The following is a 72,089-nucleotide window of genomic DNA, read 5'->3' as shown; positions in this document are numbered from 1 at the left end:
TTTTTTTTTTTAATTAAATGGCCCACCTCCACCCCCCATCTTTGGAGGACAACTTTGTTTATATGTACAGTTCAAATGACAATTATAACAATATGCAAAGTGATAATTATTGGGGTTAGGTGGACCAAGAAAAGAGGGGGAGAGAAAGAATAAAAAGGGAAAAGGGCAGGAAAAAAAATTATTATTATTATTATTATTATTATTATTATTATTATTATTATATATAGAAAAAGAAAAAAACCCAACCAGCTCGAATGACCACAGCAAAGTAAAGCAGAAAGTGTACCAAAGACATTTAGCCGTGATGTATGTGTGAGTGTGTGTTTATGTGTAACCTAGTTGTGCAACATAGGATAAATGTACGTAATGTACTTACCAGCAAGGGTAGAAAGCTGTGACAACATTCCCCCAGAGGCCAGAGGTAGGCAGAGAAAGACCCGGGAATCCCACCCGCCCTCGCCCCCCCCCAGGAGATGTGGAGCCCCAGGGCAGCACTTCCCAGTGACCCTCGCATGCCCGCCCCCACAGGCGGGAGAGTGAGAACCCCGGACAGCGCCCCCACAGCCAAGGAGTGCAGGTCCAGGGGAACCAGAGGAAACAGAGCCCCCCCGGGCCGGTAGCAAAGCCCCAGCGCCACGCGCCCTGGAAAACCACCCATCACCCGGCAGGGCCCCCCTCCCGCCGAGGAGCCCCGAGCCACCCCGGACCACAACCGCCCAGGGGAGCGGACCAACTGCCCCCATGCTGGAGCACCAGGCCGGGCCCCCGGAACCCCAAGGCGCCCCCCCTCCGGAGCTGAGCAGTAACCACAGGGGAGCAGCCGGGAGTGGACCGGGCCCGACCAGCCCCCGACCCAGAACCAGCCGTCCTCGCTCATACACTCAAACTCTTATATGCATTTGCCCCTATACACCAACACAACCCCTTATATACACCCCTACCATGCACACACCCACACCCATCCCCCTACACATACACACACGTGCCCCCAAACTCACCTTCACATGTAGACCCTCACACATATACACCTACACGCACATGCACATTCATCCCAATATGACTTCCTCCACACATCCGACCACACCCATATACACTCTTGCGCACATACGCCTACCCCCAAATGTGCCCACACCCTAATATATACACACATACCCATATATTCCCCCCAACATGTACTCATTCACCTACCTGTATAAAAAGATAGGACAAAGACACACATACATCCAAACCAACACACCCTCCGCGGCGGGGGCAAATGGCTGGACCAGCAAGGATTGGTAGTAGTTTCCAGGACGCCACCAGCTCGGCCCCGCGCCTGCAACCCACCCCCGCCCCGGCAGGGAGCAGGAAACGGGTGAAGGAAGGCCTTCCCACCCCTCCACCCCCAGTGCTGTGTTGTGTGTAGGTGTTGGTGTATATGTATGTGTGGTAGTGTGTGATACTATGGTGCAGTTAAAATTGAGGGGACAGTTGTTGGGACCAATGTGGACAAAGCCCCGGGCCACTGGCCAGCGTTTGTCCACACCGTCCCCTCAAAGGCCCTCAATGTCTAAGGTGCAGTAAAAACTGAGGGACAGACAGTGGTGAGGAGACGGGTGAACCACGGCAGCAGGCCCACCTCGTCAACCTCTGGTTACACGCCTGCCCCCCAGGATCCTAAATGTACAAGGACTGTGTGCGTGTGTGCGTGCGTGCGTGCGTGTGTGTGTGTATGTGTGGGGGGTGGGTGGGTGGTAATGCGTAGGTCCAGAGGAAATGGTCCTCTGGAAGAGGAGAGCCAGCTTGCTAGCTGGCTCATTGAGCACCGAGCTTCACTGGTCTGAGTCCGGAACCCTGCGCCCCCGACCCGCCCCAGATACCCCCGACAGCCACCGCCCCACCCCCACCAGCCAGGCACCTCAGAGCGCCAAGGCCCAGACCCGACGCCCCGACACAAGGCCGACCGACCCACCCCCCCAGCGGTGCGCCCGCAACGGCACAGGCCACCCCGTGCGGGCAGGGCCCTAGCATGGGGTCGGGTGGCCCCAGGCACCGGGCCCTGGGTCCTGCCACCTGGCCCCACAGGGGAGGCCAGCCACCCCCCTTAGGGCCAGCACCCGCTCCCCCCGCACCCCCGGCCCCGCACCCCAGAGCCCAGAGGCAGCGCCCCCCAAGGACCTCCCCCCCACTGCCTGCCAGGACAAACACACAAACATCCCAGGTCGGCAGCCCCGGCTCCCCAGCCCAGAAAGTGGCCGGCACGAGCAGTCCCCCCGGAGTCGACCCCCAGCCACCAACCGGCCACCCGGGAGTAGTGGCCCCAGCCAGCCCACCCGACTAGCTAATGGAACTGATCAGTGAGAACCAAAGAGAGTTAAATTCTTCCAAATGGTCTTTAGAGGAAGCAGACATTCTCTCCAGACAGATGTGATCGAGTAATACATTTTTGTAATGAGTAATATGCAGGTCCTTTTTTGCTTTCCAATTGATAAGAATGGTTTTCTTGGCGATGCATAGGGCAGTAAGAATTATGTGTGATGTGTTTATATATCTATAGTCAATTCACTGACGTCTCCTAGGATGCACAGTCTGGGGGAAGTTAGGATATAGCATTTAAGCCACGTGGACAAGTCTACACATATTTTCTGCCAGAATTCCTGGACAGGCCTACAGTCCCATATAGCATGCATAGTGATCAATTACATTGCCTGTACAGTGGGTGCACATGTTTGACTGTGCTAGGCCCATTTGGAACATCCTTTGTCCTGTATAATGTGTTCTATGAAGGACTTTGTATTGTATAAGTTGTAAGTTGGGGCTTTTACTTATTTTGAAAATATTTGTACATATGTCTGTCCAAAAATGTTGATCTGGATTAATAGATAGATCTCGTTCCCATTTGGCTATTGGAAGGGAGATTGAATCATCAAATTTTAACAATAATTTATACAGTTTTGATAATAATTTAGGAGTATCTAGATTTAAAAATTCAGTTACCCATGCTGATATTTCTAAATTCAGTTGATTGCGGTTAAATCTCTGTTGAATGATGGATTTTAATTGTTGATATTCAAGAAATCTATTGTTATTTATACCATACTCTGAAATGTGACAAAGTTTCCATTTTTAATAATATGTTCTAAATTTTTTATTCCCTTATCATGCCATGATGTGAAATGTAATACTTTCTTGTTCTGACAGATGTCTGGATTGTTCCAAATGGGTGTTAGTTTGCATGGGATGAGGACTTTTATATTTTCAAGCTTTGGCAAAATTTTTGCCCGTTGGTCAGAGGAATCCAATGCTGTCCTGCAAGGCCACCATGTGCTGGTCTCAAAACTTAAAAAACGCAAGCGTGCAGAAGTTGATCAGGTCAGTGCACTACAGAATTTCTAAACTGAATTGCAATTCCACATAATGTAACTATGGCAACACACTCTGATTTTCACTAAGACTGTACTGATTATTTTCCTGTTGAAGGAGCCAGAAGTTGTAAGGGACCTTTCCACAGCTGTGAAATGGATCAGCCAGAACCGGACACAGTTACGGGGGCATGTAACAATGCCAAGATATTTGATACAGACTGAGGAAGACTGCAAAGATTCCCTCATTGAGCTTCTGAAGGGAGATGGCCCAGAGACCAAGGAACCATTCATGTTCCTATTTGAATATGGAGATGACATGGAATTGCTTTTGGAAGCATGTGTTGACAATCTGTCAATGCCATGGTTTTATTAAATGTTTGATACACATTGTATTTTGTCATTTATTTAAAAAGTAAGAACCTTGCTATTATTGATTGCGTGCCTGTTGGGGTGGTGAGGGGGTTGCTTGCCGTTTTGTAAATTTAATGGCCTGTTTAATGAAATATACTGCCAAAAATACTTGGTTATAAAGATGGGTGAGAAAAAAACTTTAAAGATGCACTTGCAGTTTTCCTGATAATGTGCAAATGTAAGTCTAAAGGAAGAACAGCATATTGCATTTCTGAATCTGACTTTGACTTTCGTTTTATTTAATATTAGGTAGTGTAAGAGTGTCATACAATGGGCTTTTTAATTAACAAATAGCTGCTCAAGATATGCAGATTTCCTGAAAAACAAGTCTTAATGAATTGGCATGGATAACATGGGTGTGTATATACACTCCTGATCAAAATCTTAAGACCAGCTAAAAAATTGGAAGAATTTTCATTTTGCACCGCTGGATCTTAAGAAGGTTGTAAGTAGAGCTTCATTCAATGCTAAAAGAAGAAATGGGACCAAGAGACAAAAGATTTTGAGCAGCCAATTTCTTGTAAACAACAATATAACTGAAATAGGCTGCTCAGCAGCTGATCAAAAGTTTAAGACCATACCTCAAAAAAACCCAAAGGGCCCCTCAAAACTCAAAAATCAAAGTGTCAAAAAAGACTAAGTAATGAGTAGCTCCTCAATTCTTGTTGATCACTTCAAACAACCGTTTAGGCATGCTTTATTCCAGTGTTTCCAGGAGACTACTGGGAACGTTGTTCCAGGTGTTGAAGATGGCTTCACGAAGGGCATCCACTGTCTGGAACTGCTGTTCATTTTTGTAAACTTCCCTTGCCATTCATCCCCAAATGTTCTCAATCTGATTTAGATCAGGGGAACACTCTGGATGATCCAAAAGTGTGTCGTTATTCTCCTGGAAAAAATTATTTGTCAGACGGGCATTGTGAATGGCAGCATTGTCCTGCTGAAAAACCCAGTCATTACCACACCAGACGAGGGCCCTCAGTCATGAGGGATGCCTGCGTCAACATCTCCACATAGCCAGCTCTCGCAGATGCCGTCTGATGGTTATTGGGCTGCAGTCAGCACCAGTAATGGCCTTGATCTGTGTCGAGGATTGTCCCATGTCTTTACGCACAGCTAGTCGGATCCTGCGGCTCAGCACTGGTGAAATGTTTTTGGGTCTACCACTTGACTTTTTTGTTCCATATCCCTCAGGATCTTTTAAATAATGCAAAATTACAGTTTTACTGCATCCAAACTTAGCAGCAATGACACGTTGTGAGAGACCTTGCTTAGGCAGCTCAACAATCCTACCACGCTCAAAGTCAGTGAGTTTTTTACCTTTTGCTACCAGGAGTTCATGACAGTAGGAATACTTGACAAAAAATGACATGGATTTAAAATCTTTGGCAGATTTTGGCTTTTAAATGCTGTGGTCTTAAACTTTTGATCAGCTGAAAAACACATGTTTGAGTGTAAATGCAGTCTACAAGAAATTGGCTGCTCAAAATCTTTTGTCTCTTGGTCCCATTTCTTCTTTTAGCATTGAATGAAGCTCTACTTACAACCTGCTTAAGATCTAGTGGTGCAAAATGCAAATTCTTCCAATTTTTTAGCTGGTCTTAAGATTTTGATCAGGAGTGTATATATATATATATATATATATATATATATATATATATATATATATATATATATATATATATATATATATATATATATATAATGTATGTACACACACACTTATAGTTGTTTTACAAAAACACAAATTACAGATGAAAACCACTTTTTATTATACTGTTTTATTGAACAACTGATCAACATTACATATAATATACAAAATAATATCAGAGAATACCCATTTTTTAGAATCATATGGGTTAGTTTGAGCAATTTCTCAACACAGAACAATATAAAGTGTTTCAGTAACATTATATTATTATTATTTAACATTTTTAATCATTTTAAACCTTAACATGATCTGGGTGCCTCTCCAGCACCAGCTCACCAACCAGTGAGCTCACAGTAGCACTAATACACTAGGGCAGGGGTCGGCAACCTTTGAGACATGGAGTGCCAACTTTAACATGTCCAGTCAATGAATGTGCCACTACCAACAAATAAAATTGGAGCGGGGAGTGGGTGGGGTTGTGTAGCGAGTTTAAATAATTGTTGAGGGGGGGTGCGAGTGTAAATTGTTATAAATTGTAGCGGAGGGGAGGTGTAAATGGACACAGAGTATTATATCACGATCGATCGCCCATAAATGCCTCCGCCGACCAGAGCGTTGAGGAGCGATTTCGATTGGAGGATCGTGCTCTATTTTTTATTATAAATTTTTTTTGCTGATGCTGGTCCAGCATGTCGCGTGCCATAGGTTGGCACACGTGCCATAGGTTGCCGACCCCTGCACTAGCGTCTTTACTGGCTAAACCTGTTTACTGTAGAAAAATTGAAATATAGAGGAAAGTTGTTGTTTTTTTGCTTTTAAGCACAATACGTTCATCTGCTTTCCTAAATTTAATTAATGTCCTGGCCCAGTGGATAGATCTAGGCTCTGCTAATATCATAGATATTTTATAAAATATATATAAAAAATAAATTGATAAATAGATAAACATAAGCACGAAGCACAATATTCTGAATAATCTGAATCGTAAATCCATACAAGGACACCCGTTTCCGGCCACACGCTGGAGTTACGTCACTTCCTGCCCCAGCATGGAGCTGCCTCCTGCTGGAGGTCTGCAGCCAGGTACTCTTGGGTGCGCAAGGGCGTCGGACGCTGTCGATTCGCAAGGTCGTGCACCTCCTGAATTTTGTAACTGCGCGCACCAGTTAAACCTAATTAAGCTAAATATTTATACATATGATTTGAAATAATTCGCTTTTTTACTCACATTATTTAATGGTTGTTTATTTTCAAAACGCCCAATCTTAACGTCTTCACGTTCTGTCATGTTTCGTGCTGGAATTACAAGAGGCTCGTATTTGTTAACGTAATACAAGAGAACTGTTCAGTTAGACAGATATTTTTTGTGAAACGAAGTAGTTACAATTTCAAGCATTTTCAAGTACTTTAGCTTAAATTCCAGCACTTTTCAAACCTTTATTACTTTATTCATTTAATGTGCAGGACATGTTTTCTTTGAAGGAAGTTTGTTTTTATCTGTTTCCTTGTTGAAAAATGTTTTCACTTGAAATTACTGACAGATCCATAAGAAAATATTGCTTTATTCATTTAAGCATTAAATAATATTTACTGTGTTAGGTCTTGGTTCAATAGGCTATGTGCAATCATTTCAATATGTTTTAATAAACACTGAACCAGTCCGGCCCTCGGCTTGTAGCAATTTTGGTTTTTTGGTCCTCTGTGTATTTGACTTTGACATCCCTGACATAGAGTAAGAGAAATAAAATCATTGCTTGATGTGTTAAAACCAGGGGTTTTATAAGAAGCATAATACCCATAAATAAATAAATCAGGGTTGCCAACTCTCACGCATTGAACGTGAGACACACGCATTTGACCGTCTTCACACGCTCACACGCCACACATCCGATTTCTCACGCCGAAAAAAAAATTTAGTTTATTTATCTCTGATCCATATCTATGAGTTACTAGTTTGCTCTGGCGCCAACCACTGGCGATCGATCTCGATATAATACTTCATTTGTGTCCATTTTACAGGCCTCCCGGTAACAACTTATGTTCGCCAACCACCTTGTATGTGGTTTATTCCAAAACATGTGACAGAATACCGTGTCTCACCAACGAGACTCAAAGCACAATCACAATAGCACAGATACTTCATGCTGCTAGTCTCACGTATTCCACTACACCTTGTAAACAAACCACGCACCATGAAGATGTAGCAGTTTCTCGCCCCCGCTGATGAGGTAACCGGGCCATGGCACAGATTGTTTGTGCAGGTGAGAGTGCGGACCGGCTGGGGAGCCGGATGAAACCAGGCAAAGAGCCGCAGGTTGGCCACATCTGGGGTAGTGTGTTGATACACTCCTTGAGGTATCATCTTCCCACCACAAGCTGTCACTAGTTAAAACCAGTCAGCAAGGCTTCGGTTAATGAACCTTTTGGTGAACCTTTGAGCTGAAAAGCCCCATTGGTTCAATGATGCCTCGTTTTGTCATCACTACTAAAAGGGCATGGTCAGAGAATCAATACACAGGAAAACATGCTAGATAACACTCAGTATGCAAACACCAAGGAATGACAATACTTTGCAAGGTGAAGATGAACCAGGAAGAATATATAGGCAGGATAATTAGTAAAAATGGAAACAGCTGTGAAGAAACCATGGCAACCCTAGAAATCAGGAGAGGTGGACCTATGGAGGCGGGAAGGGGAACTACAGGTATTCACACATTGAATATGGAATAAAAATTAATTAGTCCTGACCCAACAGGTGCTACATATCATGCACATAATCCTCAGTGGCCATAGAAACAAATGCTATATTACTGGCACTAGAAGGTAAAGCCTGTCAAGTTTGATAGTTTTTGTTGTGGTTATTAGTTTGCTCACAACAAACACTCATGGGGAGATTACATAATTTCCATTTAACTGCAAACACCAAAGTAGATATTGTCCAAAATGCCCATTAATTTTTGCTGAAATTTAGAAGTCAAGAGCAAGGCATGAATTGAGTGCTCAAAAGCAAATACATATCTTATGTAGTCTCTAATCTAAAGGGTAGTGTCACGTTGTTGGGGGGCCCCCTGCCGGTCGCCCCCAGATACAGCGGCAGCAGTCCTGTTTTTGGTCACGTGATGTTCGTCCCTCAGGTGGGCAGGACCTGTGATTCGTCTCACTTGAGGGCCGTTTGTTCGTCTATATATGTCTTGTCTTTGTACCAGTTGACTGCTGGTTATTATTTCCTTCATTTGGAACAATGCACGGGTTTTTGGTTTGCACACTTTCTATTAAACCATCCTCTTTCCCTGAGACTTGGCGTGATCGCTTCCTTTTTAAGTTGCTCACCCTGCCCGTCACAGAATAACCAGCCACCTTTCGGAAGCCGCCAGTCTCCTTTACTTTCTCCTTCGTTCGTGGTTATGTCTCGTGGTAAGTGTTTGTCTACGTGCTGTGTGTTTGTCGTGTTTGTCCGAGAGTGTGTTGAGTCTGTCCCCACTCGTCCCGCCGTGTTTCAATGTTGTTTGTGTTGAGACCCGTAAAATAACACGGCGGTGACTAGAGCTGGGGACCGGTAGACTCCGCTCTTACCCAGCGAGACTACCGGTACCTCACATTGCGCTCGTCCGTTGTCCGTTATCGTCTCTGTGTGTGTGTGTGTACGTTGTTTCGTGTTGTATAAATAATGACGCGAACGTGAGCGAGAGTGTGAGTGTGCTGTTGTGTGTGTCTTGCTGGTGGTGTTCGTGTGTGTGTGTGGACAGGTCCACCGATGCGTGCTGCACGCTAGACCGCGGGAGACGCGAGAGTCTCTCTGCTCCTTTCGCCTCGCTCACCCGATCTCCCGTGGTGACGGGGGTGAGTGACTGCGAGTCAGAGAGACGCATCGCTGTGGGCGTGACGCGCAAGCCGCTCGCGCATAGCTCTCTCTCTCCAAAGATCTGCGGATCCCGTGGTGAAAACGGAGAGAGCTGGAGTCGGCACGTTGCGCTCCACAGAGCGCGCGCATCGGTGGGTCCTGTCCATTTGTTTGTGTTTTCTGTCTTTGCGTGTTCGTTTTGTCCTAGCGTGTAGCGTGCTTTGTTTTATGTAATTCCTCTCTTGCACCCCTCTTCACTGTGTGTGGGGAGGGGCCCATTTGAGGTCCCGTGCCACTGGATGCACGGAGGGCATCCTAGGTGCGTGTGTGTTATATGTTGTGTCTGTGTTTTTTATTGTTTTGTTGTTCTCCGGAGGGGCCCCCCCTAAATATGTTTTTGGGGGGGAGCTATGGGGTTCCCAAGCCACGAAATGTGGCTCAGAAGGCGCTGCTCCGTTGGGAGACCTGTCCTGTTGGGAGGGACCCCTGAGCAGGTAGGAGCCCCTGTACCCCTTTAAGTAGGCAGAGGATGCCTGGGGTGTTAGCAGCAGGGTGTCTCCTCAGGCTAAGAAGGGGTCTCCTCCCCCCTGGGTAAAGGGGGTTTAACAGGCAGGGCAGTGCGTGTTATATGTTGTGTGTCGTCTGTGTGCGTGTGTGTGTGATGTGTTGCAGGTCGCTCCTGGTGGTGGAAGGCGGCACTCCCAGACCTAGTGGGGTCTCCAGGCGGAGACCCTCCCCTTCGAGCTCGGGGTGACCAGCGTGTCCCTGATGTGCATTGCCAGGGCCCTGGTTTCTGGCGCTCCTGGGTTGGAGTCTGGGGTGACCCCTAGCGAAAAGGGCAGGGGTCAGCCCCGAGCGAGGAGGTAGGTTCGGGAGGTGGTCGGTAGAAGCCGTGGTCGCACCCCAGTGTGGCGGCCTGCACACATCCACACCTGTGACGTTCGATGGGCCATGTGCTCCCAGTCCGCACTCAGCGGTGAGGCTTAAGCGGCCTAAGGCCGGTTAGGGCGCGAGGGCCCTGTGACCGACCGGGGAGTGGTTATCATCTTGTTGACGGCCCAGTCGGTCCAGGGTCCCGCCCAGGAGGCGAGCTAACTTGTGTGTCCTTTTTATGTTTTCAGCTCCAGGACTGCAGGAAACGGGTCCCTGCCTTGTCAGCGTCCGAGGACGAGGAGCTTGTGTTTTGTGTTTCAGCTCAGGACGGCAGGGAACGGGTCCCTGTCTTGTCCCCGCCCTCCTGCCCCTTTGTTGTGTTTTGTGTGCTGCCGCTGTAAGCCGCACATCCGGAGGGGAGTGCGGCTTTGGTGGGGGGGTCTGTCACGTTGTGGGGGGGGCCCCCTGCCGGTCGCCCCCAGTTACAGTGGCAGCGGTCCTGTTTTTGGTCACGTGATGTTCGTTCCTCAGGTGGGCAGGACCCGTGATCCGTCTCACCTGAGGGTCGTTTGTTCGTCTATATATGTCTTGTCTTTGTACCAGTTGACTGCTGGTTATTATTTCCTTCATTTGGAACAATGCACAGGTTTTTGGTTTGCACACTTTCTATTAAACCATCCTTTTTCCCTGAGACTTGGCGTGATCGCTTCCTTTTTAAGTTGCTCACCCTGCCCGTCACAGGTAGGACCCATCAATGCAAAGCACTGAAGCACTATGAAGACATTGCAAGAGAATGACCTTGGTCTTTTGTAAAATCTTAAGGAAGTTACTTTGTAACCTTAAGTGGAGTCAGTCTTTGAGAGGGATTCCCCTGCATGCTTGTCATAAAGACATATACCTCAAAGACACCTGAACAACATGTGCATTTTCTCTCTACAGATATCTTCCACCCCTGCAGAATATGTTGACAACAGCAACTGTAGCTGGTAGTAAAAATGCACTTTTGCTTTTACTTTGTCAGTATGTTTTTTTTACACCCTCAGTTTGCATGTCTCAATTAGAACAATGCATTGAGCATTCTATGTAGATATGTAGAACTACGGGGGGGGGGGTTCAGTTTTGTGTGACAATGGCAAGACCAAAGAGCTGAGTTCCATTACTGTGGCTACAGTACAGTAGAAACCATCAGATTTAATTTAACTATAAAGTAGGAAGTAAACACAGTCAGAGGCTGAGCAAATAACATGGGTGAGGCCATTCAAGAAACCCAGTGTACTGCAGCAGAGGTATGCAAACAAAGAAACAGACTGAAAAATGTGTCTGTGCTTCAAACAAAGTAAATGGCATTGAGCAGTTGGGCTCCAGCCATGGCATTCATGAGAGATAAGAACACATGCAGCTACAAAACAGCATAACAGCAGTGAAGCTCAAACAATGACAGGCTATTCTTCGTAAGCAAATTCTATTTAATTAGGATTTTAAAATTACATAAAAACAAAAGCTTCACACTGAGCCAGCTGCAAACACAGGCGCTGGAAACGTGCTTCTGATGTTCATGATGCTCATGGTGTTCAAACATCATGCTGGCGGTGAGAAGGACACCATGCATTAAATAATGTTTTTTGTGTTTTTTGCATTAAAAAATTTGCAGTGTTGTAATATGTTGAGGATCTCTGATAGGATCAAAGATTATAATTGGAAGAGTGCAGACATCCACCTCTCTTAGAGAATCTGGAAGTCTCCTGCATATTGACACTGACTCCATTACATGTATAAATTATATATAATATTGCAAGAAATTGAGTTCTGTGGGAGCAATTCAGCCATATGTAGAGAGATAGAGAAAGAGACTGCAAGTGAGGGTCACAACTCCCTACATTCAAAATGATCTCCAAGCTCACTCAAATTTACTCAAGCTCAACCAAATGTTTTTACTACATGCATTACAGGGATCAATAATATTTTCTGCCCAAACTGATTTACTGGTCAAAGTCATGATTTGTTGTAAAAACAAACAAACAAGCAAATGAACAAACAGGAACAGCACCCTCAACCCTCACCACAGGCGTGTAAAAGTTGTAAGTGTAGGGGAGGTGATGATAAGCATTAACTAACAGGTATTTATTCATTATGTCCACACAATCATACAGTTAAGGAAAATATTAAAGCCATATAGCGTATTAGTAAGCATATGATTTTTAAGGACTTCTAAAAAATAACAATAAGTAAAAATTCCTCTATGAATGAGTGTACAATATATTTGTGTGCATGTTTGTGTGTGTGAAAAGAGAGAAACAAAGCTAAAAGAGAGAGAGAGAGAGAGAGAGAGAGAGAGAGACATAAAACTTGTATACATACCCTTACCAAGCCTGTATGGCAAAAAACTGTTATTGCATTTATGAAATACCAGTCATGCCAGTTTGTGTGAGTGTGCATGGAAGAGGAAGTATAAAAAGAAATGTATTTTTATTGTCTGACAACGATGTATGAATGTGATAATCACAGACATTCCTAGACATGCATCTAAAAATACATTAATATATTATGTATTCATATTCCTACACCAACTGTGACTTATCAACTGAACATATGTGATGCTTTGTGCATTTTCAAACCAGAGGACATTAATCAAACTGCTGCTATTTTGACTTGTATCTAATATTGTTTGCATTTTATTTGAGTATATGAATTTTCTTGCTGTTCTGGTATCTTATTAGCGCATTTATATTAATGTTTGTTCCTGTCTCAGCTGTACTCTGTTTACCTAGTTTTCCTTCTTTATATACATATATATATATAATTTTTACTGCAAACTTTACATGACAACCATTAATCAACATTTCATTCAATCAAGTCCATTAACTTTTTTAAATGCTTATTTTATAATAGATGTCCAGAATAACTTGTAAATTAAATTTGTGAATTCTTGAAATCCTCCTGGACACCTAAGTTTTAGGTTTAAGAATTTAAAGTACTGGATATTTTTTATACCTGCAATAGAAAGATTTGTTTGAACATGTTTATCATTTATTTATTAGTAACATATTTACTATGACAGTCAGCAGGGCACCTTCCATATAGAGACACAGTTTCTACCCCCAGGCTGTTAAAGCCATCAATCCCATGCAATAAACAAAGACTCATACACTGCTGACCAAAGATGCACCCCCCCCCCCCCCCCCCCCCCCCCCAGAGCACATATCACTTTATAAATAATTCAAAATGTAAATGTACATATGTATATTTTATCTATTTTAGTGTTTACTTGCTAACTTATTTGTATTTTGTAAGTTTTTGTAAACTGCTGCCTTGGAAAGAGGATGCCAACCCAATTTCACTGCTGCAACACTGTTCACAACTTTGTTTCCTCAGCGACAATAAAAGACTATTCTATTCTATTCTATTCTATTCTATATTCTGCACTGAAACTATTGTCAATTATTCTGCTGCAGCCATTTCTGCCATGATTCCTTACTACTAGCATTGCGTTTTCTTGCACTACCTGCCTCATGTCTTCATGTTTTGTTCTGTTCCTGTTTGTTTCCATGGTTCCCAGTCTCCACCCATCACCTATTGCACCTCATCTAACCCTTATTAGTGTCTTTTCTTAAGCCCTGTGTTTTCGGTCATTTGGAGCTGGTCAATCATCTTGCCTTTGCCCTGTCATCTCTCCATTTTGCTTCTCTCCCAAGAAGTATCTTGTTCCTTTGTGTTAGCTCTTCATGTCCACTCCTCTCATTTTGTTAGCCCTGTGGTTCCTTGCTCGCATTTCACTGTCTGGTTTAGTTTCCTCTGGCCTGTATTATGGGCTCTGTTTGCCCTATGTTGCCCTAATTTTTTTGTTAGGCTCTGCATTTATTTATATACTCTGGTTTGTCAATTTTCGTCACCATTTCCGATGATGATTTCCTCATCCCTGTTGATTCAAGTAAATGCTGTATAATGTACTGTGTATCTTCTCTAGTGCTCTCTGCCTGGTCTTCCCTTTTATCTGGTTAGGTATGCCGGTTAATCTTCCTAGTTCAGGTTGTTTATTTCCTGGTAGCAAATGTTTTACTTAGTAACTTGTTTTATCCTGTCTGGTCTCTGTATGATATTACTCAGCCTATTCTTCTGTGTTTGGCTTCACCAAGGTTTGTTTACTCAGATATGTTTCCCTGTTTGTTTTTTGTAGTTTTGTTCATATGCATTTATTAAACCTGTTCTAAATTTGACATCATTGGCTTGCTCTTTAGTCATGCACTCTCCTATTATTTCAAATCCAAATCTCTGTAATCTCTCAATCTCATAATCTTAGAAGACGTGCATCTAACCAATTGTTATCAATTCACCCACACTTCATAAGGATGTAGTAATGTAATTCATAATGTAGTTGTTTGTTCCAGTGCAACTGTCCAGTCCTTACCAATATATGTTAAAGATTCTACATTTTCTAGAGACCCCCTTAGGAATTTGAAAGAAAAAATCTGTCGACTCCCTCCCTATTTTTTACAGTGGACATTATGAATCATGCAAAAAAAGGAGGAAGACTCAGGGAAAACAGAGGATTAAATGAATAAAGTGCACCAACGCAAAACCCATGACATAATCCACAAAGACAAGATATATATTGACAGACAAACGACCCTCAGACCCTCAGCTGGATTCCTTAATGGACAACGCTCTCCCAAGCGATGAACACAATGTCACATTAACAGTACAAACATAGATTACTGGCGCTGCTGACAGGGATGGCCAGCAGGGGGTGTCCGTACCGTCACAATCCTCCAAGTCCCACCAAACCACAGTCCCCGCAGCCGTGTTGCCAACAGCAGCAGATACAAACATACATACAGCCCGAAGGCCCCCTGGGCGGAGTCCTGGGCCGACTGGGCTATCAACAGATGATTACCACGCCCCAGTTGGTCACAGGACCCTCGTGCCCTTGCAGTGCTCTGGTTGCTGTTCCCCACATATGCATTGTGTGCATGCACATTTCCTTCCCGCAGAGCGGTTGTTCTCTTACAGGGCCTATCTCTCGTCTTGGGGCTGACCCCTGCCTCCAGCATGGGGTCACACTAGCCTCCTGGGGAGACCTCCCCTTTCAGGGACACTCATCGCAGTGTGGACTACTCCCCCCAATCCAGGCTTGCTAGGGACCATGACCTTGTTTCCCTTAACACTAGGGGGTATCTTTGTCTTCAGCATGAGCTCTTCAGTCTGGAGCCCTCTAGTCCCCATAAATAAGGGGGAACCCCGACATCTCAGGGGGGCTCTTTAAGACCAGGGCTCCAGTCACCTCATAACATCAGGGGTCTCCTACCTACTTTAGAGACCCGTCAAGGTCCGGGAGTACCGCCTTCCACCTCCTGGTAGAAACACCTGCACATCACACACACACACACACACACACACACACACACACACACACACACACACACACAGACTCATTAAGAAACAGTCCTGGCTCTCCAGGCTGGAGCTCCACCTCCAAAACAAACAAATACACGACAAACATATATCACTCATACAAACACTTACCATGAGACAAGAGCACAAACGAAGGGAAAAGAAAAAGGACACTGGCGACTTCCAAAAGTAGGCTGGTTTTTCTGTGACGGGTGAGGGAGTGCAAAAAAAAAGGGACGCAATTACACAAGTCTCAGGCAAAAGGGAGTATTTAATTAATAAAGTGCAGCAATGCAAAACCTGTAACATAATTCAAATGAAGAATACAATAACCAGCAGTCAACTGCTACAAAGACAAGACATATATGGACAAACAATTGACCCTCAGGTGTCAGATTTTCTAATGGACAACACCCACCTGAGGCACGAACACGAGGCCACAATGATAGGACAAACATAGATTACTGTCGCTGCTAACGGGGGTGGCTGACAGTAGTAGCCTACAGGGGGCCTCTGTATTGTGACAACATGGTTATCACAAGGAAGATGGTTTGAGAGCTTTAAGAAACCTCCACAAACATTCTACAGAGGGAACAATTGAGATAATCATTCAAATATTAACAATGGTTCTGTATTGTTAATGGTATCCTGGTAACAATGGTAACAATGGTATCCTGCATCCACTATAGATTTGCCACATTTCGATGTATTAACAAGCCATTAAATAATCAGTGTTAGATAAATGAATGTTGCCAGGATAATTAAAGGATAGATGGTAGATCAAAAATAAATTGTATTTTGGTGCTTGGTTCCATTGGTTGGATTTGTATAACACATTTAGTGGCTCCAGTAAGAAAATTTAAGGATTATCAAAATGAAGGAAAGAAAAAAGCTGGAATAATATGTCTGTAGGTAGATCAGTCCAGTCAAATTTTTTTTACAAATGTTGGTTATAGGTTTTCTACCTTTTCTAGCTTCTACCAAGCTATACATGTTAGAAAGTAGTGAAAATGAATAGTTGTAAAGCGATAAAACAGGGATAAAAGTTTAAAACATGGATTTCTGTCACTACTCTGAGAGGTGATGGCAGGTTTTGTGTTTGTAGCTTGAAATGTATCAAAATGGGAGTATTTTGATAGACTTCCCCATGAATGAATATGGTTTAAATAGTTTGAGCAGAGGTTAAGGTAAAAAAAGATTAAGCAGGTGGTGCATCAGTCACAAGCACACCATTCTGGAATGTTTGGTGGTTCAAAGCTGTCAGGGGAATAGGGCTATAAAAGGAGAATAAAAAGGTGGCTTTGCAAGTCAACTTAAAAATATATGTGGGTAAAAATATGAGACAGATTAATTAAAAGGAGGTAACACATTATGGTGTACATTATTTTAATATTGTTTTGGAGCCTCTGGAGCCTTGATATTATTTTGGAGCCTGTCATGTAAAGAAGATATTATTAGAAATGACGTGACAGTGTGCGACAGTGTGAGTACACACCTAGCAAAACTAGTTTCAGTGTACAGGAACATGTTTGGGTGTAACAAAGTGTTCTACTCCACAGACGTCAACACCCTCATGTTTAACAGTTAGATCTATTTATATTTTGTTTCTTACACATGTCGCACATCACAAGGTCATGATACATTGTCCTTAATTATCTATTTTTCTGTTTAATAATGTTTAAATACACAACTTTTACTAGACCTTTACAATATGTGTTGCAAATGAATTCTCTAAAATCATAGAAAATTAGAAATGTAATGCATAACCATAGTTTGTATTACTGAGATGATTTTCTGTGTAGTAAAAACTGCGCCATCAGAAAAATGTAATGTGGTGAAAAAAGATTAAACAGTTAATCCCTTTGATTACATTCATTAACTAAGGTATGCCTAAATATGTTAACAGGTACATAAAGGGTTAAGGTGTATGGTAGAATTAGAAGAGGTTTGCAGCTGTTCATAAATAATAAAGGATACCACAATTACCACACACTGCATTAAAAACAGTAAAATCTGTAGAAGTCATTACACTGCCAAAACAAACACATTCAACAGTTGGTACATATTGTATACAGTAAACAATGTAAGCTATTACTTACAACATCTGTATTTAATATGTGATAAATATATCTGTAATAACAACAAAAATAACTAAGGTACTCTTGTGTGCATAGATAAAACACAATATAATATGATATACTACATGGACAAAAATTTTGGGACACATCTTTTTATCATTCAGTTCATGTGTATACAATCAAGTGTGCCATTACAACCATATGTGAAAGAATGGTCATTCTAAAAAGCTCACTAAATATAAGCATGCTACTGGATGCCACCATTGCAACAAGTGAGTTCATGGAATTTTCCCTCCTAATTATCCCATGATGAACTTTGAGGTGCATAACTGAAAAGTGGAAGTATTTAGGAACACAGCAACTCAGCCATGAAGTGGTAGCCCACATAATGTTACAAAGCAGGGTTGCAGAGTCTGAGGTGCACAGTGTGTAAAATTTGCCAATGTTCTGCAATCTTAGAAAATCTCAACAACAACTGCATGGGAGCTAAATAGAATGGGTTTCCATTGCCGAACATCTTCATGCAGGCCTTACATCACCAAGCACAGTGCCATATATGACTAAATATACACTGCTCAAAAAAATGAAGAGAACACTTAAACAACACATTATAACTCCAAGTCAACCACACTTCTGTGAAACCAACCTGTTCAGTTAGGAAGCAACACTGATTGTGTAACAATTTCACCTGCTGTTGTGCAAATGGAATAGACAACAGGTAGAAATGAGAGGCAATTAGCAAGACCCCCCCCCTATAAAGGAGTGGTTCTGCAGGTGGGGACCACAGACCACTTCTCAGTACCTATGCTTTCTGGCTGATGTTTTGGTCACTTTTGAATGTTGGTGGTCCTTTCACACTCGTGGTAGCATGAGACGGACTCTACAACCCACACAAGTGGCTCAGGTAGTGCAGCTCATCCAGGATGGCACATCAATGCGAGCTGTGGCAAGAAGGTTTGCTGTGTCTGTCAGCGTAGTGTCCAGAGGCTGGAGTCGCTACCAGGAGACAGGCCAGTACACCAGGAGACGTGGAGGAGGCCGTAGGAGGGCAACAAACCAGCAGTAGGACCGCTACCTCCACCTTTGTGCAAGAAGGAACAGGAGGAGCACTGCCAGAGCCCTGCAAAATGACCTCCAGCAGGCCACAAATGTGCATGTGTCTGCACAAACGGTTAGAAACCGACTCCATGATGGGGGTTGTGCTCACAGCCCAACACCGTGCAGGATGCTTGGCATTTGCCAGAGAACACCGGGATTGGCAAATTCGCCACTGGCGCCTTGTGTTCTTCACAGATGAAAGCAGGTTCATACTGAGCACATCTGACCGATGTGACAGAGTCTGGAGACGCCGTGGAGAGCGATCTGCTGCCTGCAACATCCTTCAGCATGACCGGTTTGGCAGTGGGTCAGTAATTGTGTGGGGTGGCATTTCTTTGGAGGGCCGCACAGCCCTCCATGTGCTCACCAGAGGTAGCCTGACTGCCAGGTACCGAGATGAGATCCTCAGACCCCTTGTGAGACCATATGCTGGTGCGATTGGCCCTGGGTTCCTCCTAATGCAGGACAATGCTAGACCTCATGTGGCTGGAGTGTGTAAGCAGTTCCTGCAAGATGAAGGCATTGAAGCTATGGACTGGCCCGCCCATTCCCCAGACCTGAATCCGATTGAGCACATCTGGGACATCATGTCTCGCTCCATCCACCAGCATCATGTTGCACCACAGACTGTCCAGGAGTTGGCGGATGCTTTAGTCCAAGTCTGGGAGGAGATCCCTCAGGAGACCATCCGCCACCTCATCAGGAGCATGTCCAGGCGTTGTAGGGAGGTCATACAGGCACGTGGAGGCCATACACAATACTGAGCCTCATTTTGACTTGTTTTAAGGACATTATATCAAAGTTGGATCAGCCTGTAGTGTGTTTTCCCACTTTAATTTTGTGTGTGGCTCCAAATCCAGGCCTCCATTGGTTAATAAATTTGATTTCCATTGATGATTTTTGTGTGATTTTGTTGTCAGCACATTCAAATTTGTACAGAACAATGTATTCAATGAGAATATTTCATTCATTCAGATCTAGGATGTGTTATTTGAGTGTTCCCTTTATTTTTTGAGCAGTGTATTTTAATAGGACAAACTAACAAAAAACAACGTCCTCTGAATTTTATTTAACAGGAAACAAACATTTCCTGTTATAATTTTCATGCTATAACACATTTTTGTGGCTTTAAAAACCACTGTAATTAAAAGTAATAAACGTAATCAGGCTATTGTATATCGTATTGTATGTCAATTCATTGTATTGTAATGTATTGTGTCTACCATTCTTACAATTAATACAAATACTTATGTCTGTCAATGTAGGTAGTTTGGGACTATACCCTATTTGTGCTATCTAAGGACAGTTTTTGTAGACACAAGCCCTTTTGTTAGTCGCTCTGAAAAAGAGCGTCCGCTAAATACCATGAATGTAAATGTTTAAAAGTATGTTTCCTTAGCATATCGAGACTTATTCACTGACACATAAAGCCAGTGACATGTAAATTAGCGTAAATACGTTGTCGTATATCACTGGCATATATATAATGTAATATATTATATATCATACTTTTTCGTCGTGAACTTACTGACATAGGATATAGGAATTTATTTTAATCACTTTCCTGATAGACGTAAACGACGTGAGTAAGAAGTAAAAATCGTCTTTGTAGTACGCACGCGGAAAAGGATAGGCCACCCAAGTCCCACCTATCACCACTCCTTATAACGACAGTTTAAAGTTTTGAGAATTTACTTTACCCGTGTTATATCGAAGACGACAAATCGAAGCGAGTTAGAGTTAGACTTAGATTATCATTTGACATTGGATGGTTATGACTCTGAAGGATAAAAAACGGTAATATCACTTTCTTCAATATCACTTTCATCAATTTAATCATTTAACTATGGTCGTCCTTTACTTGTGTGCAGCGCATTACATACCTACATACCTAAAACCACACAAATTGCGCTGGCTATTCTGTAGTTTAAAGACTTTGAATTTACAGTCAGCATATTCTGATTTTGCCATTCAAAAATATTTTTACAGCGATGCTAATAAATTAAACAAGTTTCCTAAACTATTTTCATTGTACAATTGGTTGTAGATTTAATTACAGAGATTTTAAAAACCTTAATAATATAATAAAAATGAAACTTTGATCTCAATGTGTGTTGGCAGGTTTGGTATTTCTAAATATGACAGCGCCAAAAAAACGTGCACCACCATACGTAAGTAAAAATTTAATTTTCTTCGTAGTATACTTCTACAGCTACTAATACCACCACCATCACTACACTACTACTAGTACCATTATTATTATTATTATTATTATTATTATTATTATTATTATTACAGCTTTATTAATAGCAATAATAAGAAGAAGAAGTAGCTTTAACACTTTAAAAAGAATGTTTGCAAAGTACTTCACAGAAAGGTTGGGCAGAAAAAAAATTAAGGTAAAAATTGAAGATACAATATAAAGCATGACGGACTCCATGCTTTGCTAATATACATATGGAATGCTGATGCAGATACACTTAAAACAGGTTATTCTACAAAAATGAGATTAAAAAGTTAAAATAAGCATGGAAATATCTTAAATAAGCTTGAAAATATTTCAATATGTATTAATGTATCATGTTGGTGATGCTTATGCTCAACAATGTCTAAAGGTTGTGTATGTTAGTGCTATTGTCAAATCCAGCCCCTCCCTCCTCCCTGGTCCTGCCCAGTTTCCCCATTCCCAGGATTTCTCCCTCTGTCTGTCACGCCCGTCTTTAGTGCCCGCACCTGAGTCTCGTTACCTCCCCTGTTTCAGTGTATATAATCCCCGTGGTGTTTCACTCCTGTGTCGGTCATTGTTTGTTTGTGTGAGTCCTGCCTTGCTTTGTCCTGCTCTGCCTTGTTCGCCCTGTCTTTCCTTACTAGCATGTTGTTCTTGTTCTATGTCTGTTTTGATTTTGTTCTGTATCTCCCTGCATCTGCTTGTACGTAAGTTCTCCTTGTTTCAGTGTTCGCCAGTTGTTACTAGTTCCCTCATGTCTGTCCTTGTTCTCAGTTACGTTCCTAGTCTTCGTGGTTGCTACATGTTTCTCTCTGTTTAGCACAGGTTTGAGTTATGTATGTTATATTCCTCTGTTGTCTATAGTCATTGGTTGTTGATTTCCTGGTTATCCATTTAGTTAGTCGTTCATGGTTTTATGTATGTCCAGCTAACCCCTTTAGTCGTTGCTCTATTTGTTATTTATCTTCACGTAATGTTCGTAAGGTCTTTTGGATTAGTGTGTTCGCATGTGTATTCTTGTTTCTTAGTTGTCTTGTTTGCCTGGTTATCTGTGTCTCCCCTTTAGTATTTAACTTAGTCCCGTTCTGCCTTTTGTGTGGTATTGTCGTGTTTGTTTACTATATTCTATCTCTGCGATTGCGACACCCCTGCTGTCCCGAAACATTACAGCTATAGTCAACATAACAAATCTACAAATAAATGTCTGTAACGTTTTATGGTAGACAAAGTACAAAAAACAGAAATAGGCTAATTGAATTACAAAAATATAATTATAAAAGCTAAGCTATGTACCTTTGCATAACAAAATGCAAAATTATTGAAACGATACAATGAGATGGTAGATGGCTTCACAAATATAGTTGCCTCTCTCCTCTCTATAATGTTCACTTTGTACAGTCTTTGCACATTTGCTACAGACCAGTCGCTTACACGTCTGGCAGATGTCATATGTTTTGTTCACTGAACATCTACCGATTTGGCATTGTTTTGTTTTAGAGGGCGGGCAAGGAGCTTCAGATAAAATTCGCTTTTGTGCCACTGCCCTAGCCGCTTTCTCCATTTTCTGCTGTGCACACAGCTCCTTTACCAACTCGAGAATAAACCTTTGTCTGCTCAGGTTAACGTTCATGCACTGTTTGAACAATGTCATGTATCACAATTATAACTAAATTCTTATAGGTAAAAAATTTCTCGCAGTTACTTTATTAAAACAATTAATATATATATATATATATATATATATATATATATATACACTGGCCAGTTTGTTTATAGATGTACAGTTAAAGATTGCTGTATTAAGACAGCTTATTGTCACAATACAGCCCCGGGCCATGTATCGTGACAATAAGTGGTGTGTTCATGTTGTATACGTCTGGTTATGTCCTTATGTGTAATCGGGCATAGCAGCAAATTCTGGTCCCTGTACACTCTCAATGTCACTGGGCCCCAATAAATGCCAGTAAACGAGGCACATGAGCCAAATGGGCCCCTCTCCATACTCGGGCCCTGGGTAGTCAGGTCCACCTTTTGTCCCACTACCACATCCATGTGTGTATTTCCTGAGGTGTGGTTTGACGCGAGTGTGTTCATCTGTCTCACCTGTGGCTCATCTCACCACTTGAGTCTCATTTAGTTTGTCTGTTTAATGTGCATTTATGCAGTGTCCCATGCTCCTCTTTGTCTGAGTCTGACGCCTACGCATTTGGCTTATATGTTTAGTGTCCGCTGTCTGCGCTTTAAATTTACAAATAAATGTTATATGTTGAACGGAACTCACCTCATCGTCATGTCTCACTATCACTAAATCAAAAAATTCTTTTGTGTGGTATTATGCCATAACAAAGTATAGGACACCAGTGACATGATATTAAAAATTTAAATGTTTGAATAGGAAGAAGAGGCACATGCAGTAAATTCAGAACTTGGAAAATCATGACAGCATTCAGAACAACCAGTGGTCAGAATACCTTGCTAAATTAACAAGACAAGTCAAATGTAAGCAATAAATTGGAAGGTTTTCTCAGAATTTTATGTGAAGTTGTGAAAGACTTGTGCCAAAGACAAAATGCTGAAATCAGTTGTATATAAAGAAACAGAGAGAGTCTTAATAATTCCAGGGGACATGGGTATTACAAACAACAAGAACTAAAGGGAGGTACAAGGAGAACCACTAACAAACAACATACCTGAACAAACGAAACACAGAGTATTAACAACGCTAGGAAATGCGGATACTAAATAGAACAGGAAAGGATAGAAACACATGAGTGGGAGAAACAAGACGAAATTGTAAACCAGGTTAGTGAGGTTTATGATTGTGAGTCGACACCGTAACACTAGAGCGTGCGCAGAGAAACACATAGGAAGGACACAGAGACAGACAAGGAATAGAGGGAAACAGGAAGACTATGTACTAAGGCAAACAAGTAAACAAATATGACACAGGTGAAAGCAATCATTGAGGGAAGGAAATTAAACAAAGGCATCGAAAAACAAAGATAAACAAACGCACGTCAGAAGAAAACACAGACAAGGCAGACCTAAGGATAATTAGAAAGGTAGAGGCTACTAGTTAGAATTACATATAATATATACAACAGAGAGATTAGGTGTACAGTATATAAGGTATATACAGCTCAAGATACAAAAAAAGCAATGACATTTATTTAATATTGTTGTCATATACACGTGGTGGTCAGGTTCAGCACAGATGTTAGGCAAATCCAGCAAATTGATTGATTTATAACTTTACAAAGAAAACAGCTTAAATGCTTGTGAGCCTGTCTTTTATGACTTTACAGAGATAATACTTGGAAGATTTAAGAACCTCTCGAACTTCTGTAAATATAAGAAGTTTATTAACTTTCCTAAGCAAATAAACTGTCATGCTGTGCCCCTGACTCCTCCCTTGGTTGGTGTTCATGTGTACGTTCATCCATGTTAACGTGTCCTCATACATCCATGTGTTTCTTGGTGTGTCTGTGTGTTTATCTGTGTTATTCATATCATCTGTCTCTTGTCTCATTCTTGTTCTTTATTACACGTGTGTCTATCATCCATGTTTTTATGTGTGCGAATTGTCTACATTTTTTGTCAGTGGTTGTCTGACTTCAATCATGTATGTGCGCCTTATTTACAATCGGTAATAAAATTACATGTGGAAAGGATGCTCTCTGCTTGTCATCCTGTTCCCATGTCAATGTAATATTTTTGATATGAATGAATTTCATTGCCATGGCCCTTATTGGACATATACAGGGTTGCCAACTCTCACGCATTGAGCGCAAGACACGCATTTGACTGTCTTCACACGCTCAGACGCCACACTTCCGATTTCTCACGCTGAAACAAAAAATCTAGATTATTTACCTCTGATCCATATCTATGATTCAGTGAGTTACTAGTTCGCTCTGGCGCCAACCACTGGTGATCGATCGATCGCGATATAATACTTAATTTGTGGTGTCCATTTTACACTCCTCCAGTAACAATTTACATTGCCCCTCCCTCAACAATTTACGTTCCCCACCCCCCCCCCACCCCGTCAACAATTTACGTTCGACACACACAACCCCCGTCAACAATTTACATTCATCTCACTCCAAGTGATCTTGAAAAGTTGGCAACCCTGCATATACATTGCTATAAGCAACCAAATGCAACATCAGAGATTAAATAAAATTGCACTATTCCTGAAAATAAACACATTTAATTAAAATACATGATATTCTTTCTTGTAACAGTGTGTCTATGGTGGGTACTTAATGGAATTTCAAAATCAACGGCAACAACTTTGGCCCCTACAAATGCAGTGATCACTTCAACGATTTCATCTGAGACAACGACTGGATCATCAACAACTCCAACAGCTACATCCAAAGCATCCACACCACAGACATCAACAACAACTGCATCAACAACTTCCAAATCAGACATTTTAACACTAGACACAACAACTACAACTTCATCTGACACAACTTCATCCACACCAACAACCACTCCAACAACTTTGCAAAGCACCAGTACATCCACACCACAGGAGACGTCAACATTGTCCACTTCAACTACATCTTCAAGTGAAACAACCTCGTCATCCACACCAACAAGCACTCCAACAACAACTTCATCACTGGCAACTTCAACCTCAGCTGCCACATCAACAACCTCTCCTACTACTCTGAGCACCGCCAGTACATCCACACCACAAACAACTTCAACACAGGCCCCATCAAGTACAACTTCACCTGAGACAACATCTGCCACACCAACAACCACTGCAACAACTTTGATCACCACCAGTACATCCACTCCACCAACAACTTCAACACTGGCTCCTTCAACTTCAGCTGCCACATCCACAACCTCTCCAACAACCTTGAGCATTGCCAGTACAACCACACCACAAACAACTTCAACACAGGCCACTTCATCTTCAACTTCAGCTGCTACATCAACAACCTCTCCAACAACTTTGAGCATTGCCAGTACAACCACACCACAAACTTCAACACTGGCCCCATCAACTACAACTTCACCTGAGACAACATCTGCCACACCAACAACCACTGCAACAACTTTGATCATCACCAGTACATCCACTCCACCAACAACTTCAACACTGGCAACTTCAACTTCAGCTGCCACATCAACAACCTCTCCTACTACTCTGAGCACTACCAGTACATCCACTCCACCAACAACTTCAACACTGGCAACTTCAACTTCAGCTGCCACATCAACAACCTCTCAAACAACTTTGAGCATTGCCAGTACAACCACACCACAAACAACTTCAACACAGGCCCCTTCAGCTACAACTTCAGCTGAGACAACATCTGCCACACCAACAACCACTACAACAACTTTGAGCACCAGCAGTACATCCACTCTACAAACAACTTCAACATTGGCCACTTCAACTTCAACTTCAGCTGCCACATCAACAACCTCTCTTACTACTCTGAGCACCACCAGTACATCCACTCCACCAACAACTTCAACACTGGCAACTTCAACTTCAGCTGCCACATCAACAACCTCTCCAACAACCTTGAGCATTGCCAGTACAACCACACCACAAACAACTTCAACACAAGCCCCTTCAACTGCAACTTCATCTGAAACAACATCTGCCACACCAACAACCACTGCAACAACTTTGAGCACCACCAGTACATCCACACCACAAACAACTTCAACACAGGCCCCATCAACTACAACTTCACCTGAGACAACATCTGCCACACCAACAACCACTGCAACAACTTTGATCACCACCAGTACATCCACTCCACCAACAACTTCAACACTGGCCACTTCAACTTCAGCTGCCACATCAACAACTTCTCCAACAACCTTGAGCATTGCCAGTACAACCACACCACAAACAACTTCAACACAGGCCACTTCATCTTCAACTTCAGCTGCCACATCAACAACCTCTCCTACTACTCTGACCACCACCAGTACAACCACACCACAAACAACTTCAACACAGGCCCCATCAACTACAACTTCACGTGATACAACATCTGCCACATCAACAACCTCTCCTACTACTCTGAGCACCACCAGTACATCCACTCCACCAACAACTTCAACACTGGCAACTTCAACTTCAGCTGCCACATCAACAACCTCTCCAACAACTTTGAGCATTGCCAGTACAACCACTCCACCAACAACTTCAACACTGGCCACTTCAACTTCAGCTGCCACATCAACAACCTCTCCAACAACTTTGAGCATTGCCAGTACAACCACACCACAAACAACTTCAACAAAGGACACTTCAACTTCAGCTGCCACATCAACAACCTCTCCTACTACTCTGACCACCACCAGTACAACCACACCACAAACAACTTCAACAGAGGCCCCTTCAACTACAACTTCAGCTGAGACAACATCTGCCACACCAACAACCACTGCAACAACTTTGATCACCACCACTACATCCACTCCACAAACAACTTCAACACTGGCCCCTTCAACTTCAGCTGCCACATCCACAACCTCTCCAACAACCTTGAGCATTGCCAGTACAACCACACCACAAACAACTTCAACACAGGCCACTTCATCTTCAACTTCAGCTGCTACATCAACAACCTCTCCAACAACTTTGAGCATTGCCAGTACAACCACACCACAAACAACTTCAACACAGGCCACTTCAACTTCAACTTCAGCTGCCACATCAACAACCTCTCCTACTACTCTGACCACCACCAGTACAACCACACAACAAACAACTTCAACACAGGCCCCATCAACTACAACTTCACGTGATACAACATCTGCCACATCAACAACCTCTCCTACTACTCTGAGCACCGCCAGTACATTCACACCACAAACAACTTCAACACAGGCCCCATCAAGTACAACTTCACCTGAGACAACATCTGCCACACCAACAACCACTGCAACAACTTTGATCACCACCAGTACATCCACTCCACCAACAACTTCAACACTGGCTCCTTCAACTTCAGCTGCCACATCCACAACCTCTCCAACAACCTTGAGCATTGCCAGTACAACCACACCACAAACAACTTCAACACAGGCCACTTCATCTTCAACTTCAGCTGCTACATCAACAACCTCTCCAACAACTTTGAGCATTGCCAGTACAACCACACCACAAACTTCAACACTGGCCCCATCAACTACAACTTCACCTGAGACAACATCTGCCACACCAACAACCACTGCAACAACTTTGATCATCACCAGTACATCCACTCCACCAACAACTTCAACACTGGCAACTTCAACTTCAGCTGCCACATCAACAACCTCTCCTACTACTCTGAGCACTACCAGTACATCCACTCCACCAACAACTTCAACACTGGCAACTTCAACTTCAGCTGCCACATCAACAACCTCTCAAACAACTTTGAGCATTGCCAGTACAACCACACCACAAACAACTTCAACACAGGCCCCTTCAGCTACAACTTCAGCTGAGACAACATCTGCCACACCAACAACCACTACAACAACTTTGAGCACCAGCAGTACATCCACTCTACAAACAACTTCAACATTGGCCACTTCAACTTCAACTTCAGCTGCCACATCAACAACCTCTCTTACTACTCTGAGCACCACCAGTACATCCACTCCACCAACAACTTCAACACTGGCAACTTCAACTTCAGCTGCCACATCAACAACCTCTCCAACAACCTTGAGCATTGCCAGTACAACCACACCACAAACAACTTCAACACAAGCCCCTTCAACTGCAACTTCATCTGAAACAACATCTGCCACACCAACAACCACTGCAACAACTTTGAGCACCACCAGTACATCCACACCACAAACAACTTCAACACAGGCCCCATCAACTACAACTTCACCTGAGACAACATCTGCCACACCAACAACCACTGCAACAACTTTGATCACCACCAGTACATCCACTCCACCAACAACTTCAACACTGGCCACTTCAACTTCAGCTGCCACATCAACAACTTCTCCAACAACCTTGAGCATTGCCAGTACAACCACACCACAAACAACTTCAACACAGGCCACTTCATCTTCAACTTCAGCTGCCACATCAACAACCTCTCCAACAACTTTGAGCATTGCCAGTACAACCACACCACAAACAACTTCAACACAGGCCACTTCAACTTCAACTTCAGCTGCCACATCAACAACCTCTCCTACTACTCTGACCACCACCAGTACAACCACACCACAAACAACTTCAACACAGGCCCCATCAACTACAACTTCACGTGATACAACATCTGCCACATCAACAACCTCTCCTACTACTCTGAGCACCACCAGTACATCCACTCCACCAACAACTTCAACACTGGCCACTTCAACTTCAGCTGCCACATCAACAACCTCTCCAACAACTTTGAGCATTGCCAGTACAACCACACCACAAACAACTTCAACAAAGGACACTTCAACTTCAGCTGCCACATCAACAACCTCTCCTACTACTCTGACCACCACCAGTACAACCACACCACAAACAACTTCAACAGAGGCCCCTTCAACTACAACTTCAGCTGAGACAACATCTGCCACACCAACAACCACTGCAACAACTTTGATCACCACCACTACATCCACTCCACAAACAACTTCAACACTGGCCCCTTCAACTTCAGCTGCCACATCCACAACCTCTCCAACAACCTTGAGCATTGCCAGTACAACCACACCACAAACAACTTCAACACAGGCCACTTCATCTTCAACTTCAGCTGCTACATCAACAACCTCTCCAACAACTTTGAGCATTGCCAGTACAACCACACCACAAACAACTTCAACACAGGCCACTTCAACTTCAACTTCAGCTGCCACATCAACAACCTCTCCTACTACTCTGACCACCACCAGTACAACCACACAACAAACAACTTCAACACAGGCCCCATCAACTACAACTTCACGTGATACAACATCTGCCACATCAACAACCTCTCCTACTACTCTGAGCACCGCCAGTACATCCACACCACAAACAACTTCAACACAGGCCCCATCAAGTACAACTTCACCTGAGACAACATCTGCCACACCAACAACCACTGCAACAACTTTGATCACCACCAGTACATCCACTCCACCAACAACTTCAACACTGGCTCCTTCAACTTCAGCTGCCACATCCACAACCTCTCCAACAACCTTGAGCATTGCCAGTACAACCACACCACAAACAACTTCAACACAGGCCACTTCATCTTCAACTTCAGCTGCTACATCAACAACCTCTCCAACAACTTTGAGCATTGCCAGTACAACCACACCACAAACTTCAACACTGGCCCCATCAACTACAACTTCACCTGAGACAACATCTGCCACACCAACAACCACTGCAACAACTTTGATCATCACCAGTACATCCACTCCACCAACAACTTCAACACTGGCAACTTCAACTTCAGCTGCCACATCAACAACCTCTCCTACTACTCTGAGCACTACCAGTACATCCACTCCACCAACAACTTCAACACTGGCAACTTCAACTTCAGCTGCCACATCAACAACCTCTCAAACAACTTTGAGCATTGCCAGTACAACCACACCACAAACAACTTCAACACAGGCCCCTTCAGCTACAACTTCAGCTGAGACAACATCTGCCACACCAACAACCACTACAACAACTTTGAGCACCAGCAGTACATCCACTCTACAAACAACTTCAACATTGGCCACTTCAACTTCAACTTCAGCTGCCACATCAACAACCTCTCTTACTACTCTGAGCACCACCAGTACATCCACTCCACCAACAACTTCAACACTGGCAACTTCAACTTCAGCTGCCACATCAACAACCTCTCCAACAACCTTGAGCATTGCCAGTACAACCACACCACAAACAACTTCAACACAAGCCCCTTCAACTGCAACTTCATCTGAAACAACATCTGCCACACCAACAACCACTGCAACAACTTTGAGCACCACCAGTACATCCACACCACAAACAACTTCAACACAGGCCCCATCAACTACAACTTCACCTGAGACAACATCTGCCACACCAACAACCACTGCAACAACTTTGATCACCACCAGTACATCCACTCCACCAACAACTTCAACACTGGCCACTTCAACTTCAGCTGCCACATCAACAACCTCTCCAACAACCTTGAGCATTGCCAGTACAACCACACCACAAACAACTTCAACACAGGCCACTTCATCTTCAACTTCAGCTGCCACATCAACAACCTCTCCAACAACTTTGAGCATTGCCAGTACAACCACACCACAAACAACTTCAACACAGGCCACTTCAACTTCAACTTCAGCTGCCACATCAACAACCTCTCCTACTACTCTGACCACCACCAGTACAACCACACCACAAACAACTTCAACACAGGCCCCATCAACTACAACTTTACGTGATACAACATCTGCCACATCAACAACCTCTCCTACTACTCTGAGCACCACCAGTACATCCACTCCAGCAACAACTTCAACACTGGCAACTTCAACTTCAGCTGCCACATCAACAACCTCTCCAACAACTTTGAGCATTGCCAGTACAACCACTCCACCAACAACTTCAACACTGGCCACTTCAACTTCAGCTGCCACATCAACAACCTCTCCAACAACTTTGAGCATTGCCAGTACAACCACACCACAAACAACTTCAACAAAGGACACTTCAACTTCAGCTGCCACATCAACAACCTCTCCTACTACTCTGACCACCACCAGTACAACCACACCACAAACAACTTCAACAGAGGCCCCTTCAACTACAACTTCAGCTGAGACAACATCTGCCACACCAACAACCACTGCAACAACTTTGATCACCACCACTACATCCACTCCACAAACAACTTCAACACTGGCCCCTTCAACTTCAGCTGCCACATCCACAACCTCTCCAACAACCTTGAGCATTGCCAGTACAACCACACCACAAACAACTTCAACACAGGCCACTTCATCTTCAACTTCAGCTGCTACATCAACAACCTCTCCAACAACTTTGAGCATTGCCAGTACAACCACACCACAAACAACTTCAACACAGGCCACTTCAACTTCAACTTCAGCTGCCACATCAACAACCTCTCCTACTACTCTGACCACCACCAGTACAACCACACCACAAACAACTTCAACACAGGCCCCATCAACTACAACTTCACGTGATACAACATCTGCCACATCAACAACCTCTCCTACTACTCTGAGCACCACCAGTACATCCACTCCACCAACAACTTCAACACTGGCCACTTCAACTTCAGCTGCCACATCAACAACCTCTCCAACAACTTTGAGCATTGCCAGTACAACCACACCACAAACAACTTCAACAAAGGACACTTCAACTTCAGCTGCCACATCAACAACCTCTCCTACTACTCTGACCACCACCAGTACAACCACACCACAAACAACTTCAACAGAGGCCCCTTCAACTACAACTTCAGCTGAGACAACATCTGCCACACCAACAACCACTGCAACAACTTTGATCACCACCACTACATCCACTCCACAAACAACTTCAACACTGGCCCCTTCAACTTCAGCTGCCACATCCACAACCTCTCCAACAACCTTGAGCATTGCCAGTACAACCACACCACAAACAACTTCAACACAGGCCACTTCATCTTCAACTTCAGCTGCTACATCAACAACCTCTCCAACAACTTTGAGCATTGCCAGTACAACCACACCACAAACAACTTCAACACAGGCCACTTCAACTTCAACTTCAGCTGCCACATCAACAACCTCTCCTACTACTCTGACCACCACCAGTACAACCACACCACAAACAACTTCAACACAGGCCCCATCAACTACAACTTCACGTGATACAACATCTGCCACATCAACAACCTCTCCTACTACTCTGAGCACCACCAGTACATCCACTCCACCAACAACTTCAACACTGGCAACTTCAACTTCAGCTGCCACATCAACAACCTCTCCAACAACTCTGAGCATTGCCAGTACAACCACTCCACCAACAACTTCAACACTGGCCACTTCAACTTCAGCTGCCACATCAACAACCTCTCCAACAACTTTGAGCATTGCCAGTACAACCACACCACAAACAACTTCAACAAAGGACACTTCAACTTCAGCTGCCACATCAACAACCTCTCCTACTACTCTGACCACCACCAGTACAACCACACCACAAACAACTTCAACACAGGCCCCTTCAACTACAACTTCAGCTGAGACAACATCTGCCACACCAACAACCACTGCAACAACTTTGATCACCACCACTACATCCACTCCACAAACAACTTCAACACTGGCCCCTTCAACTTCAGCTGCCACATCCACAACCTCTCCAACAACCTTGAGCATTGCCAGTACAACCACACCACAAACAACTTCAACACAGGCCACTTCAACTTCAACTTCAGCTGCCACATCAACAACCACTCCTACTACTCTGACCACCACCAGTACAACCACACCACAAACAACTTCAACACAGGCCCCATCAACTACAACTTCACGTGATACAACATCTGCCACATCAACAACCTCTCCTACTACTCTGAGCACCACCAGTACATCCACTCCACCAACAACTTCAACACTGGCAACTTCAACTTCAGCTGCCACATCAACAACCTCTCCAACAACTTTGAGCATTGCCAGTACAACCACTCCACCAACAACTTCAACACTGGCCACTTCAACTTCAGCTGCCACATCAACAACCTCTCCAACGACTTTGAGCATTGCCAGTACAACCACACCACAAACAACTTCAACAAAGGACACTTCAACTTCAGCTGCCACATCAACAACCTCTCCTACTACTCTGACCACCACCAGTACAACCACACCACAAACAACTTCAACACAGGCCCCATCAACTACAACTTCACCTGAGACAACATCTGCCACACCAACAACCTCTCCTACTACTCTGAGCACCACCAGTACATCAACTCCAGCAACAACTTCATCACTAGCCACTTCAACTTCAGCTGCCACATCAACAACCTCTCCTACTACTCTGACCACCACCAGTACAACCACACCACAAACAACTTCAACACAGGCCCCATCAACTACAACTTCACCTGAGACAACATCTGCCACACCAACAACCACTGCAACAACTTTGATCATCACCAGTACATCCACTCCACCAACAACTTCATCACTAGCCACTTCAACTTCAGCTGCCACATCAACAACCTCTCCTACTACTCTGAGCACTACCAGTACATCCACTCCACCAACAACTTCAACACTGGCAACTTCAACTTCAGCTGCCACATCAACAACCTCTCCAACAACCTTGAGCATTGCCAGTACAACCACACCACAAACAACTTCAACACAAGCCCCTTCAACTGCAACTTCATCTGAAACAACATCTGCCACACCAACAACCACTGCAACAACTTTGAGCACCACCAGTACATCCACACCACAAACAACTTCAACACAGGCCCCATCAACTACAACTTCACCTGAGACAACATCTGCCACACCAACAACCACTGCAACAACTTTGATCACCACCAGTACATCCACTCCACCAACAACTTCAACACTGGCCACTTCAACTTCAGCTGCCACATCAACAACCTCTCCTACTACTCTGAGCACTACCAGTACATCCACTCCACCAACAACTTCAACACTGGCAACTTCAACTTCAGCTGCCACATCAACAACCTCTCAAACAACTTTGAGCACCACCAGTACAACCACACCACAAACAACTTCAACACAGGCCCCTTCAGCTACAACTTCAGCTGAGACAACATCTGCCACACCAACAACCACTACAACAACTTTGAGCACCAGCAGTACATCCACTCTACAAACAACTTCAACATTGGCCACTTCAACTTCAACTTCAGCTGCCACAACAACAACCTCTCTTACTACTCTGAGCACCAACAGTACATCCACTCCACCAACAACTTCAACACTGGCAACTTCAACTTCAGCTGCCACATCAACAACCTCTCCAACAACCTTGAGCATTGCCAGTACAACCACACCACAAACAACTTCAACACAAGCCCCTTCAACTGCAACTTCATCTGAAACAACATCTGCCACACCAACAACCACTGCAACAACTTTGAGCACCACCAGTACAACCACACCACAAACAACTTCAACACAGGCCCCTTCAACTACAACTTCAGCTGAGACAACATCTGCCACACCAACAACCTCTCCAACAACCTTGAGCATTGCCAGTACAACCACACCACAAACAACTTCAACACAGGCCCCATCAACTACAACTTCACCTGAGACAACATCTGCCACACCAACAACCACTGCAACAACTTTGATCACCACCAGTACATCCACTCCACCAACAACTTCAACACTGGCCACTTCAACTTCAGCTGCCACATCAACAACCTCTCCAACTACCTTGAGCATTGCCAGTACAACCACACCACAAACAACCTCAACACAGGCCACTTCATCTTCAACTTCAACTGCTACATCAACAACCTCACCAACAACTTTGAGCATTGCCAGTACATCCACACCACAAACAACTTCATCACTAGCCACTTCAACTTCAGCTGCCACATCAACAACCTCTCCAACAACTTTGAGCATTGCCAGTACAACCATACCACAAACAACTTCAACACAGGCCCCTTCAACCACAACTTCAGCTGCTACATCAACAACCTCTCCAACAACCTTGAGCATTGCCAGTACAACCACACCACAAACAACTTCAACACAGGCCCCATCAACTACAACTTCACCTGAGACAACATCTGCCACACCAACAACCACTGCAACAACTTTGATCATCACCAGTACATCCACTCCACCAACAACTTCAACACAGGCCCCATCAACTACAACTTCACCTGAGACAACATCTGCCACACCAACAACCACTGCAACAACTTTGAGCTCCACCAGTACATCCACTCCACCAACAACTTCAACACTGGCCACTTCAACTTCAGGTGCCACATCAACAACCTCTCCAACAACCTTGAGCATTGCCAGTACAACTACACCACAAACAACTTCAACACAGGCCACTTCAACTTCAGCTGCTACATCAACAACCTCACCAACAACTTTGAGCATTGCCAGTACATCCACATCACAAACAACTTCATCACTAGCCACTTCAACTTCAGCTGCCACATCAACAACCTCTCCAACAACTTTGAGCATTGCCAGTACAACCACACCACAAACAACTTCAACACAGTCCACTTCATCTTCAACTTCACCTGCCACATCAACAACCTCTCCAACAACTTTGAGCATTGCCAGTACATCCACACCACAAACAACTTCAACAAAGGACACTTCAACTTCAGCTGCCACATCAACAACCTCTCCTACTACTCTGACCACCACCAGTACAACCACACCACAAACAACTTCAACACAGGCCCCATCAACTACAACTTCACCTGAGACAACATCTGCCACACCAACAACCACTGCAACAACTTTGATCATCACCAGTACATCCACTCCACCAACAACATCAACACTGGCAACTTCAACTTCAGCTGTCACATCAACAACCTCTCCTAATACTCTGAGCACCACCAGTACATCCACTCTACCAACAGCTTCAACACTGGCAACTTCAACTTCAGCTGCCACACCAACAACCATTGCAACAACTTTGAGCACCACCAGTACATCCACTGCACAAACAACTTCAACACTGGCCACTTCAACTTCAGCTGCCACATCAACAAACTCTCCAACAACTTTGAGCACTGCCAGTACATCCACTCCACCAACAACTTCAACACTGGCCACTTCAACTTCAACATCTGCTGCCACATCAACAACCTCTCCAACAACTTTGAGCATTGCCAGTACATCCACACCACAAACAACTTCAACACTGGCCACATCAACTTCAGCTGCCACATCAACAACCTCTCCTACTACTCTGAGCACTGCCAGTACATCCACACCACAAACGACTTCAACACAAGCCCCTTCAACTCCAACTTCAGCTGCCACATCAACAAACTCTCCAACAACTTTGAGCACTGCCAGTACATCCACTCCACAAACAACTTCAACACTGGCCACTTCAAATTCAGCTGCCACATCAACAACCTCTCCAACAACCTTGAGCGTTGCCAGTACAACCACACCACAAACAACTTCAACACAAGCCCCTTCAACTGCAACTTCATCTGAGACAACATCTGCCACACCAACAACCACTGCAACAACTTTGAGCACCACCAGTACATCCACACCACAAACAACTTCAACACAGGCCCCATCAACTACAACTTCACCTGAGACAACATCTGCCACACCAACAACCACTGCAACAACTTTGATCACCACCAGTACATCCGCTCCACCAACAACTTCAACACTGGCCACTTCAACTTCAGCTGCCACATCAACAACCTCTCCAACAGCCTTGAGCATTGCCAGTACAACCACACCACAAACAACTTCAACACAGGCCCCATCAACTACAACTTCACCTGAGACAACATCTGCCACACCAACAACCACTTCAACAACCTTGAGCATTGCCAGTACATCCACACCACAAACTTCATCACTAGCCACTACAACTTCAGCTGCCACATCAACAACCTCTCCAACAACCTTGAGCATTGCCAGTACAACCACACCACAAACAACTTCAACACAGGCCCCATCAACTACAACTTCACCTGAGACAACATCTGCCACACCAACAACCACTGCAACAACTTTGAGCTCCACCAGTACATCCACTCCACCAACAACTTCAACACTGGCCACTTCAACTTCAGGTGCCACATCAACAACCTCTCCAACAACCTTGAGCATTGCCAGTACAACTACACCACAAACAACTTCAACACAGGCCACTTCAACTTCAGCTGCTACATCAACAACCTCACCAACAACTTTGAGCATTGCCAGTACATCCACACCACAAACAACTTCATCACTAGCCACTTCAACTTCAGCTGCCACATCAACAACCTCTCCAACAACTTTGAGCATTGCCAGTACAACCACACCACAAACAACTTCAACACAGTCCACTTCATCTTCAACTTCACCTGCCACATCAACAACCTCTCCAACAACTTTGAGCATTGCCAGTACATCCACACCACAAACAACTTCAACAAAGGACACTTCAACTTCAGCTGCCACATCAACAACCTCTCCTACTACTCTGACCACCACCAGTACAACCACACCACAAACAACTTCAACACAGGCCCCATCAACTACAACTTCACCTGAGACAACATCTGCCACACCAACAACCACTGCAACAACTTTGATCATCACCAGTACATCCACTCCACCAACAACATCAACACTGGCAACTTCAACTTCAGCTGTCACATCAACAACCTCTCCTAATACTCTGAGCACCACCAGTACATCCACTCTACCAACAGCTTCAACACTGGCAACTTCAACTTCAGCTGCCACACCAACAACCATTGCAACAACTTTGAGCACCACCAGTACATCCACTGCACAAACAACTTCAACACTGGCCACTTCAACTTCAGCTGCCACATCAACAAACTCTCCAACAACTTTGAGCACTGCCAGTACATCCACTCCACCAACAACTTCAACACTGGCCACTTCAACTTCAACATCTGCTGCCACATCAACAACCTCTCCAACAACTTTGAGCATTGCCAGTACATCCACACCACAAACAACTTCAACACTGGCCACATCAACTTCAGCTGCCACATCAACAACCTCTCCTACTACTCTGAGCACTGCCAGTACATCCACACCACAAACGACTTCAACACAAGCCCCTTCAACTCCAACTTCAGCTGCCACATCAACAAACTCTCCAACAACTTTGAGCACTGCCAGTACATCCACACCACAAACAACTTCAACACTGGCTACTTCAAATTCAGCTGCCACATCAACAACCTCTCCAACAACCTTGAGCGTTGCCAGTACAACCACACCACAAACAACTTCAACACAAGCCCCTTCAACTGCAACTTCATCTGAGACAACATCTGCCACACCAACAACCACTGCAACAACTTTGAGCACCACCAGTACATCCACACCACAAACAACTTCAACACAGGCCCCATCAACTACAACTTCACCTGAGACAACATCTGCCACACCAACAACCACTGCAACAACTTTGATCACCACCAGTACATCCGCTCCACCAACAACTTCAACACTGGCCACTTCAACTTCAGCTGCCACATCAACAACCTCTCCAACAGCCTTGAGCATTGCCAGTACAACCACACCACAAACAACTTCAACACAGGCCCCATCAACTACAACTTCACCTGAGACAACATCTGCCACACCAACAACCACTTCAACAACCTTGAGCATTGCCAGTACATCCACACCACAAACTTCATCACTAGCCACTACAACTTCAGCTGCCACATCAACAACCTCTCCAACAACCTTGAGCGTTGCCAGTACAACCACACCACAAACAACTTCAACACAAGCCCCTTCAACTGCAACTTCATCTGAGACAACATCTGCCACACCAACAACCACTGCAACAACTTTGAGCACCACCAGTACATCCACACCACAAACAACTTCAACACAGGCCCCATCAACTACAACTTCACCTGAGACAACATCTGCCACACCAACAACCACTGCAACAACTTTGATCACCACCAGTACATCCGCTCCACCAACAACTTCAACACTGGCCACTTCAACTTCAGCTGCCACATCAACGACCTCTCCAACAGCCTTGAGCATTGCCAGTACAACCACACCACAAACAACTTCAACACAGGCCCCATCAACTACAACTTCACCTGAGACAACATCTGCCACACCAACAACCACTTCAACAACCTTGAGCATTGCCAGTACATCCACACCACAAACTTCATCACTAGCCACTACAACTTCAGCTGCCACATCAACAACCTCTCCAACAACCTTGAGCATTGCCAGTACAACCACACCACAAACAACTTCAACACAGGCCCCATCAACTACAACTTCACCTGAGACAACATCTGCCACACCAACAACCACTGCAACAACTTTGAGCTCCACCAGTACATCCACTCCACCAACAACTTCAACACTGGCCACTTCAACTTCAGGTGCCACATCAACAACCTCTCCAACAACCTTGAGCATTGCCAGTACAACTACACCACAAACAACTTCAACACAGGCCACTTCAACTTCAGCTGCTACATCAACAACCTCACCAACAACTTTGAGCATTGCCAGTACATCCACACCACAAACAACTTCATCACTAGCCACTTCAACTTCAGCTGCCACATCAACAACCTCTCCAACAACTTTGAGCATTGCCAGTACAACCACACCACAAACAACTTCAACACAGTCCACTTCATCTTCAACTTCACCTGCCACATCAACAACCTCTCCAACAACTTTGAGCATTGCCAGTACATCCACACCACAAACAACTTCAACAAAGGACACTTCAACTTCAGCTGCCACATCAACAACCTCTCCTACTACTCTGACCACCACCAGTACAACCACACCACAAACAACTTCAACACAGGCCCCATCAACTACAACTTCACCTGAGACAACATCTGCCACACCAACAACCACTGCAACAACTTTGATCATCACCAGTACATCCACTCCACCAACAACATCAACACTGGCAACTTCAACTTCAGCTGTCACATCAACAACCTCTCCTACTACTCTGAGCACCACCAGTACATCCACTCTACCAACAGCTTCAACACTGGCAACTTCAACTTCAGCTGCCACACCAACAACCATTGCAACAACTTTGAGCACCACCAGTACATCCACTGCACAAACAACTTCAACACTGGCCACTTCAACTTCAGCTGCCACATCAACAAACTCTCCAACAACTTTGAGCACTGCCAGTACATCCACTCCACCAACAACTTCAACACTGGCCACTTCAACTTCAGCTGCCACATCAACAACCTCTCCAACAACTTTGAGCACTGCCAGTACATCCACACCACAAACGACTTCAACACAAGCCCCTTTAACTCCAACTTCAGCTGCCACATCAACAAACTCTCCAACAACTTTGAGCACTGCCAGTACATCCACACCACAAACAACTTCAACACTGGCCACTTCAACTTCAGCTGCCACATCAACAACCTCTCCAACAACCTTGAGCGTTGCCAGTACAACCACACCACAAACAACTTCAACACAAGCCCCTTCAACTGCAACTTCATCTGAGACAACATCTGCCACACCAACAACCACTGCAACAACTTTGAGCACCACCAGTACATCCACACCACAAACAACTTCAACACAGGCCCCATCAACTACAACTTCACCTGAGACAACATCTGCCACACCAACAACCACTGCAACAACTTTGATCACCACCAGTACATCCGCTCCACCAACAACTTCAACACTGGCCACTTCAACTTCAGCTGCCACATCAACAACCTCTCCAACAGCCTTGAGCATTGCCAGTACAACCACACCACAAACAACTTCAACACAGGCCCCATCAACTACAACTTCACCTGAGACAACATCTGCCACACCAACAACCACTTCAACAACCTTGAGCATTGCCAGTACATCCACACCACAAACTTCATCACTAGCCACTACAACTTCAGCTGCCACATCAACAACCTCTCCAACAACTTTGAGCATTGCCAGTTCAACCACATCACAAACAACTTCAACACAGGCCACTTCATCTTCAACTTCAGCTGCCACATCAACAACCTCTCCTACTACTCTGAGCACCACCAGTACATCCACACCACAAACAACTTCAACACAAGCCCTTTCAACTGCAACTTCACCTGAGACAACATCTGCCACACCAACAACCTCTCCAACAACTTTGAGCATTGCCAGGACAACCACACCACAGACAACTTCAACACAGGCCCCATCAACTACAACTTCAGCGGAGACAACATCTGCCACACCAACAACCACTGCAACAACTTTGAGCACCACCAGTACATCCACTCCACAAACAACTTCAACATTGGCCACGTCAACTTCAACTTCAGCTGCCACATCAACAACCTCTCCTACTACTCTGAGCACCACCAGTACAACCACACCACAAACAACTTCAACACAGGCCCAATCAACTACAACTTCACCTGAGACAACATCTGCCACACCAACAACCACTGCAACAACTTTGATCATCACCAGTACATCCACTCCACCAACAACATCAACACTGGCAACTTCAACTTCAGCTGTCACATCAGCAACCTCTCCTACTACTCTGAGCACCACCAGTACATCCACTCTACCAACAACTTCAACACTGGCAACTTCAACTTCAGCTGCCACACCAACAACCATTGCAACAACTTTGAGCACCACCAGTACATCCACCGCACAAACAACTTCAACACTGGCCACTTCAACTTCAACATCTGCTGCCACATTAACAACCTCTCCAACAACTTTGAGCATTGCCAGTACATCCACACCACAAACAACTTCAACACTGGCCACTTTAACTTCAGCTGCCACATCAACAAACTCTCCAACAACTTTGAGCACTGCCAGTACATCCACACCACAAATGACTACAACACTGGCCACTTCAATTTCAGCTTCCACATCAGCAACCTCTCCAACAACTTTGAGCACCACCAGTACATCCACACCACAAACGACTTCAACACTGGCCACTTCAACTTCAGCTCCCACATCAACAAACTCTCCAACAACTTTGAGCATGGCCAGTACATCCACACCACAAACGACTTCAACACAAGCCCCTTCAACTCCAATTTCAGCTGAGACAACATCTACTGCTACACCAACAACCAGTGCAACAACTTTGAGCACCACTAGTACATCCACTTCACAAACAACTTCAACACTGGCCACTTCAAATTCAGCTCCCACATCAACAACCTCTCCTCCTACTCTGAGCACTGCCAGTACATCCACACCACATATGACTTCAACACTGGCCACTTCAACTTCAACATCTGCTGCAACACCAATAACCACTGCAACAACTTTGATCACCACCAGTACCTCCCCTCCCCAAACAACTTCAACACTGGCCACTTCAACTTCAGCTGCCACATCAACAACCTCTCCTACTACACTAAGCACCACCAGTACATCCACACCACAAACGACTACAACACTGGCCACTTCAACTTCATCTGCCACATCAACATCTCCAACAACTTTGAGCACCACTAGTACATCCACTCCACAAACAACTACAACACAGGCCACTTCAACTTCAGCTGCCACATCAACAACCTCTCCAACAACTTTGAGCACCGCCAGTACATCCACACCACAAACAACTTCAACTGAAACCAACTCAGTCTCAACATTTACAACTGCTACAATCAGTTCATCCAAAACAGCAAACTTAACTACATCCACTATTTTCACATCACATTCCTCTACATTCCTCCCACAGAGAACCGATGCATTCAACCTGCAAACTCTTTCAACTCAATTCAATTCAACCACATACAAACCACAAATGGAAACTTCAGTATTAGCAAATGTTTCTACTACACAGAAAGTAAGCTTACCAACATTACAGATAACAGCAACCACTTCGGCGTCTTCACTTGCATCCACAACAGAGAAGACATCGTCAACGTCAGTGACTTCAATTGCATCCACAACTCAGCCAATTAATTTGGCCAATTCTACTGATTCTACTCCAAAGACTACATTATCAATATTGACCACTTCAAATGCAACAACTAAGTCCACAACTCAGACAACCACAAAAAGTACAGTATCAACTGCTTTGGAGTCAACATTGTTTACAAGCAATAAACCAGCATTAACAAATACTTTACCATTTATATTTACTTTCCAGTCACCAACATCAATGGTAATTCTAACAACTACAAATAAAAACAGTACAATGACAAGTATGTCTCTATTACCAACTCCTAAAACAACAGAAACAACAGAAGCATCCTTGGTTTTTACTAAATCATCTATTGCTCAGTCTCCTAACAAAACTATATCAACATCTGCAGTTTCATCTATTTCACCATCTAATGTTGGTGAAAAGACAACTACAGGATCCTTACCACAGTCAGCAAATACAACACAAACAATCGTAGCAGAGTCAGTTGGAACAACAATGAGGGCATTCGACAACAGCACAAGTGAAGGCCTAAGTACACCAGTAACCATCACATCTACTTCAGCTCCTACTACAAGGGAGGTCCAAGTTCAAATTTCAACAGCGATTTGGGCATCTGAAAATACTTCAGTACAACAAACAACATTCTCATATAAAAACCTTATGACGACTGGAACTGCTTACTCAATAATGTATGTTTAATTCATAATAGACAAAATTATTCAATAGAGATCTATTCATTTTGAATATTCCTTAAAGAAGTCCTAACCTTATGTTTTTCCCCTTTTAGACCTGGTTCAGCTGTGGTCAATGCCAGTCTTGTGTTCAAATCCTCCTCACCAGTTCCTACTGAAGGTTTGGTCCTCAATGCTACAAGACGTCTGCTCAGCTCTCGATTCACAAACATCACAGATTCTGTGAAAGTGCTAAATGTGACCTATGAGAGTAAGTTCCACGTACCTTTCAAGAATATTACTACAGCTATATTTTTAACATCATTACTTCATGAAGTCTTTAGGTCGATAACTGACAATGAAATTTTCCTCACTTTACAGAAATAACAGATACATCCTATGTAGTCAGCTTTACATTCAGCCTCACCAATATCAGCATTCCAGATAATGTAACTGTTGGAAACAACACATACAACCAGGTTCAGAATACCATCAACAAAGTGGTAAGGATATATAATTTTCACTCTAACCAAGAATATTCCTCTTGATAAGTATATTACATTGTGCATGATAAATGTTTTTGACAGGATTACAAATTCTAACATCAGACACACGTGGACTTATTTTTATGGAAATTAATTTCACCTTTGGAAAACTTGGGTTTAATATACTTTTACCAAGTACAATAAGTGGAAAATGATTTTAGTTTTACTTTGTAATCTGAATGGGATTTCAAAAACAATGTAAACATTGAGAAATGTCATTCATATATTCTTTAGAACTCACAGTCTGTATTTATCTTCAGCTAAACACACTTCTGAATGAACCTCTTGCACAACCAATTGAACCACAAAGCTCTGCCTTCATGTAAGTTTATTTTATCTTCAGACATTTCTTTTCATAATAATTAGAAATACAGCTTTTATAGTAAATATTTTGCTTTTTTGTTTTGATAGGAGTTCAGCAAATGTCATTAATGGTAACATGCAGTACTACTTCCAAGATGGAGATACCAAAATCCCACTCAGCTTCCTCAATGAACTCAATGCACTTAGTGGTATGTTATCGATCCTTATCTGGAGTAACAACTAATTTCTCATTCATACATACATTTTAATAATGGTACATAAATGTTAATGTTTGCAGCCTTATCTACAACAATTCCTCCAACATCTACAAGCAGTCTGGTGACGACCCCTGTAACAACTGCCTATAAAATGTACGTTTAATTTTTGGTATTTCTTTTTTGCAAATGACATGTTCATTTTGAATAATTCTTGAAGAAATCATCACATGGTGTTTTTTTTCCCCTTTAGACCTGGTTCAGCTGTGGTCAATGCCAGTCTTGTGTTCAAATCCTCCTCACCAGTTCCTACTGAAGGTTTGGTCCTCAATGCTACAAGACGTCTGCTCAGCTCTCGATTCACAAACATCACAGATTCTGTGAAAGTGCTAAATGTGACCTATGAGAGTAAGTTCCACGTACCTTTCAAGAATATTACTACAGCTATATTTTTAACATCATTACTTCATGAAGTCTTTAGGTCGATAACTGACAATGAAATTTTCCTCACTTTACAGAAATAACAGATACATCCTATGTAGTCAGCTTTACATTCAGCCTCACCAATATCAGCATTCCAGATAATGTAACTGTTGGAAACAACACATACAACCAGGTTCAGAATACCATCAACAAAGTGGTAAGGATATATAATTTTCACTCTAACCAAGAATATTCCTCTTGATAAGTATATTACATTGTGCATGATAAATGTTTTTGACAGGATTACAAATTCTAACATCAGACACACGTGGACTTATTTTTATGGAAATTAATTTCACCTTTGGAAAACTTGGGTTTAATATACTTTTACCAAGTACAATAAGTGGAAAATGATTTTAGTTTTACTTTGTAATCTGAATGGGATTTCAAAAACAATGTAAACATTGAGAAATGTCATTCATATATTCTTTAGAACTCACAGTCTGTATTTATCTTCAGCTAAACACACTTCTGAATGAACCTCTTGCACAACCAATTGAACCACAAAGCTCTGCCTTCATGTAAGTTTATTTTATCTTCAGACATTTCTTTTCATAATAATTAGAAATACAGCTTTTATAGTAAATATTTTGCTTTTTTGTTTTGATAGGAGTTCAGCAAATGTCATTAATGGTAACATGCAGTACTACTTCCAAGATGGAGATACCAAAATCCCACTCAGCTTCCTCAATGAACTCAATGCACTTAGTGGTATGTTATCGATCCTTATCTGGAGTAACAACTAATTTCTCATTCATACATACATTTTAATAATGGTACATAAATGTTAATGTTTGCAGCCTTATCTACAACAATTCCTCCAACATCTACAAGCAGTCTGGTGACGACCCCTGTAACAACTGCCTATAAAATGTACGTTTAATTTTTGGTATTTCTTTTTTGCAAATGACATGTTCATTTTGAATAATTCTTGAAGAAATCATCACATGGTGTTTTTTTTCCCCTTTAGACCTGGTTCAGCTGTGGTCAATGCCAGTCTTGTGTTCAAATCCTCCTCACCAGTTCCTACTGAAGGTTTGGTCCTCAATGCTACAAGACGTCTGCTCAGCTCTCGATTCACAAACATCACAGATTCTGTGAAAGTGCTAAATGTGACCTATGAGAGTAAGTTCCACGTACCTTTCAAGAATATTACTACAGCTATATTTTTAACATCATTACTTCATGAAGTCTTTAGGTCGATAACTGACAATGAAATTTTCCTCACTTTACAGAAATAACAGATACATCCTATGTAGTCAGCTTTACATTCAGCCTCACCAATATCAGCATTCCAGATAATGTAACTGTTGGAAACAACACATACAACCAGGTTCAGAATACCATCAACAAAGTGGTAAGGATATATAATTTTCACTCTAACCAAGAATATTCCTCTTGATAAGTATATTACATTGTGCATGATAAATGTTTTTGACAGGATTACAAATTCTAACATCAGACACACGTGGACTTATTTTTATGGAAATTAATTTCACCTTTGGAAAACTTGGGTTTAATATACTTTTACCAAGTACAATAAGTGGAAAATGATTTTAGTTTTACTTTGTAATCTGAATGGGATTTCAAAAACAATGTAAACATTGAGAAATGTCATTCATATATTCTTTAGAACTCACAGTCTGTATTTATCTTCAGCTAAACACACTTCTGAATGAACCTCTTGCACAACCAATTGAACCACAAAGCTCTGCCTTCATGTAAGTTTATTTTATCTTCAGACATTTCTTTTCATAATAATTAGAAATACAGCTTTTATAGTAAATATTTTGCTTTTTTGTTTTGATAGGAGTTCAGCAAATGTCATTAATGGTAACATGCAGTACTACTTCCAAGATGGAGATACCAAAATCCCACTCAGCTTCCTCAATGAACTCAATGCACTTAGTGGTATGTTATCGATCCTTATCTGGAGTAACAACTAATTTCTCATTCATACATACATTTTAATAATGGTACATAAATGTTAATGTTTGCAGCCTTATCTACAACAATTCCTCCAACATCTACAAGCAGTCTGGTGACGACCCCTGTAACAACTGCCTATAAAATGTACGTTTAATTTTTGGTATTTCTTTTTTGCAAATGACATGTTCATTTTGAATAATTCTTGAAGAAATCATCACATGGTGTTTTTTTTCCCGTTTAGACCTGGTTCAGCTGTGGTCAATGCCAGTCTTGTGTTCAAATCCTCCTCACCAGTTCCTACTGAAGGTTTGGTCCTCAATGCTACAAGACGTCTGCTCAGCTCTCGATTCACAAACATCACAGATTCTGTGAAAGTGCTAAATGTGACCTATGAGAGTAAGTTCCACGTACCTTTCAAGAATATTACTACAGCTATATTTTTAACATCATTACTTCATGAAGTCTTTAGGTCGATAACTGACAATGAAATTTTCCTCACTTTACAGAAATAACAGATACATCCTATGTAGTCAGCTTTACATTCAGCCTCACCAATATCAGCATTCCAGATAATGTAACTGTTGGAAACAACACATACAACCAGGTTCAGAATACCATCAACAAAGTGGTAAGGATATATAATTTTCACTCTAACCAAGAATATTCCTCTTGATAAGTATATTACATTGTGCATGATAAATGTTTTTGACAGGATTACAAATTCTAACATCAGACACACGTGGACTTATTTTTATGGAAATTAATTTCACCTTTGGAAAACTTGGGTTTAATATACTTTTACCAAGTACAATAAGTGGAAAATGATTTTAGTTTTACTTTGTAATCTGAATGGGATTTCAAAAACAATGTAAACATTAAGAAATGTCATTCATATATTCTTTAGAACTCACAGTCTGTATTTATCTTCAGCTAAACACACTTCTGAATGAACCTCTTGCACAACCAATTGAACCACAAAGCTCTGCCTTCATGTAAGTTTATTTTATCTTCAGACATTTCTTTTCATAATAATTAGAAATACAGCTTTTATAATAAATATTTTGCTTTTTTGTTTTGATAGGAGTTCAGCAAATGTCATTAATGGTAACATGCAGTACTACTTCCAAGATGGAGATACCAAAATCCCACTCAGCTTCCTCAATGAACTCAATGCACTTAGTGGTATGTTATCGATCCTTATCTGGAGTAACAACTAATTTCTCATTCATACATACATTTTAATAATGGTACATAAATGTTAATGTTTGCAGCCTTATCTACAACAATTCCTCCAACATCTACAAGCAGTCTGGTGACGACCCCTGTAACAACTGCCTATAAAATGTACGTTTAATTTTTGGTATTTCTTTTTTGCAAATGACATGTTCATTTTGAATAATTCTTGAAGAAATCATCACATGGTGTTTTTTTTCCCGTTTAGACCTGGTTCAGCTGTGGTCAATGCCAGTCTTGTGTTCAAATCCTCCTCACCAGTTCCTACTGAAGGTTTGGTCCTCAATGCTACAAGACGTCTGCTCAGCTCTCGATTCACAAACATCACAGATTCTGTGAAAGTGCTAAATGTGACCTATGAGAGTAAGTTCCACGTACCTTTCAAGAATATTACTACAGCTATATTTTTAACATCATTACTTCATGAAGTCTTTAGGTCGATAACTGACAATGAAATTTTCCTCACTTTACAGAAATAACAGATACATCCTATGTAGTCAGCTTTACATTCAGCCTCACCAATATCAGCATTCCAGATAATGTAACTGTTGGAAACAACACATACAACCAGGTTCAGAATACCATCAACAAAGTGGTAAGGATATATAATTTTCACTCTAACCAAGAATATTCCTCTTGATAAGTATATTACATTGTGCATGATAAATGTTTTTGACAGGATTACAAATTCTAACATCAGACACACGTGGACTTATTTTTATGGAAATTAATTTCACCTTTGGAAAACTTGGGTTTAATATACTTTTACCAAGTACAATAAGTGGAAAATGATTTTAGTTTTACTTTGTAATCTGAATGGGATTTCAAAAACAATGTAAACATTGAGAAATGTCATTCATATATTCTTTAGAACTCACAGTCTGTATTTATCTTCAGCTAAACACACTTCTGAATGAACCTCTTGCACAACCAATTGAACCACAAAGCTCTGCCTTCATGTAAGTTTATTTTATCTTCAGACATTTCTTTTCATAATAATTAGAAATACAGCTTTTATAGTAAATATTTTGCTTTTTTGTTTTGATAGGAGTTCAGCAAATGTCATTAATGGTAACATGCAGTACTACTTCCAAGATGGAGATACCAAAATCCCACTCAGCTTCCTCAATGAACTCAATGCACTTAGTGGTATGTTATCGATCCTTATCTGGAGTAACAACTAATTTCTCATTCATACATACATTTTAATAATGGTACATAAATGTTAATGTTTGCAGCCTTATCTACAACAATTCCTCCAACATCTACAAGCAGTCTGGTGACGACCCCTGTAACAACTGCCTATAAAATGTACGTTTAATTTTTGGTATTTCTTTTTTGCAAATGACATGTTCATTTTGAATAATTCTTGAAGAAATCATCACATGGTGTTTTTTTTCCCCTTTAGACCTGGTTCAGCTGTGGTCAATGCCAGTCTTGTGTTCAAATCCTCCTCACCAGTTCCTACTGAAGGTTTGGTCCTCAATGCTACAAGACGTCTGCTCAGCTCTCGATTCACAAACATCACAGATTCTGTGAAAGTGCTAAATGTGACCTATGAGAGTAAGTTCCACGTACCTTTCAAGAATATTACTACAGCTATATTTTTAACATCATTACTTCATGAAGTCTTTAGGTCGATAACTGACAATGAAATTTTCCTCACTTTACAGAAATAACAGATACATCCTATGTAGTCAGCTTTACATTCAGCCTCACCAATATCAGCATTCCAGATAATGTAACTGTTGGAAACAACACATACAACCAGGTTCAGAATACCATCAACAAAGTGGTAAGGATATATAATTTTCACTCTAACCAAGAATATTCCTCTTGATAAGTATATTACATTGTGCATGATAAATGTTTTTGACAGGATTACAAATTCTAACATCAGACACACGTGGACTTATTTTTATGGAAATTAATTTCACCTTTGGAAAACTTGGGTTTAATATACTTTTACCAAGTACAATAAGTGGAAAATGATTTTAGTTTTACTTTGTAATCTGAATGGGATTTCAAAAACAATGTAAACATTGAGAAATGTCATTCATATATTCTTTAGAACTCACAGTCTGTATTTATCTTCAGCTAAACACACTTCTGAATGAACCTCTTGCACAACCAATTGAACCACAAAGCTCTGCCTTCATGTAAGTTTATTTTATCTTCAGACATTTCTTTTCATAATAATTAGAAATACAGCTTTTATAGTAAATATTTTGCTTTTTTGTTTTGATAGGAGTTCAGCAAATGTCATTAATGGTAACATGCAGTACTACTTCCAAGATGGAGATACCAAAATCCCACTCAGCTTCCTCAATGAACTCAATGCACTTAGTGGTATGTTATCGATCCTTATCTGGAGTAACAACTAATTTCTCATTCAAACATACATTTTAATAATGGTACATAAATGTTAATGTTTGCAGCCTTATCTACAACAATTCCTCCAACATCTACAAGCAGTCTGGTGACGACCCCTGTAACAACTGCCTATAAAATGTACGTTTAATTTTTGGTATTTCTTTTTTGCAAATGACATGTTCATTTTGAATAATTCTTGAAGAAATCATCACATGGTGTTTTTTTTCCCCTTTAGACCTGGTTCAGCTGTGGTCAATGCCAGTCTTGTGTTCAAATCCTCCTCACCAGTTCCTACTGAAGGTTTGGTCCTCAATGCTACAAGACGTCTGCTCAGCTCTCGATTCACAAACATCACAGATTCTGTGAAAGTGCTAAATGTGACCTATGAGAGTAAGTTCCACGTACCTTTCAAGAATATTACTACAGCTATATTTTTAACATCATTACTTCATGAAGTCTTTAGGTCGATAACTGACAATGAAATTTTCCTCACTTTACAGAAATAACAGATACATCCTATGTAGTCAGCTTTACATTCAGCCTCACCAATATCAGCATTCCAGATAATGTAACTGTTGGAAACAACACATACAACCAGGTTCAGAATACCATCAACAAAGTGGTAAGGATATATAATTTTCACTCTAACCAAGAATATTCCTCTTGATAAGTATATTACATTGTGCATGATAAATGTTTTTGACAGGATTACAAATTCTAACATCAGACACACGTGGACTTATTTTTATGGAAATTAATTTCACCTTTGGAAAACTTGGGTTTAATATACTTTTACCAAGTACAATAAGTGGAAAATGATTTTAGTTTTACTTTGTAATCTGAATGGGATTTCAAAAACAATGTAAACATTGAGAAATGTCATTCATATATTCTTTAGAACTCACAGTCTGTATTTATCTTCAGCTAAACACACTTCTGAATGAACCTCTTGCACAACCAATTGAACCACAAAGCTCTGCCTTCATGTAAGTTTATTTTATCTTCAGACATTTCTTTTCATAATAATTAGAAATACAGCTTTTATAGTAAATATTTTGCTTTTTTGTTTTGATAGGAGTTCAGCAAATGTCATTAATGGTAACATGCAGTACTACTTCCAAGATGGAGATACCAAAATCCCACTCAGCTTCCTCAATGAACTCAATGCACTTAGTGGTATGTTATCGATCCTTATCTGGAGTAACAACTAATTTCTCATTCATACATACATTTTAATAATGGTACATAAATGTTAATGTTTGCAGCCTTATCTACAACAATTCCTCCAACATCTACAAGCAGTCTGGTGACGACCCCTGTAACAACTGCCTATAAAATGTACGTTTAATTTTTGGTATTTCTTTTTTGCAAATGACATGTTCATTTTGAATAATTCTTGAAGAAATCATCACATGGTGTTTTTTTTCCCCTTTAGACCTGGTTCAGCTGTGGTCAATGCCAGTCTTGTGTTCAAATCCTCCTCACCAGTTCCTACTGAAGGTTTGGTCCTCAATGCTACAAGACGTCTGCTCAGCTCTCGATTCACAAACATCACAGATTCTGTGAAAGTGCTAAATGTGACCTATGAGAGTAAGTTCCACGTACCTTTCAAGAATATTACTACAGCTATACTTTTAACATCATTACTTCATGAAGTCTTTAGGTCGATAACTGACAATGAAATTTTCCTCACTTTACAGAAATAACAGATACATCCTATGTAGTCAGCTTTACATTCAGCCTCACCAATATCAGCATTCCAGATAATGTAACTGTTGGAAACAACACATACAACCAGGTTCAGAATACCATCAACAAAGTGGTAAGGATATATAATTTTCACTCTAACCAAGAATATTCCTCTTGATAAGTATATTACATTGTGCATGATAAATGTTTTTGACAGGATTACAAATTCTAACATCAGACACACGTGGACTTATTTTTATGGAAATTAATTTCACCTTTGGAAAACTTGGGTTTAATATACTTTTACCAAGTACAATAAGTGGAAAATGATTTTAGTTTTACTTTGTAATCTGAATGGGATTTCAAAAACAATGTAAACATTGAGAAATGTCATTCATATATTCTTTAGAACTCACAGTCTGTATTTATCTTCAGCTAAACACACTTCTGAATGAACCTCTTGCACAACCAATTGAACCACAAAGCTCTGCCTTCATGTAAGTTTATTTTATCTTCAGACATTTCTTTTCATAATAATTAGAAATACAGCTTTTATAGTAAATATTTTGCTTTTTTGTTTTGATAGGAGTTCAGCAAATGTCATTAATGGTAACATGCAGTACTACTTCCAAGATGGAGATACCAAAATCCCACTCAGCTTCCTCAATGAACTCAATGCACTTAGTGGTATGTTATCGATCCTTATCTGGAGTAACAACTAATTTCTCATTCAAACATACATTTTAATAATGGTACATAAATGTTAATGTTTGCAGCCTTATCTACAACAATTCCTCCAACATCTACAAGCAGTCTGGTGACGACCCCTGTAACAACTGCCTATAAAATGTACGTTTAATTTTTGGTATTTCTTTTTTGCAAATGACATGTTCATTTTGAATAATTCTTGAAGAAATCATCACATGGTGTTTTTTTTCCCCTTTAGACCTGGTTCAGCTGTGGTCAATGCCAGTCTTGTGTTCAAATCCTCCTCACCAGTTCCTACTGAAGGTTTGGTCCTCAATGCTACAAGACGTCTGCTCAGCTCTCGATTCACAAACATCACAGATTCTGTGAAAGTGCTAAATGTGACCTATGAGAGTAAGTTCCACGTACCTTTCAAGAATATTACTACAGCTATATTTTTAACATCATTACTTCATGAAGTCTTTAGGTCGATAACTGACAATGAAATTTTCCTCACTTTACAGAAATAACAGATACATCCTATGTAGTCAGCTTTACATTCAGCCTCACCAATATCAGCATTCCAGATAATGTAACTGTTGGAAACAACACATACAACCAGGTTCAGAATACCATCAACAAAGTGGTAAGGATATATAATTTTCACTCTAACCAAGAATATTCCTCTTGATAAGTATATTACATTGTGCATGATAAATGTTTTTGACAGGATTACAAATTCTAACATCAGACACACGTGGACTTATTTTTATGGAAATTAATTTCACCTTTGGAAAACTTGGGTTTAATATACTTTTACCAAGTACAATAAGTGGAAAATGATTTTAGTTTTACTTTGTAATCTGAATGGGATTTCAAAAACAATGTAAACATTGAGAAATGTCATTCATATATTCTTTAGAACTCACAGTCTGTATTTATCTTCAGCTAAACACACTTCTGAATGAACCTCTTGCACAACCAATTGAACCACAAAGCTCTGCCTTCATGTAAGTTTATTTTATCTTCAGACATTTCTTTTCATAATAATTAGAAATACAGCTTTTATAGTAAATATTTTGCTTTTTTGTTTTGATAGGAGTTCAGCAAATGTCATTAATGGTAACATGCAGTACTACTTCCAAGATGGAGATACCAAAATCCCACTCAGCTTCCTCAATGAACTCAATGCACTTAGTGGTATGTTATCGATCCTTATCTGGAGTAACAACTAATTTCTCATTCATACATACATTTAATAATGGTACATAAATGTTAATGTTGCAGTCTTATCTACAACAATTCCTCCAACATCTGCAAGCAGTCTGGTGACGACCTCTTTAACAACTGCCTATAAAATGTACGTTTAATTTTTGGTATTTCTTTTTTGCAAATGACATGTTCATTTTGAATAATTCTTGAAGAAATCATCACATGGTGTTTTTTTTCCCCTTTAGACCTGGTTCAGCTGTGGTCAATGCCAGTCTTGTGTTCAAATCCTCCTCACCAGTTCCTACTGAAGGTTTGGTCCTCAATGCTACAAGACGTCTGCTCAGCTCTCGATTCACAAACATCACAGATTCTGTGAAAGTGCTAAATGTGACCTATGAGAGTAAGTTCCACGTACCTTTCAAGAATATTACTACAGCTATATTTTTAACATCATTACTTCATGAAGTCTTTAGGTCGATAACTGACAATGAAATTTTCCTCACTTTACAGAAATAACACATACATTCTATGTAGTCAGCTTTACATTCAGCCTCACCAATATCAGCATTCCAGATAATGTAACTGTTGGAAACAACACATACAACCAGGTTCAGAATACCATCAACAAAGTGGTAAGGATATATAATTTTCACTCTAACCAAGAATATTCCTCTTGATAAGTATATTACATTGTGCATGATAAATGTTTTTGACAGGATTACAAATTCTAACATCAGACACACGTGGACTTATTTTTATGGAAATTAATTTCACCTTTGGAAAACTTGGGTTTAATATACTTTTACCAAGTACAATAAGTGGAAAATGATTTTAGTTTTACTTTGTAATCTGAATGGGATTTCAAAAACAATGTAAACATTGAGAAATGTCATTCATATATTCTTTAGAACTCACAGTCTGTATTTATCTTCAGCTAAACACACTTCTGAATGAACCTCTTGCACAACCAATTGAACCACAAAGCTCTGCCTTCATGTAAGTTTATTTTATCTTCAGACATTTCTTTTCATAATAATTAGAAATACAGCTTTTATAGTAAATATTTTGCTTTTTTGTTTTGATAGGAGTTCAGCAAATGTCATTAATGGTAACATGCAGTACTACTTCCAAGATGGAGATACCAAAATCCCACTCAGCTTCCTCAATGAACTCAATGCACTTAGTGGTATGTTATCGATCCTTATCTGGAGTAACAACTAATTTCTCATTCATACATACATTTTAATAATGGTACATAAATGTTAATGTTTGCAGCCTTATCTACAACAATTCCTCCAACATCTACAAACAGTCTGGGAGTGACCCCTGTAACAACTCCCTTTAAAATGTATGTGTAATTTGTGGTATTTCTTTTTTGCAAATGACATGTTCATTTTGAACATTTCTTGAATAAATTATCACATGGTGGTTTGTTTTTCCCCTTTAGACCTGGTTCAGCTGTGGTCAACGCCAGTCTTGTGTTCAATTCCTCGTCACCCGTTCCTACTGAAGGTTTGGTCCTCAATGCTACAAGACGTCTGATCAATTCTCGATTCGCAAACATCACCGATTCTGTGAAAGTGCAAAATGTGACCTATAAGAGTACGTTTTACTAATTCCACAATAGTGCTACAACTGTACACTGACTACTTGCATCCCCATGAAATCTACAGACATTTGCTTTGCTCCCCAGAAATTTCAAACACATCCTATGTCATCATCTTCAAGTTCAGTCTCAGTAACATCAGCATGCCAAGCAGCCCTGAACTGATGAACTCCACCTACAGCCAAGTGCAGACCTCCATCAACAATGCTGTGAGTGTGCATTACAATCTGCTTAATAGGACAGATTCTTCCCAGGATACACAATTAGTTCATAGTACCTCCACAGTAATTATTAAAATAAACCTCTGAGGTAGATGTTCAGTTTTGCCAGTAAAAATACATTGTTAATCAATCAATTTAAATTTAAATGGTAAATGTTTGCCAGCATAAAGCATGGTCTTTTTAATTTTCAGTTTTGTCATGACTAAATAATTTGTTTTTCTCCACAGCTAAACTCTATGTTAAATGATCCCAGTTCTGAACCACTTCAACCCCATATTAATAACTTCACGTAAGTTTACATCTGAGTTCTATTAGAATTTACATTATGCATTTACAGAGAAAGCGGTGTCTAACTTTATGTTTTTTGGTAGGAGGTCATCAAATCAGATTGAAGGGAACATGGTGTACCAATTCCAAGATGGAGACAGAAGACCTGAAACCTACCTCAAAGAGCTCCAGAGTGGTATGTACTGAAATAATATTGTGTTTCTCCAGAATTTATGTTCTTGTTTTTTTTCATACCGAAACATAAAAAAAACATAAAACATAAAGAAAAAATGTGCATTTTTATACGCATAAGTGCAAATGCACCTTCCATATCCAACACAGCCCTCCAGAGCACGATCACTCTTGGTACAACAACTGCAGCTGCTCAGCCCACCACATCTCAAACTCTGTAAGTACTCCATTTACATATGCCAAAGAACTCCTTTTATAATTATATAACTGTAATAACTAGATAAATATTATTGTCTGTAATGTAGACTTTGAAATGCAACTGTGTTCTTTGTCACCATTTCATTTCACAAATTATACATACAATTTTATTCTCTGTATATTTTAGTAATCATAACCTCTCCGGCTTTAGATTGGGATTTATATTGGTGTGGTTTTTAAAAACATGCTGACTTTACCTAGTGAAGCTCAGGTTCATTTTTGCAAATGACGTGTCCATTTTGAATATTGAATATTTCTGTTCTGCTTCAGGTTGGGAACAGTACTGATTTATATTCACTTGGTGTTTAAGAAATTGACAAGTCTACCTAGTGAGGCTCAGGTTCTCGCTGCTGCCAATGCTCTGCTGGACCAAAGTCTCAGAGCAAAGCGCGATATTACAACCCTAAAGCTAAACACCCCTGTCAGCATCCAGAACATTACCTACCTGCGTGAGTCTCTTGCCTGATTATTCTCTCCAGTGTTGTAAATGTACAAAACATCAGTGATCCTAAATATATCTTGTGTATGTTATTTGTGGGCATCCTAAATATTCTTTGCCATGATAACAACCTCCAACATCTATTGCATTATAAAATGTCTGAACATTTCAGCATTTGTGAGGTCTGCAAACATGACAGCGTGTAAAAATCTATGTTCTAATCTCTGTTTTTATTAATATCTCAACACAAAGACATCGTAAAAACGTGGTTCAAAACATTTTATGTAATTGAACTCTGGCCCTTTAAATTTTGGCCATTGTAGGAGTTATGAACCAATAAATAGAGGTTTAAAAACATGCCTACATTTGATTTGTACATTTGTGTGTCACTAAGATTTTCACCTGCCTCTCCCTCAAGTGATTGTGATCTTTCCACCTCCTTTAGAAATTGGTCCCAACTCATACAGCATCGGCTTTGCATTCAAGATCAGTGATGCACCTATGTCTACAAATATTCAATTGAGAAATGAAACATATGTTTTAATTAACAAAGCCATCAATAGCTTGGTAAGTGTCAGCTATGTTTCTACTCTGTATTACACTTATCTGTGCTTTGGGTCCCCAAATTATTTACTGAGAAAAAGTTTTTTGTTTTTCAACATTTCTTCACATTTTCAAAATAAAAATGTTGTTTACAAATTAGGTCATGTAATTAACATGCACTATTCTGATTAACACGTAATATTCTCAGCTGGGCACAATACTGAACAGTCCAAATGCTACACCATTTGCATTAACACAAGCTAATTTCACGTAAGTAATGAGACACTATTTGCATTGAATCCTTATACAGATTCCTCCTGTAGATTACAATTTTTTAAATTAACACAGAAATGAGGAAGGAAATAAACTGTATATGTTAGTTAATATTAATTTAATTTGTCTCCATGTCCTCCAGTGGAAATGACACAGTGATTGTGGCTGATACAGAATATGTCTATGAGCAGGGAGATATCAACTCCCCAAGTGGATTTCTTGCTCTAATACTTCAAATTAGTGGTCTGGCATCCACTTCAGCTCCTACCACAACTCAGGCGTAAGTGTACTAATGCCAAAGTAATTAAGTAATGAATTTGTATGCTTTTACCTATGACCTCTAAAGTCTCAGTATCCCATTAACTAGTACACAGGTAATTAAAATGAACTACTACATGTTTTCTATAAATTTTCTATATTTCAGTCATAAAGTCTTATTTTCTCTTCTGCTTCAGGTTAGGGCCTGCACTGATTTATATTAGTGTGGTGTTTAAGAACTGCACACACATACCAAGTGAGACTGAGTTTCTTACTGCATGTGCTCTGCTGAATCCAAATGTCACAATCACAGCAAATAAAATCCAAAACCTAAACAACCCTGTGATCATCCAGAATGCCACCTTGCGCAGTGAGTCTCTGTCCTGATAACATTCATATATAGTAAAGTGAAGAAAATGTTACAGTTCCTGATTGTTATGTGTAGTTTATTTGAGTTTGTTATAAATATACTTTACCAAATAACCTCAAACAACTAATGCATTATCAGAGGTGTGAACATCTCAGCATACAATGCCTCCACATCTCTTTTAGAAATTGACAATACCTCATTCAGCATCGACTTTGGATTCAAGCTCGATAAAGTGCCCATGGCTACAAAATCTGGACTGGACAAAGAAACGTATGATGGACTTCAACAAACTACCAACAACATGGTGAGAGTTTATGTTCTGAGTTTATATACCCTAAATTATTTTTAAAAATTCAAATGTAAAAAAAATTGACTTAAATCTTTCCATTTACAAAAATAAATAAATAAATAAATAAAAATAATTAAAAAATAAAAATAATTAAAATATTGCTTACAATTTACGTAATTAACATTTATTGTTCTCAACATTTATTATTTATTTTTATACTAGTTTATTATACCAACTCTACTATTTTTATGTCCTGAAATTTGTCCTAAAACTTTGGTTCTAAAATAAAAATACTGAATGAATGAAACTTTACCCTAATTTTCAGATGAATGCTATACTGACAAAGAATCTAAATTTTAACTTCCCGCCAGCTAACATTACGTAAGTGATGCATCTTTTGAAATTAATTCTGCCAAAAGACACTTCCAGAAAATGAAGAATGGTTTCGATACTTTGATGATTCAGTTGAATTGGTTTGTCTATTTCTTGCAGGTTTAATGAAACCGTCATTTTTGCTAATGCAGAGTATGTCTATGCCCCGGGTTTAATCGACTTAAGTGACTTTATTGCTGAAATACTTAAAATCAGTAGTCAGGCACCTGGTGGAGCATGGTGGGTTCTGGGCATCATTATCCCCTGTGCTATAGCCATCATTCTTGTACCATGTTGGATTCTACTGTGTGTAAGTACAACTGAAGCTACTTTAAAGTATGTTTCTGCAATGTACTGTTAGCACTAATATATATATATATATATATATATATATATATATATATATATATTGTAGAAGAAATATGAAATAGATGGAATCATTACTATAATTACTTTTATAATTTATGACTTAAGAAAACAGTAGTTCTAAATCACATCTCTCTCTCTCTCTCTGTGCTTTTCTGTATTTATCAGTGTATACTGTGTGGTTGCTGTGCTGCTCTAAGGAGGCGCTACAACAGAAGACGATCCTATAATGTGCAGTACTCAACACGGAATGGACTCTTTTGAAATGAAACTAGGGGCAAAATCTTTTTAAATGTGCTCCAAAGAATCACATTTGTTTAATAAAATATTTTAAATATATTTATATGTTAATATCTATGAATATTTATTACATCTATTTATACATTACAATATATTTTACCTTTATTTGTTGTTATTTATCCATTTTAGCTGATATAATTTTCAGAACTTAATTTCAATTAAAAGTAACATGTTAAATTGTTACACATCACTTAACTGAATATATATGCAATGTACTGCATATATATAAGTGGGCTGACAATGTAAAAAGAACGTCAAAATGTAAAGAGATCAAATGAGAAAACTGGACCACTTGGTCTTTGGTCTTTTCGCTATTTTTTTCAGTATTTGTGGCTACCTTCATTGTGAGGTGAGCCTAGCACTCTATATTAAATTAATTAAGAAAATAAATTTATTGTTAATGTTTTTTGTTTTTATGTAAGAGTCAGTTTGTAAAAATAAAGATCATCTTGCTAAACAACCCGTCTTGATTCAGTGTGTGGCTCTCCAAGCATTCACAGGAGAAACCAGCAAGACATTGGAATGCCAGTGTAACAATTTGTTCATAACTAAAAAACTTAGTTTCAAGGTTCGACCATTTTACTTCCCTTTCACTTTGATATTATAGTCATTATCAGTATTTGTGGCCAATTGCATAAGTGTGGAGGAAATTGTGTTATTCTGATTACTGTGAACAGTATGACTCAGTACATGTTATTCTGATAATAAGAGAATTGTGAACAGTGTGATTCAGTATGAAATCGTGTGCTTGTGTGTATGTGTGTATTGTAGAGTGTGACTATACACTCAGCTCACGAGACAAGACATGATATTGGGTTCACGAGAATGAGACGAGACGAGATTTTAAGAAAACTAAAATGACAAATTACATGACTGGACAACAGATTTTTATTTAACCGAATTACATATGCATTTTGAAATGTTTTATTATAACTTAACAAGCATGAACTTTTAATAAACTTCTTCCTCTACAAATTGAAATTAAAATAAAATTTTATAAAAGTTAAAATAAGATAAATAAAACTAAATATTTCTCCTTTTTTCAAGTGCAAACAATATTATGTGCAAAACAAAAAGTTATTCTCTGTCAATACAGAGTGCAAATAGTGCAAACAGAGCCTGACTAAGTGTAACTACACTGCCATGTTCTTTTAAAAGAAAATTAGCATCCCCGCACTGCTCGATATCCTTTGCTGTCTCAACTTGCCAAACCATGCCTTTCTGTCCCTGCTACCTCTGAGACATGTTGATTTGAGTACTGAGCTGTGATGGTGCTAAAAATGTCTCTGCATCATACACCGCGGTGTACAGCATTATTTTCATACAATGTTTGTATTTGGTCTGTGTCTTACCAGTCACTCTCTTGCCATTTATCATTTCCACCGGGTACCCAAAATGCTGCCAAACAAACGATTTGAAAGTGGCGGGTGCATCTTCAATAGTAATACCTGTATTTTCTGACATCATTCTGGCTGCCTGCTCGATCACAAATCCCGCTAGACAGATTTTTGACGAGAAATATCGCCAAGTTACATCTCGCAAGATCTCGTCACACCCATAGTGTATTGTGACCTATGTTAGAGGAATGCGCAGAGGTAGAAAACACTGTTATCTGCCTTCACCCGCTGACACATCAGCCATTTCTACGAGCTATTTCTATGCTAAAACAGGAAAACTACTGTCAGGAGAGAATGCACATATAAGGCCAGAGCTTTTGTGTGTGAAAATGTGGCTGAAGATTAGAAGAGCAAGACCATGTAAACACTCAAAATGGAGTTGATGATGAGGGAGCCTCATTAATAGAGGCTTCTATAATTTTACTTGGAATGTGGGTCATATTGGCCTATCTCACTTCTTAATTGCGATGTGAAGATTTTGGCAAAAATGCTTGCACAACGTATGGAAAAGGTAATGGCAGAGGTAATTTCCCCCGAACAAACAGGTTTTATTTTGGGACGTCGGTCCTTTTTTAATGTGCGACATCTTTTAAATATTTTATACACACCATCATCTAATACTGTACCGGAGGTGGTTATTTCTTTGGATCTGAAAATGGCATTGGACATGGTAGAATGGGGTTTTCTGTTTGAGTGTTTGAGGAGATTTGGGTTTGGCCCTAATTTTAGAGAGTGGATTGAGCTTTTGTATTTCAGTCCTAAAGCATCTGTAGTAATCAATAGAAATCACTCAGAGTTTTTTCCATTGACAAGAGGAACCCGACAGGGATCACCAATCAGTCCTCTTCTGTTTGCTTTGGCTATAGAGCCTCTTTCTATTGTGCTTAAGTCAAAGCCAGAAATATGTGGGATTCACAGAGGCGGGCTGACCCACAACTTGTCCTTATATGCAGATGACTTATTATTATATATCTCAGACCCTATTCATAGTCTACCACATGTGTTGAAAATTTTGCAAACATTTGGTGTCTTCTCTGGCTATAAGTTGAATTTTACTAAAAGTGAGTGCTTCCCGATAAATGCCAAGGCTCACTCTCTTCAGGATTCTGACGTACCATTCTCTATGTCCAGGGATGGGTTCAAGTATTTATGGATTATTTTGACTCCAACTTTTTCAGAACTGCTGGGTAAAAATTTCACCCCGTTGGTGGATAGACTAAAGTCTGATTTTCAGAAATGGACTGCCATTAATTTAACATTGGTTGGTTGTTACGGAACGGCTCTGGACCCTTCCCTGTGGGCGTGCCGCTGCGTTGTCTGCGTGTCGTTATGTCCATGTTTGTACTTCCGTGGGTGTGGGTTGTTTGTGAGCGTGTTCGTTTGTTACACCTGTGCCTTGTCTCGAGGTCATGTGGGTCTGTGTAATTCACCTATTTAATGTGCGTTCGCCCGGTGTCTAGTGCTCGTCTTTGTCTAAAGTTTATGCCTGTGCAAGCCTCCACAATTTGCGTGCTTGCACCATCTGTGCTGGGCTTTGCATTTTTGTATTCATTAAATGTTCAGTGTGCACCACAAGACGTTCGTCGTGCCTCCTCCTTGCTCCTACACCCCAGCGTCACATTGGTAGAATTAACTGTATAAAAATGAATGTTCTTCCGAGATTTCTTTATCTTTTCCAGTGTCTTCCAATTTGTTTGCCGAAATCATTTTTTCAGTCTATTGACAGGTGTATTACATCCTTTATATGGTCAGGTATAATTCCCAAAATACAGAAAACATTTCTTCAAAAATTGATAAATTTAAAAATTGATAAACAAACTCCAGCTGGTTCAGAATGCAGCAGTGCGAGTTTTAACGAAAACTAAAAAATTTGATCACATTAGTCCTGTACTATCATCTTTACATTGACTAGTTAGATTCTGTATTGACTATAAAATACTTTTATTACCATATAAAACACTGCATGGCTTAGCTCCAGAGTATCTTAGTGAACTTATTGATCATTACAACCCAGCACGTTCACTTCGTTCGCAGGACGCAGGGTTATTAACTGTTCCTAGGATCAAAAAGATCACAGCAGGTGGAAGAGCCTTTTCTTTTAAAGCTCCACAACTGTGGAATAATCTTCCTGCCTTTATTCGAGACTCAGACACAGTCTCAATGTTTAAAACTCGACTAAAGACTTATCTGTTTAGTTTGGCCTTTGAATAATCTGTTACATATTTACCACATCACATATCTTTCTTCTCCGAGGTTCACCTGGGGAGTAACACTGCAGTCGGAGCCTACAATTCCAGTATCGTCACTCCAACATGGAATGAAAACCTGGCGTTCATCACAAGACATTTACATTGACAATATCAACACCCAGAACTTTCATTCTAGTTACCTTATACTTAGCCTGATTGTGTGATTTGTTTGTGATTTGTGTATTCGTCTGTATAATTTGTTTTTGTGTAATTTGTGTGTTAACGGGCCGCCCAGTGGAGGATGGGTTCCCTTTTGAGTCTTGGTCCCCCCAAGGTTTCTTCCTATTCCCCACCATCTAGGGAGTTTTTCCTTGCCACTGTCGCCTTTGGCTTGCTCATTAGGGATTTGGACCCATAGTATTGTTAATCTTGTAAATCCTGTAAAGCGCTTTGTGACAACATGTGTTGTGAAAAGCGCTATACAAATATATTTAATTTGATTCAAAAACATCGCTCAGATGGAGGATTGGGATTGCCAAATTTACAAATACAAGGTTGCCAACTCTCACGCATTGAGCGTGAGACACACGCATTTGACCGTCTTCACACGCTCACACGCCACACATCCTATTTCTCACACCGAAAAAAAAAAGTAATTTATTTACCTCTGATTCATATGTATGATTCAATGAGTTACTAGTTCACTCTGGTGCCAACCACTGGCGAGCGATATAATGCTTAATTTGTGTCCATTTTAATTTGTGGGCATCCAATTTGTGGCCACCCACCCCCCACCTCCCTGAAAAGTTGGCAACCCTGCAAATATATTATTGGGCGGCTAATTGCCAGAAAATACTACACTGTAAAAGAAGAAAAAAAAAAACGGTATTTTACACAGCAAGAGCTGATACATGTAAGTATAATCTTCATAATAATATGACATGAATAGTAATAATAATAATATTCTGTGTGTCTTTCATGTTATTATTTATCAACAAATTAGCCTACTTTATAACTAACTCTAGCAAGCTAAGCTAGCTAACATTACCTAACTACCTAAGCTAACTAACATTACCATATGTAGTGCCTGTGTGTATGTGTGTGCGTGTGTGTGTATTATTTACAGTTGTGCTCAAAGGTTTACATACCCCAGCAGAATTTTTGCTTTCTTGGCCTTTTCTCAAAGAATATTAATGATAACACACAAACCTTTTTTTCCACTTATGGTTAGTGGTTGGGTGAAGCCATTTATTGTCCAACCACTTTCTCTTTTTTAATTATAATGACAACCAAAAACATCTAAATGACCCTGATCAAAAGTTTACATACCCTGGTGATTTTGGCCTGATAACATGCACAGAAGGTGACACAAATGGGTTTGAATGGCTACTAAAGGTAATGAAATGAAATGAAATGTGCCATATTTTGTCAATTGTGATTTTTACACCCCAATCGAAATTTGTCCTCCGCTTTTAACCCATCTGTGCAGTCAGAACACACAAACACACACACTAGTGATTACTAGGGGGCTGTGGATCACACGTGCCCAGAGCGGTGGGCAGCCCTAGCCCGGCGCCCGGAATATCCTCACTTGTGACCTGTTTGCTTGTAATCAGTGTGTGTGCATAAAAGCTGAGTGAGTTTCTGGCATCCAGACAGACTCTTGCCTCTTTCATCCAGCCACTGATGTTTCTGGATTGTGAGTCATGGGGAAAGCAAAAGAATCGTCAATGGATCTACGGGTAAAGGTAGTTGAACTGTATAAAAAATAGGAAAGGGATACAAAAAGATATCCAAGGAATTGACAATGCCAGTCAGCAGTGTTCAAACTGTGATAAACAAATGGAAAATCAGGGGCTCTGTAAAAACCAAACCACGGTCAGGTAGACCAACAAAAATTTTGGCCACAACTGCCAGGAAAATTGTTTGGGATGCAAAGAATAACCCACAAATAACATCAGCTGAAAGGACTCCAGGACTCTCTGAAAACTACCGGTGTGGCTGTTTCAAGATGCACAGTAAGGAGGCACCTGAAGAAAAATGGGCTGCATGGTCGAGTGGCCAGAAGAAAGCCATTACTGCGCAAATGCCACAATGTATCTCGTCTACAATACGCCAAACAACACAGAGACAAGCCCCAAAACTTCTAGAACAATGTCATTTGGAGTGATGAGACCAAAATTGAACTTTTTGGCCATAACCATAAACATTACATTTGGATAGGTGTCAACAAGGCTTATGATGAAAGGAACACCATTCCTACTGTAAAGTATGGAGGTGAATCGCTGTTGTTTTGGGGATGTGTGAGCTACAAAGGCACAGGAAACTTGGTCAAAGTTGAATGCAGCACATTATCAGCAAATACTGAAAGCAAATTTGCACTCATCAGCCCGGAAGCTGCGCATGGGATGCACTTGGACTTTCCAACATGACAACAATCCAAAACACAAGGTCAAGTCGATGTGTCATTGGCTACAACAGAACAGAAGTGAAGGTTCTGGAGTGGCCATCTCAGTCTCCTGACCTCAATATCATTGAGTCACTCTGGGGAGATCTCAAGCATGCAGTTCATGCAAGACAGCCCAGGAATTTACAGGAACTGGAGGCTTTTTGCCAAGAAGAATGGGCAGCTTTGCCATCTGAGAAAATAAAGAGCCTCATCCACAACTACCACAAAAGACTTCAAGCTGTCATTGATGTTAGAGGGGGCAATACACGGTATTAAGAACTGGGGTATGTAAACTTTTGATCAGGGTCATTTGGATGTTTCTGGTTGTCATTATAATTTAAAAAGAGAAAACACAGTGGTTGGACAATAAATGGCTTCACCCAACCACTAACCATGAGTCGAAAAAAGGTTTGTGTGTTATCATTAATAGAGCTCCTAGAGAAGCGAAAAATTTCACAGGGCTTGGTAAGGTCCATGTAGCCCACTCCCCTGCTGTGAAGGGATTAACGCCCATTGTCTTGGTAATGCGGTGGAAGCGGCTCACCCCAAGCTCATACGCCTGCCAAAGCACAAGCTGGCTCACCCCCAAGCTCATATGACCAAAACACCAAACGTGATACTTCACGAAAAAGTTGAAGTTACAAGCAGACTGTTACCGATCCTACAACAAACGGCGGAAAATTTGTAGACTCGTGTTTCAAAAGTTACAATTCAATCGCACGTAGAGACGACAGTTTCTCTAATGAGTCCCGTCAAACAATAAAAATAAATAAAATTGTTTGAATCTTGCTCTTTGTATATTTCATATACTATACTATATAATATTTGTTGTAATCAAACACTTTCTGTTTCCGCGTTTGAATTCGCGTTTGAAAAGCTAAGAAATTATATGGCGCAATTAGCTTGATGCTAATGTTATATAGGAAATCCCATATCATTGCTAGCGAAAATTAGCATGGTCGCATTGCGTCACTGCTAAATGTTGTGATCTAAACAGCAGGCTGGAAAAGGAGAGGAAAGGACAGGAAAACAAATTCATGTGCTCTCTATCTATCTATCTATCTATCTATCTATCTATCTATCTATCTATCTATCTATCTATATTTGTGTTAGAAGCATTTGATAGAAGCATTTGTGTCTCTGCTTGTTTGTGATCTAAACAGCAGGCTTGAATCTTGCTCTTTGTACATTTCTTATACTACCTCTCTATCTATCTATCTATCTATCTATATTTGTGTTAGAAGTATTTGATAGAAGCATTTGTGTTTCTGCTTGTTTGTGATCTAAACAGCGGGCTTGAATCTTGCTCTTTGTACATTTCTTATACTACATCTCTATCTATCTATCTATCTATCTATCTATCTATCTATCTATCTATCTATCTATATTTGTGTTAGAAGCATTTGATAGAAGCATTTGTGTTTCTGCTTGTTTGTGATCTAAACAGCAGGCTTGAATCTTGCTCTTTGTACATTTCTTATACTACCTCTCTATCTATCTATCTATCTATCTATCTATCTATCTATCTATATTTGTGTTAGAAGCATTTGTCTTTCTGCTTGTTTGTGATCTGCTTGTTTGACTTTCTGGGTGCAGAGACTTTCTGGGTGAGGCTGCTGCCTCAGTCTTGCTCTGTGAATTAACATAATAAAGGGTGATGTTTGGCTTTGCTAATTGTTGGCAAGAAGGAGGGGTGATGTCCTGAGAATTCAGGATTCTCAGGAGCTCTAGTGTTAAAAAAGACGTCGCTAAAACTTTCATTCTGGCTTTTCAGTGGACGTCTTTTGAACGTCTGACAAAGTGTCTTTGCTCGTGCTGGGAAATACTGAAATGGACCTTGAAAGTGACATACAAGTGTTTGAATTCCACAAGGTGTATGAACCCTGCAAACATGACTTTGTTCATCGTGCTGAAGCGCGGCGCACGCGAGGTCGTGCACCTCTCGAATTTTGTAACTTCGCGCGCGCCGCGCCTCAGCGCAATGAACAAAGTCATGTTTGTGCAGGGTTCAATTCAAGTGCTTGTACCAATATTTCCCAGCACGTTAAACTTAATTAAGTTAAATATTTATAGGCCTACATATACTCGAAATGATTCGAAATATTGCGCTTTTAATCACATTATTTAATGGTTGTTTATTTTCAAAACGCCCAATCTTAACGTCTTCACGTTCTCTCGTGTTTCATCCTGGAATTACAAGAGGCTCGTATTTGTTAATGTAATACAAGAAAACTGTTCAGTCAGACAGATATTTGTTGTGAAACGAAGTAGTTATAATTTCAACATTTTCAAGTACTTTAGCCTAAATTGCAGCACTTTTCAAACCTGAAACACACTGAAACACAAAGCAGCATTAAAATTCGTCAGGTAAGTGTTCATTCCCCTGTTTTGAGGGGTGTTTCTTTTATACTACCACATATAGTTTCGGACAACACTGCAAAGCGGAAAGTATAAAGCCTCCACCGCTCGCTGAGGTGCGCGTAGAGTCGAGCGCTATGGTCACTCAACCAGGCTTTAGCGCCCTTCGTTGAAATGTTCCAAAAGCACCGCTTGCAAACGGGCTTGTTCATGTCCTTCGGTTTTCCGCTGCTTCGAATCCAACAGCACTGCGTTTGCTTTAGCTGCCATATTAGCATTACAAACTGTCCTGTGCATTACGGCAGCTTGGGTGGGTCAAACGAAAGCGCATTTTATGTAAAAAGAATCGATACTTAAGGGAAACGAGTATTGTACCGTTTCAGAATGTTCAGTATCGATACTTTTTTTGACAACACTAGTAAGAATTGAAAGAAAACAATTCTGTACAATACAGTACAATAGTGAAAAAAATAATTGGGATTAGGTGAACCATACAGAGAAAAGAGGAGGAGAGAAAAGAGAGTCAGTGTTCATGGTCAGCCACTGGTCAGTGTTCATCCACACCGTCCCCTCAAAAGCCCTCAATGTCTAAAATACAGTAAAAACTGAGGGACAGACAGTGGTGAGGAGACGGGTGAGGCCATGACTGCAGGCCTACCTCGTCCAACCTCTTGGTAACATGCCTGCGTGTGTGTGTTTCTATGTGTGGGGAGTGGAGGTGGGGTGGGAATATGCAGGTCCAGAAGAAATGGTCCTCTGGAAGAGGTGCCTTACACAATCAACGACTACAACAGCCTAAAATGTGGTGTCCACACACACACAGGGTGTATACACCCTCACACACATACACCCACACACATTCCTCCCATATATTCAGCCTCACACACATACACCCACACACCTTCATCCCATATGTGCAACACACTCATATATGTACCCACACATACACATACACACTTATATACACCCACATACAATCTCCCTCAGTCTCCCCAAGAGGAGGCCAGGGTTTTTTGTTCTCCATCTGAGTCAATGAATCCACATAGTTCACACCATCACCCACTCCCCATCTACCTATAAATGGCTGCATGTACATAACAAAGAGTGGCCTAATGGGATGCAAATGTTCCCAGAACAACTGCCCCCTGGTGGAGGCCACATAAAAAAGTGTGGTGGGAGCCCTAGTGTGTTAAGTACAGTAGTGAAGTAGTTCTACTTCGTTACTATACAACTCTGCTGAGCGCTCTACCCAAGTGATTGCCTCTCTGTGTACTGACCTCTGTTCTCCTCCTAAACCTTTTTCTCCGCATATCCCTACTGTACCTTCTGTACCTACTGTACCTTCTGTCTTCCTGGCGTGACCCTGGACCGTCCTGACATAGAGTGCGGCACCCCTATTTATCAAGCTCTGAGCAGAGTTTCGCAACAGTCTAAGTGCTGTGTATTCTCACTGTTGATAAAAGCGGATTTCCTCCGCATTTGGATCCTCGTCTTCCTGGGTAATACATTACACAAGGCAGCATTCATTTCTTCTCAGTAACTGGCATAAAGTTATTTTGGCCAACAAGATTATTCGCTGACATGGTTGGCTACTACTTGTCCTCTGTTTCCAGTGATCATGTTGCATCTCATGTCTTTGCTTGTTACATAGACTATTAGGTTTATAAAAACCTTGTTTTTGTAAAGACTTTTGGGAAGTAAATCCTATCACATGACATGACATTTATGTATAAATGTATTATTTTTCATTTTTACTAAATTTTACTAAATTATTTATTTTTCAGGATTCCCGCGGGGTCTTAAAAAGTCTTAAAATGTCTGAAATTCAAAACTTTAAATTTAAGGCCTTAAAAGACTTAAAAACAGCCAGATTTTCATCCAAGGTCTTAAATTTAATTTAGTCAGGTCTTAAAATTTTACCTTAGTTAATTTTAGAGAAGTCTAGTTTAAAGTCAGTACTGTGTCGTTTGTATTTGTGCGTGGCTACAGGTGTTGGTATGTAGCGACTACTACTCCTCGCAGCAAATTCCCTAACAGACAGGCACTTGGCCACTCAGGGAGTTTTAGCCCTTTAAGTGACACTGGGGGAGCGGCGCCTGCGCGCGCCAGGGGAGGGGGAGAAAACAGTGCTATTGTTTGAGTTGCGTGGAAAATAAAGTTTCCATCCTCGAGATTTTCTGGATTAAGCAGTTTCTGCCTCGTTTCCCGAACCCACTTCAGTGGTGACCCCGACGTCTATTCGGACGATTCCAAAGTATTTGCGTCATGTCGGCGAACGCAGTAGCGCTTAAATTACCGGAGTTTTGGGAGCAGCATGCCGCCGTTTGGTTTGCTCAAGCCGAGGCTCAGTTCGCCATCTGGAAAATCACAAATCACGGAGGACGACACGATGAATTATTATGTCGTCGCGGTACTGAACAATGGCACCACCTCCAGAGTGGTGAGTTTTCTTCAAGACCCTCCGGAGGACGATAAGTATGAAGCCCTTAAGTCGCTGCTCCTACAAGTTTTTGAGCTGTCGGAGTCGGAGCATGCCTGCAGGCTTCTTTCGCTGTCTGGTTTAGGCGATTCCAAACCTTCGGAGCTGATGGATCACATGCTGTCCCTACTGGGCGACCACCCGCCGTGTTTTCTGTTCAGGGAGATTTTCCTTCAGCAGTTACCCAGCGACGTTCGCGCAACCTTGGCGGGTTCTACCCTCAGGGATTATCGCGCGTTAACTAGGGAGGCCGACAAGAGTCTTCTTCTACACGTCTTGGCCAAGCAGTGTATTGCAGCCACGCATGTCTGTACACCTCCGCTCGCCGTCTGCACGTCCATGCCTCCGCCCTCCCCGGCTTTATGTTTTTACCATGCGCATTTCGGAGCCAAGGCCAGAAGCTGCCGCCCGCCATGCGGTTTCAGGAAGCTGGGAAAAGTGAGGGCCGACGCTTGCTAGCAGCTACAGGCGTCGGCCGTTCCAGTAGCCTGCTTTTCCTGACAAACGCGGTCTCTGGGCGTCGTTTCCTCTGCGACACAGGCGCTCAGTTGAGCG

General features: G+C 41.2%; 1 protein-coding gene across 1 annotated transcript; it reads left to right on the top strand.

The window, feature by feature from the left end:
* The first annotated feature begins 20,379 nt into the window (after positions 1-20,379).
* LOC143490939 (uncharacterized) lies at positions 20,380-61,095 on the top strand. The gene is made up of 67 exons (XM_076989525.1): positions 20,380-20,481; positions 20,806-20,855; positions 25,159-44,257; positions 44,356-44,510; positions 44,621-44,742; positions 45,045-45,106; positions 45,196-45,296; positions 45,386-45,458; positions 45,556-45,710; positions 45,821-45,942; positions 46,245-46,306; positions 46,396-46,496; positions 46,586-46,658; positions 46,756-46,910; positions 47,021-47,142; positions 47,445-47,506; positions 47,596-47,696; positions 47,786-47,858; positions 47,956-48,110; positions 48,221-48,342; positions 48,645-48,706; positions 48,796-48,896; positions 48,986-49,058; positions 49,156-49,310; positions 49,421-49,542; positions 49,845-49,906; positions 49,996-50,096; positions 50,186-50,258; positions 50,356-50,510; positions 50,621-50,742; positions 51,045-51,106; positions 51,196-51,296; positions 51,386-51,458; positions 51,556-51,710; positions 51,821-51,942; positions 52,245-52,306; positions 52,396-52,496; positions 52,586-52,658; positions 52,756-52,910; positions 53,021-53,142; positions 53,445-53,506; positions 53,596-53,696; positions 53,786-53,858; positions 53,956-54,110; positions 54,221-54,342; positions 54,645-54,706; positions 54,796-54,896; positions 54,984-55,056; positions 55,154-55,308; positions 55,419-55,540; positions 55,843-55,904; positions 55,994-56,094; positions 56,184-56,256; positions 56,356-56,510; positions 56,602-56,723; positions 56,963-57,024; positions 57,107-57,198; positions 57,345-57,411; positions 57,723-57,901; positions 58,337-58,458; positions 58,643-58,704; positions 58,850-58,987; positions 59,163-59,335; positions 59,518-59,639; positions 59,950-60,005; positions 60,117-60,306; positions 60,531-61,095. The coding sequence occupies exons 1-67, from the start codon at positions 20,453-20,455 to the stop codon at positions 60,624-60,626; spliced, it is 25,944 nt and encodes an 8,647-aa protein (XP_076845640.1). The 5' UTR covers positions 20,380-20,452; the 3' UTR covers positions 60,627-61,095.
* Positions 61,096-72,089: the final 10,994 nt, after the last annotated feature.

This window comes from Brachyhypopomus gauderio, unplaced genomic scaffold, assembly GCF_052324685.1.
Source record: "Brachyhypopomus gauderio isolate BG-103 unplaced genomic scaffold, BGAUD_0.2 sc68, whole genome shotgun sequence".
NCBI lineage: Eukaryota > Metazoa > Chordata > Actinopteri > Gymnotiformes > Hypopomidae > Brachyhypopomus > Brachyhypopomus gauderio.
The sequence above is the reverse complement of the archived record's forward strand: the minus strand, read 5'-3'. Positions and strand labels throughout refer to the sequence as shown.

What these genes read in the sequence shown, in the direction of transcription:
- LOC143490939 (XM_076989525.1), top strand. Translation starts at nt 20,453, where the DNA reads ATGGTTATGACTCTGAAGGATAAAAAACG. An exon ending in GGAACTGCTTACTCAATAAT is followed by an intron (nt 44,258 to 44,355) that starts GTATGTTTAATT and finishes TTCCCCTTTTAG; the next exon opens with ACCTGGTTCAGCTGTGGTCA. An exon ending in TGAACTCAATGCACTTAGTG is followed by an intron (nt 51,297 to 51,385) that starts GTATGTTATCGA and finishes TAATGTTTGCAG; the next exon opens with CCTTATCTACAACAATTCCT.